This window comes from Rhinoderma darwinii, chromosome 5, assembly GCF_050947455.1.
Source record: "Rhinoderma darwinii isolate aRhiDar2 chromosome 5, aRhiDar2.hap1, whole genome shotgun sequence".
Classification (NCBI taxonomy): domain Eukaryota; kingdom Metazoa; phylum Chordata; class Amphibia; order Anura; family Rhinodermatidae; genus Rhinoderma; species Rhinoderma darwinii.
In genome coordinates this window covers 323,587,162-323,659,250 of record NC_134691.1, presented here as the reverse complement: position 1 = coordinate 323,659,250, position 72,089 = coordinate 323,587,162, and the positions used below count along the sequence as shown (strand labels likewise).

The window sequence follows — 72,089 nt, the reverse complement described above, 5'->3', positions numbered from 1 at the left end:
ACACAAATGTTCAACCAGATAAACACTTTACCACCAAACTATTCCCCGTTGCAGGTCCCTAGTTGTCTTCAGAGACCACACTCAGACTGTGTTTATCTACACAGCCTCTCACTTCCTCCACAGCTTTCCCGCCTTTTTGTCAGACGTCACTACTCTCCCATTCGCACCCTCTCGGTGCCTATCGGCACCTTCCGGTCTTTATCTTCAATACCCCTGTAACGCCCGAGGTCGCTGACCGCCGGCATCCCTCACTTACTGGAAGCCGTGACCTCAGAGCTCTCAGGACATGCCGGCGTCTCTTTCCCCAGAGATGCCGGCACCATCTCCCTGCTGCTTCCCCTAGAGTGCCCAGTCTTAAAGGACCAGCACGCGCACTAGTAAAATTGTCCCTGTCCAATCCCAGCTCACCCAGGACTTTAAGAAGGACTCTGCCCACTTCCACCCTACCTGAGGAGTGTTGTCTCTTCCCTAAGTTTGTAGTGCAAATGGTTCCTTAGCTGTATCCTGTATTCCGTGTCCTGTTTCCCGTATCCAATATCTGTGTTTAGTTCCAGTGCCTAAACCGAATGTTTGTGACGACTTCACCATCTGTGTCCGGTGCCCGTGACAAACCGAGTGTCCGAGACGTCCTCACCATCTGTGTCCGGTGCCCATGCCAAACCGAGTGTCCGAGACGTCCTCACCATCTGTGTCCGGTGCCCTTGCCAAACAGAGTGTCCGAAACGACTGCACTACTCCAGCCCAGTATCCTAGCCAAGTCTGCATCAAAATGTAAAAAATGCACCTAAAAACGCATCAAAAGAGGCACCAGTAGGTGCAGTTTTAGCTGCGGAATTACATGCGTATACCTTCGGTTTTGATGTGGATTTTCTACATCAAATTAGGCAATGTGTGTATTTAGCATTGGAGGGGAAATCCAACCAAAATCATCTTTAATATGTCATAAATATAGCTGAGAAGATTGGAGAAGTCTGTGATCTCAGACCACCACTGATTTCTAGAACTAAGGGGCTCAATAGAGGCAAACTTCCAACAAGATTAGATAACCAAAATTTGGTAATTATGTTTTATTAACTTACAAAAATACTTCCATTGGTCGGCTTTGTTGCTGTTGCCATTTTTGCAAAAGTGATTAGAAGTGCCGCCTTTAATTCTCACCTATGAATTATCTTCTTACAATCTGATGGTAAAACTGTCAGCGTATTCATTCAACCCCAGTTATCGAGAAGCTAATTCTAAGGAGACAAACAATATGGTGGCACTTCTGGTTGTCACTTCTGCAAAATGCAACAAGGCAGGAAAATGATAATATCTCTGTAGGTAAAACAAACATTATTATCAAACTTTAAGGCCTCATGCACACTGCCGTGCCCGTAATCACGGCCCGCGATTGCACGGCCTGTAAAATATGAAAAGTAGGACATGCTCCATAATTTCCGGCACGGTTCTACGGTACGGACACCTATCTGTAGCGATACGGAAAGGTGTCCGCGCCCAATAGAACCAAACGGGTCTGTAATTGTGGACCGTATTACGGTCCACAATTACGGAGATTTTTTACGTACATGTGCTGGGGTCTAACTTCTGATTTACTTTTATATATATATATATATATATATATATATATATATACAGTTTATATATGAGACAATTTGGATATACGTGGAAAATGTTGGCAGACATGCCCATATTAAACATTTTCAAATGAAATAAGTGAAATCTGCAAAATATCTGCGATGTACAGTATAGCGCATATTGTAGGTTTGAAAAATCATAAGATCCACACAGATTTTCCATGGCATCTGCAGTGCGTGAACCCACAAATCGTAATCCCTAGCAAACTACTTGAATATATCTTCCTCACCGAAAAAATACTATACAAACTCGTACCAAAACCCCGACAGGTAATCCAGTATTGACAATGGGGCAGATTACGTAACGTGATTGCGCCTTGACCTTTTCATAAAATCCACCATAATGTGGTGCATTTCTGCCGCATAATGTCATATCAAATTTTAGACCTATATATTGAAGCAAATACACCCAAAAGCAGAAATGTTTGTTCCTCACTCGACACTTTTCGAAAGTATCTCAAAAGGGGGTTTTAGTTAGCGAAAATGGGACATGAAATAAAATGGCTTAAAATGATGGGAACTAAGCCGACCCAGAGTAAGGAAGAGAAAACTGTCTAACAAGATGTGCGAAATGTATCATACAGCCTGCACCACTGTGATAAATTAGGCGCATCTTCAGACCGTCTGGTCTAATTTCACGTTGTCTAAATCTTACACAACATTAGTAAATCTGCCCCAATATATCAGGTCTACTTCGCACTCCATGGCGGCACATTAGCTCCCGTATTAGGACCTCAACACCAGGACCCCTAAGGCTATGTTCCCATACACAGGATACACTGCAGATTTTCTGCAACAGAAAATCTGCAGCGGAACCAAAAAAAAGAAACGCAGATAAACCGGTCACAGAAATCTGCAGCAAATAGTGCATTTTTGCAGAGCATATTGCTGCAGAAACACTGCCGTTTTTCCACAGCAGTTTTACCTGCGGATTTAGCATTGAATATTAATTATAGCAAAGTATATGTGCACCTGCAGATTTCCAGCGTATTTTTGCGCATTTCCGCTGCGTAAATGCTGTAAAAACTGCAAATGCAAGTCTATGGGCCAAACACGCAGCATCTCCGCACAGAACACGCAGCATAAATTGACATGCAGTGGAATTGAAAGTCGCACCGCAGAACACTTTCCGCAATTCTTTTCTGCATTTTTTTCCCGCAGCGTGGGCATGGGATTTTTAAAAAAATCTCATTCACTTTGTTGCTACTATAAATGATGTGGAATTTCCGCACAGAATTCCGTTGCGGAAATTCCACAGCGTTTCCGCTATGTGGGAACCCAGCAGTTCTACCGGAATAAGATCACCATGGTGTCATCTGGTGATGTAAGTTCGGTTTAGTAGAAGAATGGGGGCTTTGGCATAATACAAATTTTTTGTTTTACCACGGCAAACGTCCCAATGCCTCCATTACAAATATCGCACTGTCCAAAGCGGCTTTATCGCCACGGTGCATACTTACGGGTGTGATCTACATGAAATATTATGCGCTATTTGGGAACGCAAAAATTACAGCAATCACAAAACTGCAACGATTTTGGATTTTGGATACTATTTTATGTGTTTCCTTAGGATAACATGCAATATTAAGCTGCAGTCTACCACGATCCGATAATGCGATAATTATGGTGTGTAAGAAACGCCGTTGAGCCCAGGCCTAATACATGTATATGTCGCATTTTACATGCATCAAATATAGCAGCTGATTTAGTAGGAAGTGTACGCAGCCGTCTTCATCCCCCACCATTATGAATGCTATATGTGCCCTGTACAGCGAAACCAGTGAAGCAATCCTCCTCCCCAGTGTGCGGAGATGGCCAATTTACACTGTGACAGAAAGGCCGTGTCAGCTGCTTTGAAGTCAGCCATGGTATATACAGGGGCATGCAGCAGGGCGCAAGATACAACACAACAGTCCGCCCTGGTCCAAAGTGCTGGCACTACACTGACCAATCCCATCTCACATTGTATCCACCAATCACTCCGGGATTTGCATTAGGATAGTTCTTCCTTCTGTGTCAGGCTGTGCACAGAAAACTTCTCAGATCTTTCACTTTTCTTGCAAGCGGCAAATAAGAAAGTAAGTAAGAGCAGAATTTATAGAGCTGGAGCAGCGCTCAACTATTGTGTGTTCTGTTATATTGTAGTTACTTCCCTGCTGATAATGAAGAGGAAATGAATGGGGGAAGGGGGATTTAAAGTGCTACTGCTTGCAATATATTAGAGGATTACTTACGGCCAGGTTCACACGTGCAGTTTTTGGTGCAGTTTTTTTTTTTTTTAAACCAAAGCCCAATGTGGATCCAAAAGGAAGGAATGGTATAAAATGAAAGATTGATGCATCTATTTTCTTTTGCATACACTTCCAGATGTGGCTCAAGAAAACTGCAGCAAAAACTGCATGTGTGATCCTGCCCTAAGGCCAAGATCACAAATACAGTTTTGATGGCGTTTTTGGTGCAACTTTTGGTTCAGTTTTTTTTTTAACCAAAGCCAGAAGTGGATCCAAAAGGAAAGGTATAAAGAAAAGATGTGGTGGATGACTTTTCAATTGCCAGGTAGCAGAGTTACATGATGGGGATTCTTTTTTTCCAGTTGTGTAACTCTGCTACCGGTCAATGGAAAAATCATCCACCAGAGCCCTGTAGATCGCTCCACACACAACCCCCCTGTAGATCTCTACACACACAACCCCCCTGTAGATCGCTACACACACAGCCCCCTGTATATAGCGCCACACACAGCACCCCTGTAGATAGCGCCACACACAGCACCCCTGTAGATAGCGCCACACACAGCCCCCTGTATATAGCGCCACACACAGCCCCCCTGTGGATAGCGCCACACACAGCGCCCCTGAACATAGCGCCAGATACAGCCCCCCTGTAGATTGCTCCAGACACAGCCCCCCTGTACATAGCGCCAGACACAGTCCCCCTGTAGATTGCTCCAGACACAGCCCCCCTGTACATAGCGCCAGATACAGCCCCCCTGTACATAGCGCCAGATACAGCCCCCCTGTACATAGCGCCACACACAGCCCCCCTGTACATAGCGCCAGATACAGCCCCCCTGTAGATAGCTCCACACACAGCCCCCTGTAGATAGCTCGACACACAGCCCCCCTGTAGATAACGCCACAAACAGCCCCTGTAGATAGCGCCAGACACAGCCCCCCTGTAGATAGCGCCAGACACAGCCCCATGTAGATAGCGCCAGACACAGCCCCCCTGTAGATAGTGCCAGACACAGCCCCCCTGTAGATAGCGCCAGACACAGCCCCCCTGTAGATAGCGCCAGACACAGCCCCCCCTGTAGATAGCACCAGACACAGCCCCCCTGTAGATAGCTCTAGACACAGTCCCCCTGTAGATAGCTCGAGACATAGTCCCCCCGTAGATAGCTCTGCACACAGTCCCCCTGTAGATAGCTCCACACACAGCCCCCCTGTAGATAGCTCCACACACAGCCCCCTGTAGATAGCTCCACACACAGCCCCCCTGTAGATAACACCACAAACAGCCCCTGTAGATAGTGCTAGACACAGCCCCCCTGTAGATAGCGCCAAACACAGCCCCCCTGTAGATAGCGCCAGACACAGCCCCCAAGTAAATAGCGCCAGACACAGCCCCCCCCTGTAGATAGCGCCAGACACAGCCCCCCTGTAGATAGCTCCACACACAGCCCCCCTGTAGATAGTTAGAGACACAGTCCCCCCGTAGATAGCTCCACACACAGTCCCCCTGTAGATAGCTCCACACACAGCCCCTCCTGTAGATAGCTCCACACACAGCCCCCTGTACATAGCGCCAGTTACAGTCCCCCTGTACATAGCGCCAGACACAGCCCCCTGTAGGTAGTGCAACACACAGCCCCCCTGTAGGTAGTGCAACACACAGCCCCCCTGTAGATAGCACCACACACAGCCCCCCTGTACATAGCGCCAGATACAGCCCCCCTGTACATAGCACCAGACACAGCCCCCCTGTAGATAGCTACACACACAGCCCCCCTTGTACATAGCTCTACACACAGCCCCCCTGTAGATAGCGTCACACACAGCCCCCCTGTACATAGCGTCACATACAGCCCCTCTGTATATAGCGCAACACAACTCCCTTATACTTTAAGCCGCCAGAGTGGAGAGCGGTAGAGGTAGCCGGCCCTACTGCTGCCACTCTCCGCTCTGCTTTGACGTCACTCATCGTCAGAAGAAGGCAAGAGTCCTGCAGCGGCGTTCTCACTGGTGTTGATGCCGGCCCGGGAGTGGACCAGTCCAGTCACCTGACCGGTGAGGTCAGGTGAATGGACTGGTCCACTCCCGGGCCGGCATCTATTCCAGTGAGAACACCGCCGCAAGACTCCTGCCTTCTTCTGATTGCTGCTGCAGTCAGCAGCGATCAGCTATTTTGATGCAGCGCCCAGCGGTGAGAAACCGGGACTGTCCCGCCGGATCCTGGTCGGTTGGGAGGTATGGACATACGGAAACTACACTGATGCCACATAGACATGAAATGCATGAAATACGGTCCTTTTGTTTTGCAGATACAAAGCGGACACGCTAGTCTGAATCAGGTCTAATGCCAGGTGCACAAGAAATGCGTTTTTTGTGGCATTGTTACTGGTGTTTTTTAACATTGTGGTGTGGTTTTTTTTAACAGAACTTCCACTGCGTTATGCACTGCTGGGAAAAAAATAAAACTTCCATACTTACCCCTTCCCTCTTCTCTGCGCCTCCTACAATGAGACTAATCCGTGTGCCGATCCACTGGCCAATCCGCGGCAGAAAACCGAAGTTTCAGCTGCAGATTTCCTAAAAGGTCCTCGGTGGATTAACATATCACAAATCTGCCCCATGTAAACATGACATTGAAAATTATTTTTAAAAAATATCCTGTCAATGTCAAACGTTCTCAAAGTCATGCCTCGCGAAGTCATCGTCCCTTGTGTTTCTGTGGAGTTTTTAGTAAATTAATGCAACAACGATCATTTTTGGAGTACATACGTTTAAAAAAATGGTGTTGGGGAAGAATGCCACGTTTATGAAGCCCCTGCTCTATTTTTACCAACACATACGACACAATCCTCATGTCAGGCCGAGCGCAACTCATTCATCAAAGTCTTCTGACACTTTTCTACTTAGGAAATTTTGGAAAACAGCGATAGGTCCTTGTGCAGTGCCGCAGTGTTAATAAAATTCCTTGTGTTTTTCTTTTTCCAAGAAGTCAGAATTTCATTAAATGTGCCACGTACGGCCTCATGCACACGAATGTAGTTTTTAATCTGTAATTACGGATAATCTGCGGACCCATTCATCTCTGTAGGCCACGGAAACCTTTCCGTATATTTACAGATATGCGTCCGGGCCGTAGAAATTATCCACAAAATATAGAACATGTCCGCTATTCTTGTCCGCAATTGCGTCACGGCCTCGCCCATAGACGTCGATGGGCACGTGCAAAATTGTGGACGACTACGGATGTGCATCGATAGCCGTCCGTAATTGCAGAAGCGTTGCTATGCGACGACAGGGGATTCCCCAGGAAATGGCGTCTGATCGATCATGTGACTTTTTCAAGGGTTATGGTCATGTTGGGGACATCAATTGTAGCCTCCTTGTTTTTTTTGCGGATCCGTAAATATGGATGCAGTACGGACCGTATTTGCGGATAGCGTGCCAGATATGCGGATGACCTGCGGATGACTATGGATCCGTATTTGCGGCCTGTAGAAAACACTACAGTCGTGTGCATGGGGCCTCATGTCAACCCTCTCAGCTCTACATGGGGCGTTTACACCAGCTGTATCTTAACCCCCAAAATCAGAATCTGTAAAAGAACCTACAATCCTAAAGGTGGTTGCTTACTACTATTTAGGCCATAATATGACAACATTTAACGTGTTGTGCCCCCTGACCACAACCCCTACCCTCCAACCACAACCTCTGCCCTCCAACCACTACCCCTGCCCTCCAACCACAACCCCGCCAATCGTTCTACTGAACTGCACATAAATCCCCTTAGGGCTCTTTTATAATCTAAGTTCGGTTTAGTAGAACCAGAAGGGTCCGAAAGTTGTGGCCGTAATGTGACCATTTTATAGTTGGGTGAATACGGCGACATTTTTCCCATATAGATACTGAATTATTAGCAGCTCATGATTATATTTTTGGCTTCTTGTTGCAAACTTCGTCATCTGGCCATGTACCAACATCTCGATTATGTTGGTTCCTAGAGGTAAAGTTGTATTAAAACTTGTACGAAAAAAAATAAGTTGGGTCTCTTACTTGCTAAGAGTTTCAGATTCCCTCCATAGACCTGGTTATAAACACATTCATCTCAGGTTGTAAAATGTTCAGCTCCCAGAATGAAGTTCTCTGGCTCAGTTATAAAACCTTATTCTGAATCGTAAACATTGATGGCGTGAAGGAGTTGTGCAATATTCTCCAGGATTCTACTTTTTCTACTTCTTTTTGACATTTGCAGATTACAGAATTCAGTAAATTTATCAATACTGTAAGTGCAGGCTGGTGGATGTATTTTAGAGAGGACACAATAAATGGAATATTCTCATCTAATCTCGATTATTTATCAGTATCCGGCATCGTTTTCCTGGAAGCTGGCGGTGAATTTTTTTGAAATCTCAAGGGCATACAGAAATACATAGTTGGATTATATGGCACCTTGTGAAGTTAATTTCTTAGATTCACAGTAGTATATTGAATTTTTCAGCTTCGGGCCAAAGGTAAAAAAAAAGACTAAAGTATCAGGTTGTGGTGGTGACAGAATTTTTGTTTTATGATAGAATTGGCTACGTTTCAATTTTTGGTTAATTTTTTGGGGTTGACGGATTTGTAGTGGGTAATGTTAGGGCTTTAGGCCTCGTGTACTTTGTAGCTGTAGACGCTCTCCGTCCCGTACAGAGGCGGTATAATACCTCTGTATGGCACATTATTAGGCTGGGTTCACACAACCTATTTTCAGGCGTAATGGAGGCTTTTTACGCCTCGAATTACGCCTGAAAAGACGGCTCCAATACGTCGGCAAACATCTGCCAGTTGCTTACAATGGGTTTGCCGATGTACTGTGCCGACAACCTGTCATTTTACGTGTCGCTGTCAAAAGACGACACGTAAAATTACAGCCTCGTCAAAAGAAGTGCAGGACATTTCTTGGGACGTTTTTGGAGCCGTTTTCTCATAGACTCTATTGAAAACAGCTCCAAAAACAGCTGAAAAAACGCTGTGAAAACGGCGCGAAAAACGCAGCGAAAAACGCGAGTTGTTCAAAAAACGTCTGAAAATCAGGTGCTCTTTTCACTTGAAAACAGCTCCGGATTTTCAGACGTTTTTGGCTCAGCATGTGAACATACCCTTACAGAAATATTCTCCTCTACAAGCAATGTTTTATGGCTGTACTGGATGGAGGCCTACAGAGAGACATTAGGATTCGGGGGTTTATCGAGCCGTAATGGGGCCTATAGTATGAAGGCAGCTTCCTTATGGCAACACCTCATACCTAACAAATACATAAAAAAAATATGTTTTTATTGTGCAAAAGTAGTAAAACTTAAAAAACAACAAATTTGGTATCGCCGTACTCTCAACGACCCGCAGAATACAGTTATTATTTTATTTATAACACACGATAAATGGTGTAAATTTAAAACGCAAAAAACAATGGTGAGATTTCTGGTTTTTTTCTATTGCCCCCTAACAAAAGTAAAAAAAAGTTAATCAATAAATTATATGTATCCCAAAATGGTGGCGTTAAAAATGCAAATTGTCCTGTAAAATACAAGCCCTCACACAGCTATGTGTTATGGCTTTTGAAATGCGGCGATGAAAAAAAATCGCTCGGTCTTTAAGACTCAAACTAGGCTGTAGCTAATAATGATCACAACTAAGTTCACCAACTTATTTTCAGCCGTTTTCCGGACCGTAAACGCCCCGAAAAATGGCAGAAAATACGGGGGCTGAACGCCTCCAAATATCTACCCATTGATTTCAGTGGGAAAAACTTCGTTCCCATGGGACTTTTTTACGCAGCCGTTTTTAAAAACATGTACATGTCACTTCTTGAGTAGTTTTTGAAATGTTTTTCATTGGGTCAATAGAAAAAACAGCTCCAAAAACGACCGTAAAAAAGGCCTGATGCATAAAAAACGGCTGTAAATCAGAGGCTTTTCCCTTGAAAACAGCTCCGTATTTTACAGCCGTAGGGTATGTTCACACAGAGTTTTTTGCAGACATAAAATTCTGCCTCAAAATTCCGTTTTTTGCAATGTTTTTGGCTCACGGCCATTGAACGCCGCAGGCAAAAATGCAGCGAAATACGCTTTCTCTGCCTCCCATTGATGTTAAAGGGAGGTCAGAGACGTAAACCCCCGAAGATAGGGCATGTTGTTTCTTTTTCCCGCGAGACAGTTTTTCCGCTCGCGGGAAAAAAACGCCTCTGCCTCCCATTGAAATCAATGGGAGACATTTCTGGCGCGTTTTCTGACGCGGTTTCCGTGTCAAAAAACTTGTCAAAAAACTCTGTGTGAACTGACCCTTAGATGTGATCGTTAATAGCTGAATCAGCTTTCAGTCGATCCGTCAGAACGATACATCTTCTATGTATACAGGATATATAGAAGCTGTATCTTAAAAAGTAAAAAAAAGAAATAATAAAAGTAAATTTAAGGCTGGGTTCACACAGAGTTTTTTGACGAGTTTTTTGGCGCGGAAACCTCTCCGCAAAACTCGCCAAAAAACGATTTCAATCGGAGGTGGGGGCGGTTTTCTCCCGCGATTACGCCTCTGACCTCCCATTGACATCAATGGGAGGCAGATGAAGCGTATTATGCCCGCGGGCGAAAAACGCAGTGAAAATCGGCGTGCAGGCAGAGGAAAATCTGCCTCAAACTTCCAAACAGAATTTTGAGGCAGAATTTCCTCCGGCAAAAAACTCACTTCAAAGGTGAACATAGTGTTTGAACTATTACAAACGACTACATTACTGTATAATACAATAAAAAGTTTCATCCAAGAGCTGAGCACAGTAGGAGTCAACAGTCCAAAAAACAGCAAGGATCCAATACCCCCAATTGCAAGTGCAAGAAAGCGTCATACATTTCCTTTATGGGATGATCCTAGGGTTAAATCCTGAACATATATCCAACCTACAAAGAACGGATGCTACTAAAAACAAAGATATCGAAAATTCAAAAAAATCTTTATTATGCTGACCAATAAAAGCTGAGCGACAATAGAATTCAAAATAATCCAGACCTACAGAGAAAAAGGACAACTCACTGTGTGACTCACTAAAAAAGTCATCATTGCATAAGACCCCATTATTGCACAGACTTGCATATAATAAGTAATACATAAATGCCAAGGGGCATGAATAGATGACTATACAGCGCAAAAACTGGTCAGTGCATGAGTAAGACCAAAAATAAGTCTAGTATTGAACAGATACGAGGAGACATAACGTACCCACAATGAGTTCAGGAGTAAGAACACAGGGACTGTCCACCCCAAGAGTTTTTAGATAACATATTCCTAAAAAAAAAATTGGATCACTTGGGATGTGCCTTTGAGGGTAGTTTATAACTTTTTCCTTTGGGAGCTCCCATCATTGGTCATATTGGCCAATTTTAACGGTACTGCCAGAACACCAATATCTTCCCTGTCATTGCCTGACTTACCATAAATAGTTCTAATAGGTCCAGTTGGGTTTTTTTTTTTTAGATATGAGGTCACAGGTATTATGCATTATGTCATCTTTCATCACTTCTGGTTGGCTTGGCAATATGGTTTGATATGTCTTTGGTGCGAATGTTGGTGGGAACAACTTTTCATTTCAAGATTATTGGGCATGTTGGGCTGTGTTGTAAGCAAAAAATTCTAAATTTCTTTACTTTTAGGGTATGTTCACACGGCGGGGGTCCGTAACGGCTGAAATTACGGGGATGTTTCAGCCTGAAAACATCCCCGTAATTTCAGCCGTACCGGCATGTGCAGGCGCTTGAACGCCGCGTCAATTACGGCCGTGATTAGCGCTGCTATTCATTGGAGTCAATGAATAGCGGCTCCAATTACGGCCAAAGAAGTGACAGGTCACTTCTTCTACGCGGGCGTCTATTTACGCGCCGTCATTTGACAGTGGCGCGTAAATATACGCCTCGTGTGAACAGACGAACGTCTGCCCATTGCTTTCAATGGGCAGATGTTTGTCAGCGCTATTGAGGCGCTATTTTCGGGCGTAATTCGGGGCAAAAACGCCCGATTTACGTCCGTAAATAGGCCGTGTGAACATACCCTTAGGGCTGCTTCACACTGTTTTTGTCTGGCGTTTTCAATGGCCTGTGGTTTTTTTTGTGTTTTATTTTGCACAGTACATTCTTTTTCTTTTTTGATTTCCTATAGAGAGGAGCCTACGGAGAAAATGTCAGGAAAAAATGCCATACCTAAAGTATGCTGCATTTTTATAAAAACACCACTGACTCTAAAAATACTACAAAAACACCCAAAACCTAAACACTGTGTATCTAGACATTCTCATATTTGAAACTAACATCTGGCAGAATTTTTGCCCAACAAAAAAAGGCCAAAAAAAGCCTGCGAAAACGCTAGTATTTAGTAGTTTTTGTTTTCATTATCGCTTTGCACTAACTAAAAATTAAGACATAACGGTTCCTAGCAAATATTGTGAATGATTGGACTTCAATAAGATATAGTCCTTAGGAGGCATTCAGCTCTTCAACTATAGGGATATGGCAACCAACTAGGGTGCTCTCTTCTGAAAGCGGGCCACCTCTTTAAAGAGGCTCTGTCACCAGATTCTCAAATCCCTATCTCCTATTGCATGGGATCGGCGCTGCAATGTAGATAACAGTAAAGTTTTTTTGTTGTTTTTTTAAAACGTTCATTTTTGGCCAAGTTATGAGCAATTTTATATATATGCAAATGAGCTTTGAAATGAACAACTGGCCGTTTTCTTTTCGTTATGTCCAACTGGGCGTGTATTGTGTTTTTAACTGGGCGTGTTTACGTGTATGACGCTGACCAATCAGTGACCAGTCAGCGTCATACACTCATCTCCATTCATTTACACAGCAGCGATCTGCAGCCACATACACAGAGATTAACGTTAATCAAGTGTCCTGATAATGAATACACATGATCATCCAGCCTGGACGTCATGTGTATTCAGAATCCTGAGACTTCTGAATCTTTTCTGTGAGATTCCAGCAAGCCACGCGTAATCTCGCGAGATTACGAGGTAAACGAGATTTCGTTTCCCTTGCTGGAAATCTCAAAGAAAAGAGTCAGAAGTGTCAGGATTGTGAATACACATGACGTCCAGGCTGGAGGTCATGTGTATTCATTATCAGGACACTGCAGTAATGTTAATCTCTGTGTATGCGGCTGCAAATCGCTGCTGTGTAAATGAATGTAGAGGAGTGTATGACACTGACTGGTCACTGATTGGTCAGCGTCATACACGTAAACACGCCCAGTTAAAAACACAATACGCATAACGAAAAAAAAACACCCAGTTGTCCATTTCAAAGCTCATTTGCATATATATAAAATAGCTCATAACTTGGCCAAAAATGAACGTTTTAAAAAAAACAAAAAAACGTTACTGTTATCTACATTGCAGCGCCGAGCACATGCAATAGGAGATAGGGATTTGAGAATCTGGTGACAGAGCCTCTTTAAGGATCATGCTACACTTTTCTTAACTCATTGGTTTTTTTTTCAGGGTAGAACATGTCATCTCTGAGTGGCAGAGTACAGACTGTTTTGGGGCTCATCCACCCCGATCAGCTTGGATACACCCTGACACATGAACACTTGACAATGACTTTTGAATGCTGTTTTTGTCCACCACCCGTGCATCAAGTCAACTTGGCTGAAGGACCCATTGCTATGAAGAACTTGTTCTGGCTAAAACAAAATCCATACAGTAATAAAGAAAACCTTCTCCTGAATCAGGAGGTGGATGCTGTAAAAGAAGAACTAATAGCCTTTAATGCAGCAGGTGGAGGCTGTATAGTGGAAAATACTACTACCGGGATCAGCAGAGACGTAAAAACGCTTAAAAGACTGGCGCAGGAAACTGGCGTCCACATTATCTCAGGTGCCGGGTTCTATGTGGATGCAACTCATAGTCCTGAAACTCGGTCAAAGTCGGTGGAACAGGTATGCAAAATATTTCTACATAGACGTCCCCCAAATTACAATTGTCGCTCTTTATGAACCACTCTTCATATAGACAAGTCAATTGCAAAAATATTCTAGAGCTCGCGTGGTGATCTGGCCTTATCATGTAGCCCCTCTTACAAGTCCATCCCTGAGGGATGACCTAAGGAGTCATGTCATAGTTCGTCCATAGACCAGGCAGAAGTTCATGACGCTTGTAGTAGATACTGCCTATCCCCCAGCTACGGCCAGATTCACACGGGCATTGCACATCTCGGATGTGAAAAACAGTTGTTTTTCACGTCTGAGGTGCATCCGTGCTCCGCTTTGCGGGATGCGATATCACGCATCCACCATAGACTAGAGTCTATGGAGGGATGCGTGAAGCGTGAAAAAATAGGAAACATTGAAACAACGGCCATGTGAACGGCCACATTGAATTATATAGGTCCGTGTGACAGGCGTTGCTTTGACGGCCGTCACACGGATGTATAACACGTTCGTGGGAATAAGGCCTAAGGTACATTTACTCAGATCAGCGCCTGGGGCCCCAATTCTAACAGACCATATAGGAGCCCTACATGTGGTCTTTAGTTTATGGACATTTATGAATAACTCACCAGTGATCGTTTATAATGCATTTTCTTGGAGGTTTTCAATTACGTGTTCTCTTTACTTCTTTAGGGTTCTGTGGTACCGTCTTTCAAGACATTTCATGCATAAGGCTATATTATGGATCAGCATGGTACAGATTTGCAATAGGGCACCACAAATCTGTGGGCTCATAATGTGCCTCCAATGTCTAAAAAATCATGGCGAATTCTATTACATAACTTAATACGGAGGAATTCAATCAATTTTTTTAGGGGAGAATACTGCACTGTACGGAGACCCCCATATGGCAGCACATATATAGTGCCTATGGCTCGCTAATATAGAACCATAGAGTCCTCCATGTGCTGCTGTCCAGGCTCTTTGCCTTTATTCCATGCTGCTTGGATAGCATCCAGGGTTTTTTTTTTGTATTTCAAAAAAATTTATTTCGATTGACGTTACTGTAAGATAGCACAGTTTTCTTGTAACTACTTCAGTCTCATTTTATTAGCATTTATTTTTTTTATTAGTTTCGGTACTTTCCATGGAGGAAAGATGGACACACACCTCCAAAAATTTACATCTCCAGCCACCACTGCTCTCATTCAATTTGAAAAAGGCTCCAATTGCCCAAAAGTGACCCTTTTATGCAAATATGCACAAGCCACGCCTCTTTGAGGTCCCATTTGCGGGAAAGTCTCGAGAGCAATGGGACTGTTGGGTCACCAGTCGGCAGTGATAGTGCCTAAACTCCCAAATACTTAGTGATATTGTAAAAAGAGGTGGGAAAAGGGCGACAGTTTCTAACTACGCACCAGGACACCTAGGTGTCAGATCGAAGTCCTAAAGGCGCCTTCTTGGTTGTCACCCAGCTTTTCCAGAAACAGGTATAACTCAGAAATTAAAAAAGTAAAAATTCAAGGGCTTCCTATGAGCAATTGTTTTTAGTTTAGGCAAAAATGCTCTTTACTGATCCATATATATTAATTTTTAGTAACCCGATACTTGGTTTCCAAGTCTGAGACACGTTCATTAAAATGGTTATGATTTCTGTAGATCTTTCATGAAGAAGTTTCTGAATTTCTTTATCTAGAGCTCATTCAGACTGACAGGATCTTCCTTGTTCTTCATTTCATCCTGTAATACAATGAGTCTCCTATTAGTGGGAAATGTTCTACGGAGAGGAAGTTTCCCCGTCACTCTTCTTATGAGACGCTATTAATATGCAGATATAGTAACGCACATTCTCCCACTACATATAGACGGTCTATGAGCGCGTGTTTTTAATCTTTCTATATGATCTTAAAGGATTGTTCCACTTTCAATTTACTTTTCGTGCTACAATAGGAAACAGAAGAGACAATGTCATTGCATATGGTTTCAAAAGATAAATTGTCGAGTCCAATTCATATGCGCAAAAATTTCTCTCTAGATGCAAATTCAGAAACAATTTACACAATATAAAATAAAATTGCTCAAATAACAATTCCCCAATGTAATATTATCAGAATCACTCCCTTTAGTCAGGAAAATCTTCCGTGAGGGAGTACAAGTTCCCTGCTCATCAGCAGACAGGCAGCTTTATATTATGGTCTGGAGCCTATGGATGGTCTACAAGCCGCTGTATAGGGTCAGACCTGAAGGGCAATAAGGGGAAATATAAAATCTCCTACAGTCCCCTGTCTTTTCAAGCCCCATCACGTTAAGCCTGGAAATGCCCCAAAATGCTCATTTTAAGTGCAATTTGAAAATTTTGAGGAAACTGGGAGTGTTGGCAAGTATGCGGGTTCTGGGCTATGTTCACTAAAACCTATATAAAATGCAGTACGTTCCAAAAAATTGGAAATACATGGTCCGCACATCCAATTTTTGCAAAATGAACATGAGGTACTTAGTAGACATTGTGATCATACTGTATAAGCCCACGTGCCCTTCATGGTGACCTTTCAAATAGGTACCTACTCTAAAATTAGGCACAGGACTGTGCGTGACCAATGATACCATACCGCAACACAACACCACACCTGTAGGGGGAGCAGCTGAACACGTTAAAAATATGTGTTACACCTGTAATTACCGTGCAGACCAAAAAAAATACACACTTTGGGCTCATGCACACGGCAGAGGCTAGTGTATGGAGGCCGCACCGCTGTTTAGTTTGGAGCCGCGCAGGCTCCATTGGGTGCCATACGTAGAGGTGATATTCTCCCCTAAAGGAAATGCCATGCGCTGCTGTTTCTTAGAGTTGGGACCCACTTAAAAGAGGTTGCCATGCACTTCCTTTTTTTTTTGTAATAGTTCTAATTTAAAGGGGTCTTTCTGTTTCAGCAAATAAATCTGTGCTTGCTGTCATTCAATAGGGACATACAGACAGAGCGCTGGTAATTGTACTGTCACTTTAATCAGTGCTACACTTGTGCGTCCATCACATGGCCAGGGAAGATTTTCATTCCCCGGGAGTAGGCAATTAAGATTCCTATTGAATGGCAGTAAGCAGAGATCTTGAAAACAGTGAAATGGAAAGTATATTTTAAAAAAATGTGTAAGATTTCATTATTTAAACAGCTCTTGAAAGGTACTGTAGGGAGTCTTAGGCCCTGTTCACACAGAGTTTTTTGGCGCTGTTTTGGCCACCAAAAAAGTGTCAGAAACCGCTTCAAAAAATGTCCGAAAACGCCTCCCATTGATTTCAATAGGAGACTAAAGCGTTTTTTTCCCGCAAGCGGAAAAAGACTCACGGGAAAAAGAAGCGCCATGCCCTTTCTCCAGGTGTTTCCGTCTTTGACCTCCTATTGACATCAATTGGAGGAAGAGAAAGCGATTTTTGTGGCGTTTTTTGCCCGTGGTGCTCAATGGCCGCGGCCAAAAGATATCGCGAAAAACTAGGCAAAAAAGCGGCAAAGAGAGTGCAGGCAGGTCAAAATCTGCTTCAACATTCCTGAACAACATTTTCCGACTGCAAAAAAACTCTGTGTGAACTAGGCCTTAAAAGGGTTTTCCCATCTTGGACAATTATGGCATATCCACAGGATGTTTCCGTAACTCCAATAGAAGTGAATGGGAGTTACGAAAACAGCGTAGCACGGCGAGCCACGCTGTTTCCGTAGCTGCCGAGTTCTGTAAACAGTGTAGCTCACCGTGCTATGCTGTTTTAGTAACTCCCATTCACTTCTATGTTCACTTCTATAGGACTGATGGAAACCGCGTAGCTCAGCGAGAACTGAGTAAGCTAGAATGGGGTTTAGGGGGCCCCGTTCTAGAGATAGTTGCGGGTCCCACTTCTGGTGGATATGCCATAATTGTCCAAGATGGGAAAACCCCTTTAAGAGCAAGACTCCCTGCGGCAAGGTATGCGCAATAGCTTTCATACAGAAGGAAGAAAACTACCTGTGAATGACTACCCTGTAAGTCATTGTCCAACCCTTTATAGAGCCTTGAAACATAACTGGGTTATTAGCCAAACGCGTTGTACATTTTTAGTAAATATTTTCTACTTCTCCTACACAACTGTGAACATGCCCATTTATTCCTGCTTTTTTCCTTGTACTCATGATATATTTCATGGGACCCCAATGCTAGAGGCCTGCGGGTTGGAGCAACAGACACATATCCTGGTATATTCAACAAAACAAACACATCCCAGTTTTCTGGCAAGCATTGCTTTTACATTCATTGCTACACACCAGCGTATTTATTGCACTATAGAGCGCTCTCCACTGTCTTTTTACCCATCTGTAGAAAGCACTGTTTCAGAGTTGTTGCTCCTCAACAGTATAGAGTAGGGTTCTTAAAGGGTAACTAAACGTTCAACAAACTTCTGACATGTCAGAAGTTTTAAATGGTGGGGGTCCGAGCACTAAGACCCCCACCAATCGCTAAAACGAAGCGGCAGAAATGCTCGTGTGATCACTAAGCCGCTTTATTTCTGCCATGAATAAGAACACAGATAGTGTTTGAAACGCGTAGGCTTTTGGCATTTGCCACTCTGACACCACCTCGATACTGCGCACCTTTTTACTATTTAATTTTCTATGGTAATAAAAGTGGGAACATCGATTCCTTTTTATCATCAAACTACGCTGGATCATACCTTCTCTTTCTTCCGAGCGAGGTTTGAGTGCAGGAGGCAGAACTGGTGAGCTGGAGGTTTCCTCCCTTCTTTCCGCTTCATTTCTGTTCAGCTTTTTCCAGAAAGCCGATGTATCGGAGTACAGGCTCATAGACTTTCTATTGGGCCCGTACTCCGCTACATTGATTTCCAGAAAAAGCCCAACAGAAACGAAACAGCTGAGCATTCACAGGAGCCCTTCTGCCACTTCGTTTTAGCGATTGGTGGGGGTCTCCGTGCTCGGACCACCAGCAATCAAAGCTTCCGACATGTCGCTATGACATGTCAGAAATTTTTTGACCGTTTAGTTACCCTTGTAAGGGAGATGCCTTTGAAGTAGCTCTTGGAAGGTACTGATTCTCCTTGCGGAGATCTAGCTGGCAGGGAATCTTAGGCTACATGCACACATTGCGTATTTTGCTGTGGAAAATACGCACCAAAACTGCAGCAATACGCAGGAAATTCACAGGTAAAAAGCGAACCTAATCGTGCGTTTTTCGGTGTGGTTTTTACGGTTTGATGCATTTTTCGGTGCGGTATTTACATTTTTTGCGGGTTTTGGCGCAATTTTCCCCTGCACTAGGCAGATTCGCTAGTGGAAACGCAAGATAAATTGACATGCTGCAGATTCCGTCCCGAAAAATACTGCAGAGTGTACTTGAGATTTCCTGGAATTTTATTGACTATGCTGGTACTCTATTATGCTGCGGATTTGCCGCATGCAAATCTGCACTACAAATCCGCGCATAACATGCATAGTGTGCACTGAGCCGTGAGGGCAATGCTCTATGGGAAAAGTATGCAAAATAGAGTTCGTTATTTTCATAATACAAAGAATAACATTTATTTGCTGAAACCAGAATATCTGCTACGATCACTTTCGATTCTCACTATTCGTTATATCTGATACTTTGGCTTCTGGTCTTGTGAGGTTCCAGGTAATAAAGGATTTCTGTGATAAACTGATAAAATATCTGGACTGTTGGGAGCCACAATAGCAATCTTATCAGAATATTATTATTATTACTACTTGAATGTCCCTTTATTTGCTGCTCTTATTTGTGTTATCTTCCTCTGTTCTCTGTTATCTGCCTCTGACCCTCTTCTCTGTATTAATATGTCTCCTTATTAGCTGACTGAGGTTTTAGTTAATGAAGTTCTCCAAGGAGCAGATGGGACAGAGATAAAATGTGGAATCATCGGAGAGATTGGATGCTCATGGCCACTAACTGACAGTGAAAAGAAAATTCTTCAGGCAACGGCCGAGGCTCAGACACAGCTTGGATGTCCTGTGAATATTCATCCTGGCAGAAACAGCGACGCTCCCTTCCAGATTGTGCACATTCTGCAGGAGGCCGGGGCTGATATCTCCAAGACTGTGATGTCTCATCTTGATAGGTACTGTAGTGAGGTACCCCTCGAGAATTTTTTCTTTTTTTTTCTTTTGCATTCAGCTCTTGATATGTCTGATTATTTGTATATGGAAAGGACTGTTAACTGTAAGTACAATAATGCCCAAATTAGACACAGGTTATTGGATTATAAGAGCACACAGTATTTTAAATGTGTTGGAAACACGAATAAAATATAAATTAAAAAAAGAACACCAATGTTGCATGAGGATGATTTTCAGCCCCATGTAAAATTCTATTTTTTAGTTTACCTATATGTTATTCACTGTGTTCTCTGGAGGAGGCACATGAGCAGCTCTGTGTCAAACGCTAAATGAAGTAGCTCTGGTTCTCTCTCACACCAGGAAATCCCAGCACACTCAGAAGCACAAATCAGCAGATGAGTTACAAGTAACCGCTTAGCTGTCTAAAAAAACAGCTTTGTTATAGCACCCAGACATTGAACAGGCTAGCATAGTGCATGAGCGGCCAGTATTCTGTATAAATATATGGCCAGCTAAATATTAAGGGATTCAACAGATGGAGCATTACATTATACACAAGAGGATCAGACAATGGCACTACTAAGTGCAGATGATTAGGATGCCATGATTCTGTGGAATTAGGTAGAGAACATGTTCTATGTAAGCCGAGGAGTGCTGATCATAGTCGAAGGTGCAGAATCTCTCAGCTGAGCGCTTCTGCATCTTTCTTTCAGCAATGGTGGGGTCTCGGCACCTGGCCCCCTACCAAACTTTTGATATGTCCCTATGACATATCAAAAGTTTGATGAAATTTAAGATACTCTTTAAAAAAATTCCCCCATAGAGATAAATGACAAAATTCAAGCTGCATGGAGTCACCACTAGAGGGAGCTAACGAGCTCACTGCATATGGATTTATACAGCCAGTATTAAACTCAATAGTATTGGGACTTGGAGGCAAATGCTACGACTATGTGACAGGAGGAAGGGGAAGCAGTCCATCGTCGGAGCCCCCTCACCATAACATTTGCGTGGTCTGCAGTTCAATGCGGCAACGATGTAGGACTGAAGGTTGTTTTCAGTTGACTGCATTTTATCCATGGTACATGCCCAAGGCAACCAAAACTAGCTAGTAGGTTGTCCTCCTACTTTGGCTACATGCGAGATTATGTTGTCTTGTAGCCCAGGCCTAATCGTGTCAAAAAATTAAGAAAATTCATTACATTTTACTGACTGTAAATTTACTGACAGATACTCACCCAGTTATGAGTAAAACTATCAGGGGAAATTAAATATCCTGTATCTCCAGTTTGAAATTTACTATCGAGAGTCCACTTGAGCCTTGATCATTCTGATTAAAGGCGTCTATATAATTAATCTCGGTGTAAGGAAACTGACCACATTATGTAATCACTACCTCTCTGTTTACATAGAAATACTTAATCCTTCTTAATAGAAAATACACAATGTCAACATTTAAGTAATAAAACGGTGGCTTCTCTTTGTCCTAGGACTATATTTGATGAGATAAAACTGCTGGAGTTTGCCGCACTAGGGTCATACCTGGAATTTGATTTGTTTGGAACAGAAATGCTGAACTACCAGTTTAATACAGCTGTAGATATGCCCAGCGATAATGACAGGATCAGAACGTAAGTATGGGCTCTCAGACTGACACTGCATAATGATTTTCCCAAAAAAGAATTACTCACAATTTTAAAAATATTGCATAAATATAGCTAAAATTGTAAACATTTTTAAATATAGCACAACCCTTGTCCACATGCCCGACGCTAGATCAGCTCTGGCGGACCCTGCCATCAATGCATTACAGGTTATTCCATTCATTTGAATGGCCGGCATGTAATGCTACACTTCCCCTGCAGAGGCCGCTGCAGGGGAAATGTTTACCTATGGGTGGTTCAGTAGTTAGCACTGTTGCCTTGCAGTACTGGGATCCTGGATTCACATCCGAGCAAGGACAACATCTGCATGGAGTTGGCATGTTCTCTCTGTGTTTGCGTGTGTTTCCTCCCACGTTCCAAAAATATAGTGATAGGTTAATTGGCTTTCTATGGTCCTAGTATGTACAGTATGTCCGAGGGAAATTAGATTGTGAGCCCCATTGGGGACAAGGACTGATGTGAGGGATTATAATCTCTGGACAACACTGCAAAAATGGTTGCACTATATAAGCAACCAGAAATAAATATTAGTCTCGGCATAACAAGATCTCTATTGATCTCAACTGATCTCTGTTGATCCCAACTGATCTCTGGGTTAGAAAACTTAACGGCTCATTATTAAAGGGACTTAAAAAATGGTGACGAAATGCACCCTAAATCTTAATACATTTACCGTTTCACTCCATTCTGTTCCTGTACTGGGGTACCCAATCCCATCTTGTTGTCACAGCAGTAAGATGATATTTCATCCATGGACATGTAACCGAAGCAACCATATGATGGCATTTCATGTTGAGGTGGTCACAACTTCATGAATAAAAGGTCATCCTGCTGATGTGGCAGGGGACTTAACCTGTAACACATTAGTTTTTATGATTTGATACGGCCAATCAGAAGCCTACTGTGTACTGACAAGGAGCAACAACTCAGAAACAGTGCTGTCTACAGATGGGTGTCTCCGGTGTGGCTAATAGTCCAAGTTACAGTATGTTTCGAGGCTCTTTCAAGGGTTGGTCTTTGAGCAGTGGCGTAACTACCGCTGTAGCAGCCGTAGCGGCTGCTACGGGGCCCGTGGCATGAGGGGGCCCGTGTCTCCCCGCCGGCAAGGGCCTCACCATGGCCGGAGGCTCCGCTAGCTGCCGCTATGGCTACTACAGCGCGACGCCACTGAACACTACGGCAGAGCAGGGAGGTATCTCCCCGCTCTGCAATTAAACAAAAGACATGTATCCCCTATCCACGGGATAGGGGATACATGTGTGATCGCTGGCAGCGATAAGGAGAACGGGGGACCGAAAGTCCCCTGAAGTTCTCCATGACGACAGCTCCGTAGAAATTAATGGAGCGCCGGTCGCACTTGTGCGCATGCGTGACCAGCTCTCCTTTAATTTTTTTGAGCTGCGCAGACGCCGGAAGTCCGAGGTTAGTCATGGAGAGCTTCGGGGGACTTTCGGTCCCCCGTTCTCCCTATCGCTGCCAGCGATCACACATGTATCCCCTGTCCTGTGGATAGGGGATACATGTCTTTTGTATCACACTATAGGTCGGATTTTTTGGGGGGGTTGGGGCTGCATGGCGTTACCTACAGGGGGGCTGTATAGCGTTACCTACAGGGGGGCTGTATAGCGTTACCTACAGGGGGCTGTATAGCGTTACCTACAGGGGGGGCTGTATAGCATTACCTACAGGGGGGCTGTATAGCGTTACCTACAGGGGGGGCTGTATAGCATTACCTACAGGGGGGCTGTATAGCGTTACCTACAGGGGGGGCTGTATAGCGTTACCTACAGGGGGGGCTGTATAGCGTTACCTACAGGGGGCTGTATGGCGCTATCTACAAAGGGGGCTGTATGGAGTGATCTACAGGGGGGCTGTATGGAGTGATCTACAGGGGGGCTGTATGGCGTTATCTACAGGGGGCTGTATGGCGTTATTTACAGGGGGCTGTATGGTGTTATCTACAGAGGGGGCTGTATGGCGTTATCTACAGGGGGGCTGTATAGCGTTACCTACAGGGGGCTGTATAGCATTACCTACAGGGGGGGCTGTATAGCATTACCTACAGGGGGGCTGTATAGCGTTACCTACAGGGGGGGCTGTATAGCGTTACCTACAGGGGGGGCTGTATAGCGTTACCTACAGGGGGCTGTATGGCGCTATCTACAAAGGGGGCTGTATGGAGTGATCTACAGGGGGGCTGTATGGAGTGATCTACAGGGGGGCTGTATGGCGTTATCTACAGGGGGCTGTATGGCGTTATTTACAGGGGGCTGTATGGTGTTATCTACAGAGGGGGCTGTATGGCGTTACCTACAGGGGGGCTGTATGGAGTGATCTACAGGGGGGCTGTATGGAGTGATCTACAGGGGGCTGTATGGCGTTATTTACAGGGGGCTGTATGGCGTTATCTACAGAGGGGGCTGTATGGCGTTATCTACAGAGGTGGCTGTATGGCGTTATCTACAGAGGGGGATGTATGGCGTTATCTACAGAGGGGGCTGTATGGCGTTCTCTACAGGGGGGATGTATGGCGTTATCTACAGAGGGCGCTGTATGGCGTTCTCTACAGAGGGGACTGTATGGCGTTATCTACAGGGTGGCTGTATGGCATTACGTACAGGGGGGGCTGTATGGCGTTATCTACGGGGGGGCTGTATGGCGTTATCTACAGAGGGGCTGTATGGCGTTATCTACAGGGGGGCTGTATGGCGTTACCTACAGGGAGCTGTATGGTGTTACCTACAGGGGGGCTGTATGGCGTTATCTACAGGGGGGGCTGTAAAAAAGGCACTATCTACAAGGGGGGGTTGTGTGACACCCATGGGAGGGGGGGGGGCGGTAGAGAGACAGTATTTTTTCTTATGTAGGAGAGCTATTATGCAACTTTTTTCCCAGGGAATTTTGCCCTGAAATCTTCATTCTCATTCCGGTTAGCTCTAACTACCTGGGAGCAGTATAGTATAGAAAACGCAACATTAGGCTAGATTCACATGGATGTAATCATGGCCGGATTATAGAGAGGGCACAAAACATGTGCGCTGGGGCTTCAACCACCTTGCGGACTGAGGAGGACCTGTACCACCCAACTGCTCTGATGGCCATTCGGTGATCCTATCCAGTCAAAAAGAGATGGAGAACTGGCCAGGCATGGACGCAGCTCTCTCTTCTGAAGTCTAAGGGAGTTGCTGGCTCGGCTGTCTCTGTAACTCCTATAGATTTCAGTGGAGAGGACCACACACAAGTCACCTCTCGTATATTAGGTCAGAAGGGGGTCTGGGTCCCTGAGGTGGGATAGAGGCTCCTACCAACTTAAAACCTTCCCTTGGTGTAATACGCTGGCATTTTATTGTTCATATTATGGTCGCAACACTGGCACGACCCTGCAGCTCTACTGAATTGCACCTGTAAAAAAAAACTAAAATGCCTCTCTACCGTGGCCGTGTATAAACCGGCCTTAGAATTGGTAATTTTCCCTCCAGAATGGGCATACCTTGATTGGTTTATGTATTTCCCCTTAGATCTTATGGACAGAGTCCTCTCCCCTTTGGTCTCATTGATTTTCTCTTGTTTCGTTATGTTGTATGTTTACTGCTTCCCCTCACTGTACAGCGCTGCAAAATGTAAGAAGGAAAAGATGAATTTTAAAAAAAATTATATTTATTTATTTGGCTCTGTGGTCAAACGTGATTGGCTACGTCTTGAAACATTTTGTACCACAGAGTCTTGTCTATAATTTAACTGTATTGAGCGCTGTGGTTAATTGAAGGGTTTAGAGACGTCCACCGATCACAGCTCCTCTGGCAGTCAATTCCAGCATTTATTCTGCTAATTAACTTGATTAATGGCGAGATTCTTGTTTCATTGATTTGTTGGTATCTTTCAGCGCAGCTACCGACCTGTATATTTATCAATGGCATTCACAGAAGTCTGTAATTTACCCTCTCATTCAGGCACATTTATATAAAGCGCAATTTTCCTGACCGTTTCCTCCTCGCCAAGCTTGAAATGTAGCAAAAATATTGTAAAATAAATTAAATATTGCATCTCCGTCTGCTACCTCTCCACAAAAAGTCTCATGCGACCTTGTGACCATCGCAAAATATGGCATGGTTTTTTTGTGTGATTTTTATTTCCCATACCATGATTCATGGGCGAGACCGTGTTGCCCTATATAGTAACAGGTGGGACGTAGTTTGATGCCTAGGTGTGCTGTAATCATTATGCGACGTGCCGCACCTCTCGTGCCAAGAAAATTCTGCAGCATTCTCAAAGTGCTATGAGGTTGCCACCCCGATATCGGTTACTCTTGTATCGGTTACATTTGTATCCATCTTGACAATCCACCATGCACCCCATTTATGCCCAGTCCGGATGATGACGTTTGCTGAGTCTCGAGAGGCTGGTAGATCTTTGGAGGCTCTTCTAAGATGTATTGTGACTTTTTGAATAGTAGAGTAGTTTCTCAACACTTAGGGTATGTTCACATGTACACGTCCGTGACGGCTGAAATCACGGAGCAGTTTTCAGGAGAAAACAGCTCCGCAATTTCAGACGTAATGGCAAGTGCAGGCGCTTTTCGCTGCGTCCATTACGGACGTAATTGGAGCTGTTTTTCCATGGTGTCAATGGAAAACGGCTCCAATTACGTCTCAAGAAGTGACAGGCACTTCTTTGACGCGGGCGTCTTTTTACGCGCCGTCTTTTGACGCTTTGGTGCCGTATTTTCGCATGTAATTCGAGGTTAAAACGCCCGAATTACGTCCGTAAATAGGGTGTGTGAACCCAGCCTTAGAGTAATTTGGTCAAAGTGGGAAGATTACCACTGTTTACATTTTTTTCCTTTTGAGGTTCAAATGAGCCCAGATCCTCGGACATGGCTGTGTAATGTTTTTCAGACCCTTATATATACATATGACAACTTTTTCTCCTCACTTCTGGAACGACCTGTGATCACCGCATAGTGTTTTTGAGGTGCCTTAAACAACAGTATTTTTGTTTTGCAGGGTCCGCTCTTTGATCAATGAAGGCTATGATGAAAAGATTGTCGTTTCACATGACATCCATACCAAAAACAGGCTGGTAAAATATGGAGGACACGGATACTCACACATCCTAAACAACATTGTACCCAAAATGCTTTTGAGAGGCATGTCCCAGCAAAGCATCGATAAAATATTGTTAGAGAACCCCAAAAGGTGGCTGACTTTTAAGTAAGGCATGTAGATAATAATTGTGAGAATGTAGAAGGTTAAGATAATGTAAAAACTATTCTAAAAAGTTGTCAACTTACATAAATTTTTATCAAAATGTTTATTCCTATGACAGAATACAGAAAAGTGTGGCCCGGGAATTGTCAAGCTCCCTGCCCCTTTTCTCCCTCTTTTAAGATATCCACCATCCATAGGGTGGTTAAGAGTCATCTTTGACAACTAGTTGCTAGGTAGACCTTGCATGACAACTCCATAGAAAATACTGTAGCTGTTCAGTAGTGAATCCCTAGCAACCAGTCTGTCTCCGCTGCTGAACTCATATCTATAGGGGCATGGAATAGTGTCATCCTAGTCTACATCATTTTCATATTTTTCTTAAAAAATAAAAGTAGTAACACTCTGACACAATGTATGAGTAGACAGTAATGTTGCCTATGACAACCATTCAAATCCTTGATTTCAATCCGGTTGCTATCGAAAATTCAAATGCTATTTGACAGTTTTTTGTCTTACTGATTTAATATGAATCATGGGGATGTATATTTAAGTGAATGGGGCTGAGCTGCAATACCAGTCACAGTAGATATACAAGGGTGGCGCTGATTTTGGGGGGAAAAAAAATCATACTTTTTTCAAAATTTATACAACCCCCTTTAATGCTTTCAAGATCTCACCTGTAGATAAAAGATAAATGATGAAATATTGGCATTCCAAGGATTTCTTACTATATTTGCTATTTTTATTGACCGTCAGACTGTTCAATGTGACTTTCTATTCATGTTTAAAAGTATTTCTCCCATAAATAAATAAAAATAAGTTTAGTCGAGTTGTAAAAATAAATCCGCTGTTTATTGGGTTTTTTTCCTGAGAAATATGGGTTTATGAAAAACCCCTGAAATGGCAGCCATGTTGATTGTCACCCAGCTTCCTTAGGAACCGATGTATCTAAAAAACAGTTGAGTAGAAATTTTACCAACTTGAGAGAAGAGAACAACTCAGTGATTTCTCAATAAATATTTTCTTAAATATTTTTTTGTATCCGTTATAAATCCCTGTTCACACTGAGTTTTTTTATGCTGATTTTGACGCGGAAACAGCATCGGAATCAGTGCCAAAAAAGGGCCGAAAGCGCCTCCCATTGATTTCAATGGGAGACGGAAGTCATTTTTTTTTCCACGGCGGCTTCTATCCACGCGTTTCCGCCTCTGACCTCTCATTGAAATCAATAGGAGGCAGAGAAAGCATTTTTCCCTGCGTTTTTTTGCCCATGGCAAATTTGGAGGCAAGTTTTTCTACCTGCCAAAAACTCAGTGTGAACAGGGCCTAAATGTGATCTTGTATCATGTCAACTGAACCTATACAGTTTTTGAATGAGTCAAATCTTAATTTACTTGAATGTATCTCTCTATGCATATAAAGTTATTTCTTGTTCTTAACATCATTCCTTATAATGCCTCAAGCACATGACAGAGGTGGTACACAGAGTCCCTATGGTTCCATACTATGGAGATACTCTGTGAGCTGCCATATGGTGACTCCTTATGGCACATGGCAATGTTTCTAGGGGAGAATACCTGTGTAGGTTCCCTATGGCCCCATAGACTTTATGGGAGCTGTATTATGTATCCATACAACTCGGAGCTTGTACAAAAGCTTAAAGGGGTTTTACCGGACTTTGATATTGATCAATAGGGGTCCAACTCCCAGCACGCCCATAATCCGCTAATTGAATGGGTCGTGACGTTTCAATGAGATATGCGACCTCTTCATTGCTTACCAGGCACATCTCCATACATTCGGTAGTTGTTGTACCTGGTACTGCAGCTTTTTGCAGCTCAGTTACAAACAAGTGAATGGGTCTGAGCTGCAGTACCAGGTACAGCCACTACTGAATGTACGGAGCTGTTCCTGGTAAGCAATGAAGAGGCCGCAGGGCTCTTCAATCAGCTGATCGGTGAGGGTGTCGGGAGTCAAACCCCACTGATCTGATATTGATGACTAAAGATAGTTCATCAATAGTCAAGTCCCGGAAAACCCTTTTTGATACGGCTGTGTGCGTGAGCCTTTATTGCGCTTTCTAAAAAAATTATATTTCTATTGTACAGTATGGAGATGTAACATTTAATAAAAAAATATTACTGTATGTACAAAACCCCAAACTAAAAGAAATGGTTTCCGAGGTTTTAGTTTTAAATTTAGAATTGGTGAACTCTGGATTTCATTCCTGCCCAGAAATAAACACTTAAACAATTGTCTTTAAAAAGAATGAATTGATTTCCTACGAGCAGAAATAATCACGGCGACTCTGAAGCCCGTAATAATAATAATGCACAAGTAGTAGAAAAGTAAAGTGATTCCAATTAAATGACTCCCCTCTGGAACAATTTGATGTTCCTTGTAATATTGATGATGCTTGTAATTATCCCGCTGTTCTTTAATTAATGCTTGATATGGAACATAGCCATTTAAATTACTTTCTGGCAAAAGCTTAGGACACAACCTTTTAATTAAAGACTGTGGATAAGCCTCTATAAGATATAAGTACCAGATAAGATAAAAAAAAATACAGTATACAGTGAAGGAAATAAGTATTTGATCCCTTGCTGATTTTGTAAGTTTGTCCACTGTCCAAGACATGAACAGTCTAGAATTTTTAGGCTAGGTTAATGTTACCAGTGAGAGATAGATTATATTTAAAAAAAAAAAACAGAAAACCACATAGTCAAAATTATATATATTTATTTGCATTGCACACAGAGAAATAAGTATTTGATCCCTTTGGCAAACAAGACTTAATACTTGGTGGCAAAACCCTTGTTGGCAAGCACAGCAGTCAGACGTTTTTTGTAGTTGATGATGAGGTTTGCACACATGTTAGATGGAATTTTGGCCCACTCCTCTTTGCAGATCATCTGTAAATCATTAAGATTTCGAGGCTGTCACTTGGCAACTCGGATCTTCAGCTCCCTCCATAAGTTTTCGATGGGATTAAGGTCTGGAGACTGGCTAGGCCACTCCATGACCTTAATGTGCTTCTTTTTGAGCCACTCCTTTGTTGCCTTGGCTGTATGTTTCGGGTCATTTTTAATGTCCTGGTGGAGGAAAGGAGGTTGTCACTCAGGATTTGACGGTACATGGCTCCATCCATTCTCCCATTGACGCGGTGAAGTAGTCCTGTGCCTTAGCAGAGAAACACCCCCAAAACATAATGTTTCCACCTCCATGCTTGACAGTGGGGACGGTGTTCTTTGGGTCATAGGCAGCATTTCTCTTCCTCCAAACACGGCGAGTTGAGTTAATGCCAAAGAGCTCAATTTTAGTTTCATCTGACCACAGCACCTTCTCCCAATCACTCTCAGAATCATCCAGATGTTCATTTGCAAACTTCAGACGGGCCTGTACATGTGCCTTCTTGAGCAGGGGGACCTTGTGGGCACTGCAGGATTTTAATCCATTACGGCGTAATGTGTTACCAATGGTTTTCTTGGTGACTGTGGTCCCAGTTGCCTTGAGATCATTAACAAGTTCCCCCCGTGTAGTTTTCGGCTGAGCTCTCACCTTCCTCAGGATCAAGGATACCCCACGAGGTGAGATTTTGCATGGAGCCCCAGATCGATGTCGATTGACAGTCATTTTGTATGTCTTCCATTTTCTTACTATTGCACCAACAGTTGTCTCCTTCTCACCCATCTTACTTATGGGTTTGTAGCCCATTCCAGCCTTGTGCAGGTCTATGATCTTGTCCCTGACATCCTTAGAAAGCTCTTTGGTCTTGCCCATGTTGTAGAGGTTAGAGTCAGACTGATTAATTGAGTCTGTGGACAGGAGTCTTTTATACAGGTGACCATGTAAGACAGTTGTCTTTAATGCAGGCACCAAGTTGATTTGGAGCGTGTAACTGGTCTGGAGGAGGCTGAACTCTTAATGGTTGGTAGGGGATCAAAAACTTATTTCTCTGTGCACAATGCAAATAAATATATATAATTTTGACTATGTGATTTTTTTATTTATTTTTTATATAATCTATCTCTCACTGGTAAAATTAACCTAGCCTAAAAATTCTAGACTGTTCATGACATTGACAGTGGGCAAACTTACAAAATCAGCAAGGGATCAAATACTTATTTCCTTCACTGTATATATTCTCTTTGGGCTCCATCTCCTCCTGGTCACTTCTTCTGGTCTTTGACTGGAGACCGATTGAGTGGGAGGCAGAGGGGTACATAGACTAGCGAGGACCCCACAGCTGACATCTCAATGGTGTTCCACTTTGGATCTGGTTCTGCCACGCATCCTATCCCTTCTGAGAAAAAGGGGAAGCATGACCCCCTGACTGGTTCTCCCCCTCTGATTGGTCCTTGCTAACATTGCCATGCCCATTGGGAAGTAGGGGCTTGCTTAAGTTCTCATCACGCGCTGGAAACCAGAAGGTGGCGACCTTGGGCTGGGCTGCCCTTTCTCTATAGGCCTATAGCATCTGCCTGGTCTGCTTCTATGGTATGTGCACCTTTGGTGGGAGAGGCCTAACTTGCTTGGTCTCCATTGCAGACAGAATAGTGGTGGAGGAATCTTTGCTTCAGTAAGCTGCCTCCCAGCTACAGATAAAATAGTTAAACTTTTTCTAAAGCCACCTGCTACACAGACACTAGTTGTAGAGAAGGACGGAAAGACAAATTCAATGCCACCTGGAACATGTATAGAAGAGTTTTAGTCATCATTTGGGTTCAAACAGGACCCTACTGGAAAGTATTAAATGTAATTTTTCATCTGTGTAACCTGCATGACAGAAGATGTATAGACTGATCGGTATCATATATAGAATGAGTAGTATACATCACCCTCCTATTAACCATTGCAGTCAGGTAACATGAAGAAACAGGATGGAGTCCACAAGGGTGAAATAATTGTTTTACTATCAACATGTAGCTTCCGTAATATTAGAGACATGTTAATTTTATATTGTCATGTGACCCTTTTGAACATTTCTGATTGGCTGAGAGGCCTCCCACTGGGAAGAGATATACATGGCAAGAAGTTTTGGTTCAGCACATCGAGCATAAGTTGAGTGAATACAATTGCACTAGCTGGTTGTCTGATATTATTACATCTTACTGATATAATCAATTTAGATTCCTTTAGGCCAATTTACATAAAGTGATTGCTAAAAAGAGTTATTTTCCAGGTTTATGTAAATAAAGGTCAATCACTGTATAATGAAAAGTTAGACAACTTTCTAATAAACGTCTAACTACAAAGCGTAATAGCATAGCTCTTCATTACATTACATAAAACCAGTAACCCCTTCAAGAAAATGATTACAATAGTAATCATGGTGATAACAACTTCTGTGATTTTTTTTTTTTAAATTATGACTTTTTACCTTTTTTTTATGCACACACGATGAAACCATAAAATACATAATAATAAGTAGAAAGAATATTATAATAATAATAATAATAGATCCACGGGGTCCCGGTGTTAGATCAAAAATATATTTATGGTTAATGATATGTATTTCTTCAAAACAAAAATACAAATGCTACTGCAGAATGGGGCCATAGAGATTTGCCCCCTAGTTTTTTTACACTGTATAGTAATGTATAGCTGCCTGCGTCGTTCCTACTGCTCTACACCAAACGTTTTGGCAGTTCTGGCATTAGATTTGTGAACTTGGAACCTCAATGCTATACAGATGGAATATTGGTCCAGGGCAAGGAACTGTGGTAGAACACCAAAAAACGGAAGTTTAAATTATCCGATGAATACATTTCTTAAAATAAAACAGGATCATCAATGCTACATGTGTGACTGCTGTCTATGGGGGCCTCCTGAAATAGCGCTTTAAGTGTGGTCCAATGGGAATTTTATTACTGCAAATTATCTCCTATTTATAGTCATGTGGAAGAACAAGAAATTAGCATTTCATTATCTTAAACATTAAACTTATTTAGCATATGGTTCGTCTCGCATTTCTAAAAGATTCTTGAATAAGGCTTCTTAACTTTCATCACATTTCAATCATAAGAGGTGGAGCGGACTCACATCAGAGGCTAAGGGGTCCCAATAGCACTGGGTTTCCAGGATACTACAATCATGATCGGGCAGGGTGCTTACCGAATCAAAGAGGTAACTGTGGGGCTATTAAATTACAGCCACACTTTTCTCTCTATCTTCTGCAGTGAATATTCTCAATCTATAGGCTTATTACCATTAAACTCTACCATTCTAGACCACCAGGGTTATTACCTTTTAGCTCTTTACTACCCTTAACCACCAGGGTTATTAACATTAAAAACTTTACCAATCTAGACCACCAAGGATATAACCTTCAAAACCCTTGACCACCAGGGTTATCACCATTAAACGCTTCCCCGCTCTAGACCACCAAGGATATTACTATTAAACTCTTCGCTACCCTTGATCACCAACGCTTTGTCCAGTGCCGGTGGTCACACATGTTCAGTAGCTTCACTACCTCTGACCACCAGAGTAATTACCATTAAACTCTTTACCACTCTAGACCATCAGGGATATTACCTTTTAGCTCTTTACTGCTCTTCACCACTGGTGTTATTACTATAAATGTTTTTACCACTTTAGACCGCCAAGAATATTATTAGTGAACTCTTCACTACCCTTGACCGCCCGTGTTTTGCTCAATGCGGGTGGTCACACATGATCAGTAGCTTCACTACACTTGACCACCAGGGTTATTACCATTAAACGCTTCACCGCTCTAGACCACCAAGGATATAACCTTCACAACCCTTGACCACCAGGGTCATTACCATTAAACTCTACTCCACTCTAGACCAACAAGGATATTACTATAAAACTCTTCACTACCCTTGACCACCAACGCTTTGTCCAGTGTCGGTGGTCACACATGCTCAGTAGCTCATTTCCTTGATCCTCTTGTACATGGATGGCAGAATAATACCTAGTATTGTGAAGAATCGTTGAACAAGAATCGCCATCGTCTTACCTGCTGTGGAAACATTAGGTGGACATTCTGTGAGGGAATCAAATGAACACCAGGGAGTGCCAAAATAAAGTATGTAATGGCAATATCATAGACCCCGGAAAATGTTTGAAAAATGATTCAAATTGAAAAATTGTTTTTTGTGTGATCTAACGGAGAAATTTAATATTTAATCGTGGGACAACCCTTTAAATCAATAGTACAAGCAAATATAAGAAACTTTGTAATATATCTTATTGGAGAAAAACGTCTCTTTCTGCACTTCTAAGGTTTCTCCCCTCCCTACTAACTCACTCTGAATGTATTGCTTTTTCCATCTCCTCAAGACAAGACGGACTCTTAGCTCACTAAAGGGCCAGGTTACAGCTTCCCATAGAAGTCTATGGGGAGGGGAGAGTTATATGTCACCCCAGTACTAGATTCCCAGCTACACAGCTCATTACTGCTGTATAATCTCCATGCTGCAGATTCTATATATGTGACATATAGAGATAGGAGAGAAGGATTCTCCTATGTGTGCAGTGTATAGAAGACATGATAGCAGTTAGCTAGCTCAGAGAAAAGTGAGAATTAGAGAGATAGAGCCTGCAGAGTGGAAAAAATGCTAAAAAATGCCATATACAAGTTATATACTGACCAGAAATAGTGTTATTCCTCATGTACACACATATGACAGCTTATTCTGAAAAGTCACCTGAAAGTTTATGTACGCATTCTTGCTGCCTGCAGCCACCACCAGAGGGAGCCTAGGAGCTTGCATCATACTGTGTTACAATTGAGTTCAAAGTATAAATTTGATGCAGTAATCTCCTCAGCTCCCTCTAATAGTAGCTGCATGTATCCAAACTTGCATTTAAATCTATGTCCATGCAGGGGATTTGCAGCTCTGTATAAAAAAAACTGAGCTCCAACCACTATAAAGATATTTAGAATTTAAAGGGTTTTTTTGGGGACCAAAAATTATTAGCAGTGTAGTCCCTGCAGTTTGTGAGTGCACTCGCTAATATACATTCCGGTCCCCCGTCTCGCTGATTCTGAGATTTTAATAGATTTTTACAGTGCTGGCGGGGGCCGGAAGTCTAGTGGCACAGTCTAACTCATCGTAATGTGACCGGACCCGCTATACTCTATATAATCGCTGTAACAGTAGTACAGAAACTACATAGGGTACAGCGGGGCCAGTCAGATGATGACGAGTCGTGTCGCCATGAAGGAAGCCATTAGACTTCAGGACCCCTGACCAGTGCTGTAAAAATCTATAAAAATCTCATAATCAGCGCGATGGGGGACCGGAATGTATATTGGCGAGTGTATCACATACTGCAGGGAATACACTGATAATACTTTTCGGTCCACACATAACCCCTTTAATCAGCACAGAATTTTTACCTATTTATCTAAAATAATGAGATTGTGTTCAAGGGTGGACATTTACTGTTTTCATCTTCTCTTAAGTTGTTAACAATTCTATACAGCGGTTTCTCAGTTACATCTGTTTCTGGGAAAGTTGGGTGACAACCAATATGTCTAGTATCAGATCCATCCCCCACTTCCAGTTCCCAGCATAAGCAGATTAATTTGCCATTTAGGACACTAGAAAAGCTGGGTAATATGTTGAATTTTTTCCATCAGATATGTAACTGTATTTGAAAAAGAGGGCAAAAGTGGACAAACAAGTCTTGATCAAGTAAATCAGTGAGATATTGGGTATACGGAACGGAAACCTACTTCTTGCTTTATGCCCTCATTAAAACATTGGTAATAACATTAGGCTATCTCCTCCGTAGTTTCACAAGTGTAAGTTTTAGCTGCAATTCTGGAACAATATTATAACTTTGCAAAATCTACCAGGACAGTGGGATATCGATCAAAGTTCTGTAGAGACATAAAAAATCCCCCAATGCCTTTGTATCAGAACTTTCTTTGTAGACCTTCTTTTATAAGTTTTCACTGAAATAAATCATCAAAAAAAAACGAAACCTTTATAGTATGAACCCTTGAGTTGTCCTGTGGTGTAATTTGTAATAGTGGTCTCCTACACGAGTATCAGATGTTAGATGATATATAGCAATGGCCGCCAATGCAGTGCCCCTCGGGTTGTCATCCAGCTGCCCCCAAAAACTCTTCCCAGAGATCATTGTTATCCGGATTTACACCTTCCCCCACTCTACTCTCCATATTCAATTATGCAAGTGCCAGTCAACATTATAGTTCTTCCATCTTGTTCATGAACCAGAAAGAGCAGGATGAGCACTACTATAGGCGCTGCATCTTTTTTCCTCTAATTGTGGATCGGTTTTTGAAAGCCCTAGGCACATGACTTGTACTGTGAAAATTCTTGGATTTTCAATGCGGAATCCGCCACGTCTGAACGTGGCCTTAGAAATTTACACAGGACTCCTGGATCCCAAATATCCTTAGTTAGTTATGATGTATCACACCATAACTGGGTAGTACAACTAGTTAGGACTATGGAAAAGCTGAGTGATAACCCCTGTGGGTGTTTTTTAGACAGGGATGTAGCTAGTAGTGGGGTTGGCGTGTCCTGTGCCCCGGGCTGCCAACAAGCCACCCTGCCTTCGCCAGGTTTTTATTTCACAGAAACATGGAGTAACTATAGGGGATGCACAGATTGCGGTCGCACTTGGTACCTGGAGCCCAATGGGGCCTAAAAGGTCCTACTGTCCCATAGACGTTCACCAGTAATATAAAAGACGCATCAGAGGGCACTGTGTTACGGCATTTGCATTGGGGCCCAAGAGGTTCAAATTACCCCTCAGGACTCAAGGACTGAGTAAATGAAATTCGGTAAATAATGCAATATATATATGTATATATATACTGTATATATAATATAATATTCGGCTATAAAATAAATACAATGTACTTTCAGAGTATTAAATATAAACTTTATATGAACAAGTGTAGATGCTTCTCATTTCTTCAATATATGCATTTAAAATATGATTAACAGAATATATAGTAGCTTCACAGTTTCATAATTTTTCCTCCCATCCGTCTCTCCAGCTCTTCTACCGTTACTAACCGTTGGCACCGATACCCAGAACCGGTACGTAAATAAAGGAGGACCACCCCGCGCCATAGCACTAATGGAGTCCAAGCATTACACTGGCAGGCAACTCACAAAGTCCAAAGCTGACACATGGGTATAACAGCAAGGATATAGGATATTGATACCATATATTTAGGGATATTTTTTGTCTTCTTTTTTTGCATATAAAATCGGTATTGTATAGGATTTCATTCACACAGGCACAGACAGGGAATTTCGGCTTTGGTGGTAAGGGATGTCACATCTGTGTAAATAGTACGACATATATGTATTATGTATAGGTTTTTGAGGTGTACAGATGTTAGTCAGGTAGCAGTGGATCTCCGTACTGTATAGGGTCCATAATAAGAAGTGTCTTTCCAGCACTATAGAGTCTGCAGCCCAAAAAATCTGCCACAACGGGGCTACATATGGGAAAATACAAGTCTTTGCCTTAAGCGAGGTATCCTCAGTCAGCGTAGATGATAAATCCAGAGAATGTGCTGTATTTGTTATTGTTACCGCCATGGGCTTTGCCGCCATCCAGTTTTATATATACTTCATCGCCAGGCTCTAGGTGTAGGACTACGCTGTTACTGGCATAGTCATAATTCTGGTCAGCATCCTGTGCAATTGCGCTTGCCCGGACCTGTGCAAGAGAAGTACAAGAATGAGTCATGTGTACACAGAAAGACAAAAGACTTGACATGGAAGTCATCTTTTCAGAAATTCAGAATCAGATTTATAGTTTACTAAATGAAGATGAACAGAAAATGCACATATTGCCCTTTAAAGAGGCTCTGTCACCAGATTTTGCAACCCCTATCTGCTATTGCAGCAGATAGACGCTGCAATGTAGATTACAGTAACGTTTTTATTTTTAAAAAACGAGCATTTTTGGCCAAGTTATGACCATTTTCGTATTTATGCAAATGAGGCTTGCAAAAGTACAACTGGGCGTGTTTAACGTAAAAGTACAACTGGGTGTGTATTATGTGCGAACATCGGGGCGTGTTTACTACTTTTACTAGCTGGGCGTTCTGATGAGAAGTATCATCCACTTCTCTTCAGAACGCCCAGCTTCTGGCAGTGCAGATCTGTGACGTCACTCACAGGTCCTGCATCGTGTCGGCACCAGAGGCTACAGATGATTCTGCAGCAGCATCGGACTTTATTAATTAGGACTTAAATAAAATGTTAAATAAAATAGAGTTTCTGTTATAAACAAAAGTTACAAATATCTAGAAAAATTTACAAAATAAACAATCTATACAATAAAGTTACAGTGTTATCTATATGAATCAACAAGATCTAAGGCAAAAACCAAACTTAATATCAATGAATATCAATAACAATTATAAATGTAAACATTACATAGTGCCAGTATTAGGAGAATGATCCTTGAAGGCCACCATACTCTTCTTCTCTATCGTAACTTTTATGTCTTACTCCCAGCCCTCGGGACACTGTATTATATGCCAGAGTATTAATAATGAGCCGTTTCTGAGGACTTTGCCCATCAGAAGCCCAAACACCTTTGCTCCTAAACATTCCCAAAGCCAAGGCATTCCCATACCTTAAAGCATACCCTCTCCCCCCTAAAACCACTAGATACAATGCATCCGGAACGTCTTCAGGCCCTTTACATTTTTTCACATTTTGTTATGTTGAGACCTTGTGCAAAAATAAAAACAAATTCAAGTTTTTCCCATCATTCTGCACGCAATACCCCATAATGAAAAAGTGAAAACAGAAATCTTAGTAATCTTTGCTAATTATTAAAAAGTCAAAACTAATATTATGTTTTAATCGCTCACGTGCCATATGCTAATGAGATGCAAAGTGTCTGCTGCTCAGGGCAGTGTCCTGGCTCCTCGGCTGTAAACCCTCCCCCTCTGCTCCTGTGTGACGGCCCTAGCGGATAGCACTTTATGACACAGGAGACCTGTAAAGCCGTCACAGGTGGTCAGGCAGCTGTACAGATGAGTGGTGGTGTCTATGTATAAATAAGGGAGGAACGGTATTCACAGAAGCACCACAGCCGCTTCTTTTTCCTGAAGGTCGGACCCCCACTCTATATTAGAAAAAAAATCCCCATTAAATGACAACTCTTATACATATTTTTTTAGAACCCTGCGTTGTGCCGTTCCTCTGTTATTCCATCTAGAATTGTATCAATAAATTGACAACTGGGTGTAACCATTCTCTTTGTCAAAGGGGTGTGTCCCTAAACTGTCCAATCAGTGCTGACAGAGTGAAAATGTGTCAGACTGTGCAGGGACACACCCCCACCTGGTAACACCCAATTGTCAATTTATTCATACATTTCTAGGAGGAATAACAGAGGAAAGGCACAACGTAGAGTTCTAAGAAAAGATGCTCCAGAATTGTTATTTTAAGGGGTATACAATAATTTGATAAAACAGACATGACTGGAGATGTGACAGGTCCTCTTTGAGGTATTTATCTGGGAATCCTTTGTTGTACTGTATCTGCGATCACTGCTTGATATTTTATATAAGAACACACCATTTCTTCAGCATGTTTCTTTAATACTCCAAATAGTTGCTAATAAAAACCCAAAAAGGGCACATTCCGGATGTGTCTCATGAAGCGCTGCTAGAACATACATTTAACAAGTAAAGTAATTAGGTTTGTTAAGTAAAGCGATTGAGATAAAAATCTAAACAACACGACCCTTTAATACTTAGAACTTCTGATAAAAGTATCATGATTCTGAGGCATTTTCAAAAAATATCTCATGTTGTGAGCGCACTTCAACTTTCCCGGCAGCGCACAAGTCAAAGTAATAGCCAAGATGTATCGTAACTTTAGCTTTCATCCCTCTGCGTGTATCCGGTGTTACCCACACGGCAAATGGAAGACTGTGCTCCGTAACTAGGTCACATTTCAGACATGTGCCTTTCATCGCTCCTGTCCGACATCAGCGGCTATAATCAATATGAAAGGAAATGCGCTCTAATACTACAGGTGGGCTCATGCATGCCGCTTTATTACCAATCTGTGTTGTACAGGTCTATGAGATATTAATCAACATCGTGAGGTTGTGGATTGGGGTTCCTCTTGGCATGTTGTCTCACAATGTTCTATTATCGTCACGACCATGGAATCCGCATAAAAAGTTCTCATCCGTTGATACTTAGTCTCCACTAGAATTGCACATGTAGTTCCGGGATATCACACAACCGTTTCCGTGGCTGCTCTAACAAGCAAAATGCTCCATATGTTGGACAAGTCCTAAGGTGGTCTGCTTTTTGGTCCGAGCGTTCAACCTAACAGGGTCTCTCTCTTTATTGAACCAGTCGCACGTGATCCTTACACTTCTGACCCACGATTTAACCCTCATATCACATATCTTTGGCAATAAAGCAGACCATAGCCTTATGGAAATCCCCAATTTTTTTATTTGCTGCTGTTAATATACGACTTGATAATTGTATGGTTAATGAGCGGCCGATCGGTATTCTGAACGATTCAGCCACTCGCTTCAAAAAAGTTTGGCGCCCTTAGATCTCCTTTGCTTAAACCGCCGTCCCTATCCTATCCATAACCTCCGGACTCCCGAGTTTCCCCAGGTGGGATGGGGCCAAATCCCTCTCCTCCAGCCCTATTTTTTTATTTATTTTTTTATTTCTTCTCTTTTCCTCTTCCTCCTTTTTTCTCCTTTACCCCACCCTGGTAGGACACCTTTGTCTTCCCCTTCTGACCACTTTGATCGCACCTGTTGTGATCCAGGATATAATGATTACATTTTTGTAATTTCTTTTTAAAATGATGTTCTGCCTCATGGGCCTCAGTTTTAGAGGTTTCCAACAATTTCATGCTTCATTTCCTCTAGACTTCTAGAATTGTTCTGCTTGTTGTCTTAATAGTCGCATCACTCGATGGAAACGCTCTGTATTATTTCAATTGTAACTATTATGATGTTGGAAATGTTTACTTGCACGAAAAGAATAAACATTTTGGAAAATAAAATCTTTGATTTCATTACGGATGTAGCCAAGTTTAACTTGACTCTGATAAATTTCTGCAGCAAGATATCACACAACAAAAGTCAAGATAAAGTTGGCTACATCCGTACTAGTAAAATACCACATGAACTGCGAGTCCATATTAAAGTGATGGGTAAAAACTGAATAGTGGGCCTGGTGTATTTATTCAATGATATAATTTTTATATATTATAATTACTTTTATATATTGAGAACATGAGGAGAGAATAGTCTGGACTACAACTCCTGCTGTGTATTGTACATTACATCTGGCACAGGGTATAAAATTCAAGCCCGTCTAGTGTCCCTCCTGTTATGCCCGCAGTAACTGACCACCGGCACGTCCCACTTGCCGGAAGCCGCGACCACAGGACTGTATTTTCATGTCGGCGTCTCCCTCCTCAGAGTCGCTGACACACATGGCTGCAGTGCTCTCCTGTGTCCTGTAGGGTGCGCATGCACTCAATCTCTGCCTTAAAGGGCCAGCGCGCGCACCTGTCTAAAGTTTCCCAACTAACCCAGTGACACCCTTGACTTTAAAAAGGGCTCTGCCCTTCCTCTCCTTGCCTGAGCATTGTTAGTCTTCCTGTGTTCGTCTATGAAAATGAAGAGATGAGGGAAAAAATGGAATCCAATCTTGGTACTGTACCTCTTCTAGAGCAATATATGCTTAGAGTGTTCTGATGGCGGAAACGCCATAGATACGACAAAATACTGCAGTTGCATTTAAATAGTCCAAGGGTTTATTAAAATGTTCAAATAGCAACGTTATGTTTTAGCCTGAGGAAGGGACGAGTCCGGTCCTGAAACGCGTTGCTATTTGAACATTTTAATAAACCCTTGGACTATTTAAACACAACAGCAGTATTTTGTCGTATCTGTCGGGTTTCCACCATCAGAACACTCCAAGCATACATTGCTCTAGAAGAGGTACAGCGCCAAGATTGGATTCCATTTTTTCCCTCATTCTCTTCAAGTCTCAACTGTATCCTGTTGGTTCCCGTCTGAATCCTAGACGGCAGTCCTCTCCATATCTATTGGCACTTCAGGCGGTGAGCAGCACATAAGCACCTATAATTGTCACTGAATTTGATTGGATGATGCAGTACTGGATGATGCACTATGTGCGCCGTGTACTTTTTATCTCTTTCTAAATAGTCGACTATGCAAATGGTCCCTTAATTCTATCCTGCTCCCCGTGTTCCCGTTTCCTGCTTCCCATGTCCTGTTGCTGCATTTTGTTCCTGTTCCTAAGCCTATTGTTGCAGTCGTGTGTGCCTCATCTGACACGTCTGATATCATCTGCCACGTCTGGTATCATCTGCCACCTCCTGTCATCTGCCACGCCAAGCATCACCTGTGCCACGTGTCTGCTACTCCGAGCATCTGCCTGAACATCCTCCCAGGTACTCTTGTTCGAGTGACTGTTATTGACTATTGTTTTGCCAGCTGCTTCTCCTACTACGGTGGAGCAGTCTAGTATACCCCACAGCCGTCACACCTCCGACATATTTCGCTACTTTAGCAGCGTCATTAGGAGATTGGGACACAACCGTCGATGTAGCAGCGAAACATGACTGTCCCAATTCTGTGACAGCATGCCCTGCCTTGTGTACACACTGCTTACGTCTTATCCCTTGAAGGAGAGAACAGGACAGTGACCAAGTTCTTCTTTTTGATCATGTGGTGAGGAACAGCCCTGCCAGGTTCACATCAATCATGTAAAAGGTGGGTGATGCCAACGTAAAAGATGGCCCTATATCTCGAGCCGCCCGACATTAGGCACAGGGGCTGCCTCTGTTGTATATATATTCTTGCAAGTTGGCATCCAGGTTAGGATTCCATTAATACAAACCACTACTGGTTTGTGCTAAAGTTGTCATGAAGGCGCCCTTCTCCGTTTTTCGGCTACATTTTATGAAGCCCGTCTTTGTAGACACCTTTTTTTTTTTTACTTATTTTCAGAATTCTACAAGTTTACTGTTACCAGAGAGCAGTGCATTATGGGAGGTCAGCAGATCAAATGTCTAACAGTGGGGACAAAGAAAATAGATGGCTCCAAGGACAACCAGAACCATTTTTAAAACATCAATGGATATGATTGGAGGAAATCATGACAAGTGGTAGAAATATGGTAACGTAAGGTTTAAGGCTAAATTCAATTTTAAAAACAGTTGAAAGTTGTCATCGTCCTCATCTATTTCATTACTCATTTGAAATTTATTTTGGAGTTGTATGAGATTTAACTGAATGGGGCAAAGGTGCAATACCAGACGGAGCCCACTGACACGAGTGGCGCTGCTTCTGGGGGAAAAAAAAGTACTTTTTCTAAACTCATACAACCCCTCAAAGTGGTGTATGTTTTTAAACTAATCTTACTTATCTATGAAGGGGAAATACATAGAGCAGGAAGAGCTGAGCAGATTGGTATATATAGTTTAATGGGAAAATATTCTGTAAAACTTTATATAATGAATCTTTTTCCACTAAACTATCTATCTGCTTAGCTCCTCCTCCTCTATAAAATGCTGCCGGCAAAAAGGACTCTATGTTCAACATAGCCTTTAATTTTCATGGAAAACTTAAGGCTATGGACACCCTTGCACTTTTTCATTGAAAATCTCTTCGAAATTGTTCCAGAAAGGTGTTTAGCTCGGAAATTTCAGCATGTAGCGATTGAAAAAAATTAATAAAATACCTTGTATGTAGCCCTAGACTAATGCATTCCTATGGCTTTATCTCTTACTACATAAAAGAAAGTCTAGGTCTAGCCCCATCCTTAAAGATAGCAGCAGGGAGAGAAGATTGTACACAGAGTGTGGAGAGGGGGGAAAGCTCAGGAGGGTGGAGAATCACACAGACTGTGTGCTACATTAGTGTCAGTGTAAGCATAGTAGAGAGGAGATTAACTGTATTAGAAGGGGATAGCAGTACAGGAATGAAGCTGTGCTGATACATGAGAGCTAGTGAAGGCAGCAGCAGCCAGGATACACAGTTCTCACATCCGGCATGTATTCCTGGGAGAGATACCTCCACTTAAGAAAAGTCTAAAACTAGGAGCAGGTTGCAAACTGCATATCAGGGGGTCTGAAAATGAATGAAGGAATGAAGATTGCAGCTGGAAACTTAGTGCAACTTTTTTAACTCTGGGCAACCCCTAACATATGTATAAATCGTTTTTTCCATGTCAAATGTGTCCATAGCCTTTAGGTGAAAACACGCAGTCTCCTTGTTGTACCATTAAAGGGGATTAAAGGGATTTTCCCATCAATGTAAGTTGATCCAGTTTCAAAGTTATTCTATTACTGGTACTTTATGTGTTTTCTTTGATAATCAATTCAGTTGCGTGGGTAACAGCTACCCGTAGCAATAGCTTTTGGTGGTCACGCATGTGTAGTAATCTTTCACAGTCCTCTGTCGGTGCTTACTGGCACCTCTCTGCATGAGTAGGCTTTACTATTATGTCCATTATACTCTGCTACTGCAAATCTGAGATGGGGAAATGTGGGTGGGACGTGATAACGCTGCGTCACCTCACTACACAAAGGGAAGTGCAACAAATTGTGGGAGAGCGGTACAATGCAGAGTACAATCTGGAAGTCTTCGCTTTGGATGTGGAGAAGAAAAATGCAAAGATGTGAGTTTTTTAGATACAAAAATCGACCTACTATTCAATAGGTTTGGTGGTCTTAGGATTTTAAGACCGGGGTCCCACATAGCGTAAACGCTTCGGAATTGAATTCTGTGCGGAAATTCCACAACATTTACAGTAGCAGCAAAGAGGATGGGATTTTGAAAATCTCATGTCCACGCTGTGTAAAAAAAACTCGGCAAAAACATTAATAAATTGACCAGCAGTGCAGAATTTAAATCCGCAGCACGTCAATTTATGCTGCGTTTCATTTGCTGTGGCGGATTTGCCCCATTAAATTCAATGGGAATGCAAAACATGCAACAGAAAGCCAAGTGTTGCGACTGCAGCGATACCACCGCAAAAATCGCAACATCGAAAAAAAAAATTATCCTTACCCAGAACTCCCTGCTTCCTCCTCCAGTCCGGCCTCCTGGGAGGACATTTAATCCCATGTGACTGCTGCAGCAAATTTACAGGCTGCAGCGGTCACATGTGCTGGAGCGTCATCCAGGGAGGCCAGGCGTCAAAGGAGGGACGCATCACCATGTCAACGGCCGCGGTAAGTATAAAAGTTTTTTTGTTTCTTTTCTACCGCTGCTTTCTGAAGAGCGGACGGAATGTGCTGCGGGTTTCCCAGACTGCATAGTTTTTACGCAACGTATCCGACCCGTGGGAACCCGTCCGTATGGATACTTTGGGTAATGGGAAAATGCCTTTAATGGCCGTGATGATGTTGCATTGTCGCCTCGCACTCAGTTCATATGGAAACCTATATGTCTACCAACAATTAAATCCCATAATGCTCTGCTGTCCTCCAGCTATTTTACAATGTTTCCAAACATCTATAATTTGGCTTTTCTTTATATGAATTAGCATAAGTGCAGACTCATCACTTGCACACTGCGGTCTGGTTCTGTCATCCTGTAATGATCATGAAGCGTCTAAAAAGCAGCGACGATGTGTCCGCCACGGTGTGGAGAATATGAAGCTTTGTTAAAGTGGTTTTATTTATTAGCCATTCTGCTCTTCGTGCATAATAATGGTCATTTTTTTTTCTTCATGACGCCTATTTACTTCACACTAAGAAAACAAAAGTTCTAATTTTGCTGCTTATAAGGTCATTACACAGCCCGGCAAAGGCTACAGATATCAGCAAAAAGCGTTATACCCCTCCGAGTAAAGACACGTTGTCTGCTATTAGTGGTACAAGACATCTGGGGAAATGTTTTTTTTATTATTTAGAAATAAATGTTATAAGGTAACAGAAGAGAAGTGATTTACCAGCAATTCTTAGTAATGCTACAAAAAAAATAAAAAAAAATCCTTAAAGGAACACTCCAGGTGAAACTGCTTAGTATGGGACATATTGCAGGGAGAGGATCTTTGTGTCATGCCCCGCCCCCTCAGATCCTGCACTAGGAATACAGCGTATTTGTTTTTGCACATGTAGTTAATTCCCTCAGGATTCCCAATACCATACATAGAATAAAGGTGACCATTATAGCCAACAGATTTAGAAGGATACGAACTATCAATCAGGCATTTACGTTCTATATCCAAGGCCGGCCTCATGGCAGTTGCACAGGGTGCAACACTTCTTACTAAGGAAGGGGGCGACACTGGTCCTGATGGGTTCTTTGGATCCTTGTGTTATGCACAGAGTGTCACACAGTGTATAAGTGCTGCCCGGTGCTCGGGTATATGCCCATGTTAAGGGCATTTCAGAGTTTAAAGGTGTTTTACACTATATAAGATTTATGGGCTATCCATAAGATGAGCCATAAATGTGATATATGTGGGGTTCCCAACTCCCAGTACCTCTAAAGCTCAGCTCAAAAAAAGGGTATGGAGCTTGTTGGAGCACCACAACCCCTTGCCTGCAGTACCAAACACAGCCACATGGACGAGAGCAGCACTGTGTCATGAACTTCCGTAAAGGAGCCTTGTCGTTCCAGCGTTGAGTTTGGTCTCCTACTTCTTGGAATACCTAGGGTTGAATCCTAAGAGATCACACATTGATAGCCTAAGGATAGGCCACCAATATTATCTCCTGTAAAACTTCTTTATATTTAAATAATTGTCTAGATTGATTTTTTATAAAATCCCATATAGTTTTATTTCCATTTTAGACATTTATAGCATATCCTGTGGACATGCCATGAATATCTGATAGAGGTGGGTCCTCTACAATGTATCAGTGCAGGTAAAGTGTATCAGGCTAGAATCCAGGCTGTTTAGTTTACACAGGGTTGCCTAGAGCAGATACAATTGTAGCAAACTCTCAGCTGGAAGAAGTTTTAGGCTTAGTTCAGATGTGGCAGATTTTTCAGTTCCTGATTTTGCTGCAGATTTGCCGCGGATTGCAAAGGGTGAAATACGCTGTCAATATCCGCAAGAATTGACATGGTGCGAATTTGAAAATCTGAATTCTGCAAGGCTTTTCAAAATGACTTCCACATGCATTGTACTGTAAATAGTCGCAGATTTTCAGTTCCGAATCCATACTGAAAAACTGAGAAAAATTGGCAACATGTGAACACAGCCTAAGGGCTTATTTACATGAACGTAGAAAACATCTGTGTGACTGCCATTAAAACAACGGCCATCACACGGACGCACGTATTTCAATGGGGCCGTTCACACGGACGTTTTTTCAACGGAGTGTGCGAAGGGTCCAATTGAAAAATAGAACATGTCTTATTTTCTTCCGTTTTCACAGATCCCTTGATAGACTCAAGTCTATGGGGACTCGTGAAAACGGGATCCACACATATGGAACTCGGACGTGAAAATCTGCCATCACTTCTCAGGATGGAAGGAGATTGTCGACCCTCGGTGAGTAAAGACAAGACGTGGTGAACACGTCTCCTTTCTCAAGTGGCCTTTGGAAATTAACATTTTACTTTACTAAGGGGAGTCCTCAGGTATAAACTGAAATAGGCCGGTCTAAAACAAACTGACTTGGGGTCTTGTGGTGAGGTCTAAAGATGTTCTCCAGCTCAAGACACACCGAGCAGCTTCATGGACTGAACTACTTCTTCCTCTATATCCTACAATATATCACAGAGGTAAGGTTGAGGATTGGAGCAATGAAGGGGTTCTCCGCTTTGGACAATCCCTACTTGTTAAAAAGTTCATTTGAGAATAAACTGATCTCACCATGGCACCCAGCGATCATCTGTAATCTTTGTGGGAAACCCGGCAGTGTTTAATTTCCCTGCAGTGCCACCACAGGGGAAACTAAGTATTACACAGTGCCCATACAGATAAGTGGGTTGTCTGTGTAATGCAGGACAGGACAGGTCCTCCAGAGCGAGAGACGCTCTTTGTAACCGCTCTCCACTCTGGCCGAGAGATGAGGATCCTGACTCCTGAGCAGAGGACCCCCACCCCTCTCTATTGTCAGAATTCCCTAATAGAGTCTATGCAAATAGGTTTTCTACACTGAACAAGACCTTTAATGATGGTGTCATGATACTGAGGCATGGAGAACCACCAAGATCTTTGAAATTTGGGACCCTATTAAGGTTTTGGGGTGGGACATTAAACTGAACTATCTTACCTTGAATGCTAGCAGTTATGAGCAAATGTTCTGTTGCTTCTCTTCTACAACCCAGGTGAGTCTGTAGTCTGCACTCTGCAGGTAGACTATTAGCAGCAGTCTATAGTTTAACAGATTTCAACAAGGCGGTGCAGACAGTATAGCCATTGTTATGGTTGGCATTACCATTCTATTGACTACTCCCAACCACCCTGAACTGACACTGGCACTGCGGCCTGGTAGTCACACCAAAAGCTCCCCCTAGTGGTGGCTGAAGGTATGGGGTTTAATAATTTTATGTCAATGTAGGGAATTTAGAGCATTGGATCAGAAAAACAGAGCACTGGCCCTACATTTCTGGCCACTCATTAACAAAATATGAAATGTGTTTTATTACCAGATTTCTGATCTAAGGTTCCTTGACCACATTCTACGTCAGACACATTGAAGGACGCCAGCATTACGGGATGTAAAGCACTGCAGTTGCTTTATTATGAAGCAATAGATTTGTGTTTTCTCCGTTTTCAGCATATTTATCTCCTGATATGAACATGTCCTGCAAACATCTGCAGTTCCTAAGGGATCTCTATCCATTCACCTACTCATGTACGGGGCTGTGCTGCTCCCATGCCTCCGCTGATCACTTTCCGTGTTGCAGAGACGTCTACATATACAATATATGGTTAGAAATGAGTTTTTCAGATACAGTGTACTCTTATTAAGTCATTTTTTTTTCTTAAAGGAGCATGTCACATTTTTTATATTGTTTTATTTTATATAATGTATAATAGATGTCATTGCAATACACATCAATGGACGTTTTCCATTGACATCTGTAAATAATATTTTTATAAACATCACATTCTGATGTCAGAACTTAACGATTTTACAGAGATAAGTGGTGCAACATAGGCGTTGCTTATCTCTTCCTGCAGAAGCAATCTGTCACAGATCACTTTTGCAGGATTTCCTGACATGTAGTGATCCACATCTCTCTTTAAAAGGGGTTCTTCAGCAGCTGCAGTGTGTATTATACAGTTCTGTATTCCTGCCGATGCAAAACAAGATAATGCACACCTTAGGCTTCGTTCACATTCGTGCCGGAACTCCGTTCATGGGTTCCTTCGCAGCTTTCCATCAGGAGAACCCATGAACGGAATCCAAACTGAAACAAACGGAAAACATAGGTTTCCACTGCATCACCAGTGATCTCAATGGTTACAGATCTGGTGCTAATGGTTTCCGTTTGTCACCATTGTGTAAGGGTTCTGTTATTTTGACGGAATCGATACCATAGTCGACTGCGCTATTCATTTCGTGAAGACGACGGAACCCTTACACAATGGTGACAAACTGAAACCATCACCACCGGATCCGTCACCATTGAAATCAATGGTGATGTAAACAGAAACCTATTTCAAACCGTTTCCATTTGGATTCCGTTCATGGGTTTCCCTGACGGAAAGCTCCAAATGAACCAGAGTCCCAACGCAGATGTGAACGAAGCCTTAGCTGCTTCAGAACAACATAATATACACCTCAGCTGCTGCAGAACATCATAATACACATCTCAGCTGCTGCAGAACATCATAATACACACCTCAGCTGCTGCAGAACATCGTAATACACATCTCAGCTGCTGCGGAACACCATAATACACACCTCAGCTGCTGCAGAACATCATAATATAGACCTCAACTGCTGCAGATCATAGGACAGATCACAGCTGCTGCAGAACATAATACACATCTCAGCTGCTGCAGAACTTCATAATACACACCTCAGCTGCGGTAGAACATCATAATACACATCTCAGCTGCTGCAGATCATAAGACAGATCTCAGCTGCTGCAGAACATAATACACATCTCAGCTGCTGCAGAACATCATAATACACATCTCAGTAGCTGCAGACCTTCTTTATGAAAAGGGTGTTTCAAATCAATCAACCAATGTTGGAAAGGATTTTCCCCTTCACAAAGCTGTGCTGCAGAGTTGTGTATTGTATAGATACAGATGAAATGACTTTTTTGGTCGCTGTGGTCTGACTGCCAGGACCGCGATCGATCCTGAAAAAGGGGCCGCTGCGCTGCTTTAGCTTTCTGTGATAGGAATAACCCTTTAATGTTCCCTCTACTTAGTACTGGATTTACATATCAGGAACATGTAGGCACAGCTCTAGCGTTAAATGTTTGTCTGCAGAAGATTGCGGTGCCCTCGTTATAACAACTAGTGCCCTCTGCAACCAAACCCGCCCTCCCCTCCGGTCGTCCACCTCTTATTCCGCCAGCACTATGATCAATTTTCCCTTTGCAGGTGTCTACCTCGGGCCGCCAATATGCACAGGACTACTGTGCGCCTATATGTAGATTCAGCCCTGTCTCTACTATAAAGTATAAGGGCATGGCCCCACATGGCGTATTTCTTCCGCAACTGTCCGCATCAATGCCGCACAGAATCTGCGTTGCAGATTCTGTGGCGGATCTGCCCAAAATGTGCAGTAAATTGATGCGGACTGGCCGTTGCGTATTGAGGTGAAAGTACTTCCCTTCTCTCTATCAGTGGAGGATAGAGAGAAGGGACAGCACTTTCCCTAGTGAAAGTAAAAGAAATTCATACTTACCGGCCGTTGTCTTGGTGACGCGTCCCTCTTTTTCGGCATCCAGCCCGACCTCCCTGGATGACGCGGCTGTCCATGTGACCGCTGCAGCCTGTGATTGGCCTGTGATTGGCCTGTGATTGGCTGCAGCCGTCACTTGGACTGAAACGTCATCCTGGGAAGCCGGACTGGAGAAAGAAGCAGGGAGTTCTCGGTAAGTATGAACTTCTATTTTTTTTACAGGTTGCTGTATATTGTGATCGGTAGTCATTGTCCAGGGGGCAGAAACAGTTACTGCCGATCACTTAACTCTTTCAGCACCCTGGACAGTGACTATTTACTGACGTCGCCTAGCAACGCTCCCATAATTACGGGTGCACACACGTAGTCACCCGTAATTACGGGAGCCCCATTGACTTCCTCAGTCTGGCTGTAGACCTAGAAATACACATAGGTCCAGCCAGAATGAAGAAATGTCATGTTAAAAAACCAATACGCTCCGCAGCACACATAACATCTGCATAACATCTGCGGACTTCATTGCGGAATTTTGAATCTCCATTGACTCAATGGAGAACTTCCGCAATGAGTCCGCAACCAGTCCGCCACACGTCCGCAACAGTCAGTGTATGCTGCGGACACCAAATTCCGCACCGCAGCCTATGCTCCGCAGCTGAATTTTCCACATCGTCTAAACTAACCCTACTAAAAAGAAGTGGAAGGCAATGGAGAAATGGGTCCGCTGCGGATTAACGAGGACCTGTCACTTCTTCTGACTTGTCTGTTTTAGTAAATACTTGCATTCCCCATAAAATAACAATTCTGGAACATCTTTTCTTATAACTCTACATTGTGCCATTCCTCTGTTATTCCTCCTATAAATTTATGAATAAATTGACAACTAGGTGTTACCAGTTGGGGGTGTGTCCCCACACATTCTGACACTGTCCAATCAGTAATGTCAGTGTGAGACTGTGTAGAGACACGCCCCCTTGACAGGAGGAATGGTAATAACAAGTTGTCAATTTATTCATACATTTTTAGGAGGAATAACAGAGGAATAGCACAAGGCAGAGAACTAAGAAAAGATGTTCCAGAATTGTTATTTCATGGGGAATACATATTTACTAAAAATAGACATGTCGGGAGAGGTGACGGGTTCTCTTTAAGTATCTTTTATATATTGCTATCTGGTGCTGAGAAAAGAAGGATGATAATAAGTGATAGTCAGTACATGTTTAATGCTTCACCACTGAGCTGTCATGTCACTGTTTCTGTTCCCTCTAATACAATTGTCATCTGAGGGCTGAGATCTTGGTCGCGATGCTGACTACAAAGACGCTTGTAACCACCAGATCACATAAATATTTATACAACCTGGTTGCCAAGTGCACCGACGGCATCTTATCTCATTGCCTTCAATCCTGTCTGCGCTGATAACTGCAGAACATATACATCTATATCGTTTTATATATTCCTGTGCAGTATTGTAGGCAACTATAAGAATTTTTTTTTAAAATGTTTGCAGTAATAGTGACCTACACTTTAAATACAGATTTAGCAGAGCTGTGTTTGTCATCTGGCACTAATGATCTGTTATTTTTTCATAGGTGTTAGGGTATGTGCACACACAATAATTACGTCCGTAATTGACGGATGTATTTCGGCCGCAAGTACCGGACCGAACACAGTGCAGGGAGCCGGGCTCCTAGCATCATACTTATGTATGATGCTAGGAGTCCCTGCCTCTCCGTGGAACTACAGTCCCGTACTGAAAACATGATTACAGTACGGGACAGTTGTCCTGCAGCGAGGCAGGGACTCCTAGCATCGTACATAAGTATGATGCTAGGAGCCCGGCTCCCTGCATTGTGTTCGGTCCGGTACTTGCGGCCGAAATACGTCCGTCAATTACGGACATAATTAGTGTGTGTGCACATACCCTTAATGCAAACCTACCACTCAAACTTTATTTAGAAACAAATCAAAGACTTAGCTCAGCTACATCTGTAGTTAGTTTTACATTGATTTGCTGTGATAATAGTTTAGACGCCTGATCAATTCTATTCATGCACTTTGTACACAATGAGCACCTATGACCAGTCATGAATATATTTGCTTCTACAAAAGTATCCAAAATTTTATTCCATATGGAATAATGTATAATTGTAGGAGTTGTCGAGTTTCTGCAAATTAATGTTATCTATTGTATAATTTAAAGTTATACATTATTTCAATACACTTTGTGTACTAATTCCTCAGGGTTTTCAAGATCTTTGCTTGTTGTTAGTCAGTAGGAACATTTATTGTTTACTTCCAGTGGATAAAACTCTGTCCATGGTCATGTGATGGACACACAGGTGCTGGGGTCGTTAGAAGACACAACTCTGGTACACATACTGTAACGATCCGTGCACCTCTGTGTCCATCATATGACCATGGACAGAATTGTAACCACTCGAAGCAAACAATGAATGTTCCTACAGAATAACAGCAAGCAGAGATCTTGCATACTGTGAGGAATTATACATAGAGACAGCATATAGCAGTGACTATTATTCTACACAGTGACAACATATAGCCATGATTATTATTCTGCATAGCGACAACATATAGCAACTATTATTTTACATAGCGACAACACATAGCAACAATTATTATTCTACAGAACAACAACACATAGCAACAATTATTATTCTACAGAGCAACAACACATAGCAACAATTATTATTCTACATAGCGACGACACATAGCAACAATTATTATTCTACATAGCGACGACACATAGCAACAATTATTACTCTACATAGCGACGACACATAGCAACAATTATTATTCTACATAGCGACGACACATAGCAACAATTATTATTCTGCATAGCGACGACACAAAGCAACAATTATTACTCTACATAGCGACGACACATAGCAACAATTATTATTCTACATAGCGACGACACAGCAACAATTATTATTGTGCATAGTGACGACACATAGCAACAATTATTATTCTACATAGCGACGACACATAGCGACGACACATAGCAACAATTATTATTCTACATAGCGACAACACATAGCAACAATTAGTATTCTGCATAGCGACGACACATAGCAACAATTATTCTACATAGCGACAACACATATCAACAATTATTCTGCATAGCGATGACACATAGCAACAATTATTATTCTACGTAGCGATAAGACATAGCAACATTATTCTACATGGTGATTACATAAAGCAACAATTATTATTTTATGTAGCAACGACATATAGCAACGGTTATTATTCTACATAGTGACAACCCATAGCAACAATTATTCTGCATAGCGACGACACATAGCAACAATTATTATTCTATGTAGCGATAAGACATAGCAACATTATTCTACATAGTGACGACATATAGCAACAATTATTATTCTACATAGCGACGACATATAGCAACGATTATTCTACAAAGCGACGACATATAGTGACAATTATTATACATAGTGATAACTTATAGCAACGATTCATTTTATACAGAGCAGCAACATATAGTAGTGATTACTATTTTACATAGCGATCACATATAGCAGTGATTATTATTCTACGTAGTAACAATATATAGGAATGATTATTATTTTACGTAGTGACGCTATATAGCAACAATTATTCTAAATAGTGGCGACATATAGCAGTGATTATTGTTCTACACTTCCGACAACATAAAGTAGTGATTATTATTTTACATAGCGACGACATATAGCAGTAATTATGATTCTACATAGTGACGACATATGGTAGCAATATATTCTGCTGCTGTGTACAGAGAACGCTTTCTCATTGGTCTTTGTCCCCAGTGGGGTGTGGGAATAACCCAGAGAAAACATAAAAAACATACAAACTCCATGCAATGAAGTTATCAATGGATTCTTTCTTGGCGCCATACATATGGTTCTGGTGAAAACAATGGCTCCTTAATAATTCTCCAACTTATTTTGTGTAACCCATTGTATCACATAGGACTGCAGCTAAACCTACCATGTTATCATGATGTACACATTATTCGCAGCCCGAATTAGTTAAATGACAAATTCAGCTCTGCTACATTCAAAATAAGCCAGAAAAAAAGCAGATACCTAGAAAATAGACTAGGGAAGGAGGACTGTATGAGACTGATCCTAAAAGGCTAATGTCTTTGAGAAATAAACAATTTTTCTCCAAAAGATTGTAGCATAAACTGCTGTAAGCCTAAACACATCTGCTATTCGAAGACAGAATGATCGCAGGCACAGATTTTGCGAGTGTCTTGATGGCTGCTTGTGTATACAGATGCAGCAATGACCAGTTTTTTAGCTGCAGCAGTACCAAATTTGTCTGGTGTAGTAGTGCTGAGTTTGTCTGGTGTAGTAGTTCTGTGTTTGTCAGATGTAACAGTGTTGATTTTGTCATTTAGCACACGTCATCAAGAGATTAGACTGTGTTATCTGTGGATTTACATAGGACTGTAGGTACACCTACTTATTTATGATACAGAAATAAACAGAAACATACAAACCAGTTTAATGACAAATTCAGCTCTGCTACATCTGTAGTAATTATTGTGCTATAGTGAGATTCAACTAGGTGACCCCTTCATTGCTCCTTCATTATTCAAGCCGTTCACCCTCCTCCCAGCCCCCTGAGTGCTATTGAGAGAGTCCCAGAGCAAAGCGGTATGATGTGCCCATGTTGTACCAGCTATTACGCATCCTCAGCTCTGCTGACTCCTCCTCCCTGGCACCTGACATACAGCAATTTAATGCCGGCTGTAATGTGTAATTCTATAGTCTCATTATGTATTTCAGTATAAATGACTGTGTGCAGTTACTACACCTCAGAGTCCGGCTACATTCACACAATAGCTGGTAGCCTTATATATAGCCACATATACAGTTCTATATAACATACACATCATGTTCATGACCTCACACTCTATATGGGAAGTACGGTATATAGAAATACTAATAGAAATATCAGAATTATAGTGTATCTGATCTCCATATCTCCTCTTATACAGCCGTCTTATGCCCCGCTCCCAATGTGTACACAATAGCCTTTATTTTTTTGTGTTTTCCGGCCCTATTGTGCTGAAAAAAAAGATGCAAATTTAGGCGCGCAGCTGTTTTGCGCCAAAATTTTCAACTTTTAGGACTCTTACGACGTTCCGTGCAATTTTTGAAAAAAGAGTGTGGCTTTAAAGGCAGCGGGGGACCACAGTCTGACAAAAACGGTAGCTGAACACCTACAAACATGCTGTGTAAAAAGAAGGCGCAGGTCACCACTTGAGCCATTTTTGGAGCTGTTTTTCATTGTGTCAATAGAAAAACAGCTCCAAAAACACCTACAAAAATAGTTTTCAGCTTCAAAAACGGCTGAAAATCAGAGGCTCTTTTCTTTGAAAAGAGCTCCGTAATTTTCAGCCATTTTTACTTGTGCGTGTGAACATGCCCTAATGCTACGGGCTACGGGCTACTGACATTCACACAGAGCAATTTTGTTGCAGTTTTTGAACACACAACCAGGAGAGGATTAAAAAAAAAAAGAGAAGATATAGAATCTTTCCTATAAACTATTCCTCCCTTTACTCTCTGACTTAAAGAGGCTCTGTTACCAGAATATAAATGGCCTGTCTCCAACATAATGTGATCGGCGCTGTAATGTAGATAACAGCAGTGGTTTTTATTTTGAAAAACGATCATTTTTTAGCAAGTTATGAGCGATTTTAGCTTTATGCTAATTATGCTTAATAGACAACTGGGCGTTTTTTTACTTTTTACCAACTGGGCGTAGCACAGAGGAGTGTATGACGCTGACCAATCAGTGACCAATCAGCGTCATGCACTTCTCTCCATTCATGCCCACTTGTTTCACTGCACAGAATGATCTCGCGAGATCACGTTCTGACGGGCCTTCCTCCCACAGGTTCTTCATCGGAGCTATGGAAGAGTCAACAGACATCGCCTCCAGCCGCTGCAGATTCGGATAAACATCCTGGCACGGCTGGAGGCGATATCTGTTGACTCTTCCATGGCTCCGGTGAAGAACCTGTGGGAGGAAGTCCCGTCAGAGAGTGATCTCGCGAGATCATGCTGTGCAGTGAAACAAGTGGGCATGAATGTAGAGAAGTGTATGACGCTGATTGGTCACTGATTGGTCAGCGTCATACACTCCTCTGTGCAACGCCCACTTTGTAAATACTTAAAAAAACAAAAACAGTTGGTCATTAAGAAACTAATTAGCATAAATCTAAAATTGCTCATAACTTTCTTAAAAATTATCGTTTTTCAGAATAAAAACCACTGTTATCTACATTACAGCGCCAGTCACATTATTTAGGAGATAGGGCACTTAGAATCTGGTGACAGAGCCTCTTTAAATTAAAAAATACATTAAAAAAAAGAAATGCACCAAAACTGCATTGTGTGAATAAGGCCTAAGACTGACGGAAGAAAACCCCAATCTTAGAACATATAAGACAAAGAATTTTATGTTTAGCCCCATGGCTGCACTTACAGTATATTGGTAAGAGAATATATATATGACTTTATACGTTTATAAAGTCACTTAGGAAAGATCAGGAGAATCTATTGGTACTACAGCTGACTTATCGTGGGCCGCTGGTTGGGTATTCCTGATAAAGATGCTGGAAACGGAGTTCCACAATCAATAATAAATAAAAAGTGTCGCAAATACATAGACATGATATATGAGATTGATAAATATATACACTGAATAGATCATGATAGATAGATAGATATGAGATAGATAGATAGATAGATAGATAGATAGATAGATAGATAGATAGATAGATAGATAGATAGATAGATAGATAGATAGATAGATAGATAGATAGATAGATAGATGATAGATAGATAGATAGATAGATAGATAGATAGATAGATAGATAGATAGATAGATAGATAGATAGATAGATAGAGGTTCATTATGTATACAGACGTACAGAGATAAAGACACCGATAAACTAAAATGTTTCTAGATTTATATTGAGAGATAAATGTAATAATTAATCCATTTCAAATCTAGATAGATAGATACATATGAGATAGATAGATAGATAGATAGATAGATAGATAGATAGATAGATAGATAGATAGATAGATAGATAGATAGATAGATAGATAGATACATATGAGATAGATCTATCTATCTATCTATCTATCTATCTCATATCTATCTATCTCATATCTATCTATCTATCTATCTATCTATCTATCTATCTATCTATCTATCTATCTATCTATCTCATATCTATCTATCTATCTATCTATCTATCTATCTCTATCTATCTAGATTTGAAATGGATTAATTATTACATTTATCTCTCAATATAAATCTAGAAACATTTTAGTTTATCGGTGTCTTTATCTCTGTACGTCTGTATACATAATGAACCTCAGTCTTACATACTTACAAGACAATTCCCTCACACAGTCAGGGGCCTGGAAACGCTGAGGGCTGTTTGTCATTAATATTAGTAGGAGTATAATGTTGCTGTGTTATCATTGTGTACTGTGAGCAAACAATACTGACACAGCACGCGCACAACCCATGTTATATAGGCAAGACCATAGGACATGGCTGAATTCATACAGATCACATTTATATAGAATGTTCATGTGCTAAAAAAAATAATATCCTTAAATAGACAGAATTATACATTAATATATATATATATATATATATATATATATATATATATAGCAGAACTAAATGTATCTATTAACAATTTATATTGTGCATAGAGATAAAATAATGACTGATTACCATCAACCATATGGAAAAAAAACAAATAACACTCCAATGCCACATGACAAACTCAGTACTCCTATGTCTGTGTTTAGATAGAGATAATGGATAGATATAAGACAGATGGATGAATGCATAGATAGTCAGACAGACAAATGATAGATAGATAGATAGATAGATAGATAGATAGATAGATAGATAGATAGATAGATAGATAGATAGATAGATAGATAGATAGATAGATAGATAGACAGACCATGTATAGCAGAGCTGAATTTTTCATTCAGTGATTTCTATTGTGCACTAAGTTTTGATTATGATTTACCTGAAGTCATATAAAAAAGCACAAATACTGCAAAAAATTATTTGATGCCACATGACAAACTCAGCCCTGCTATATATGTGTAGATGTAGAGGTAATAGATAAATATTAGATAGATAGATAGATAGATAGATAGATAGATAGATAGATAGATAGATAGATAGATAGATAGATAGATAGATAGATAGAATAGATTTGAACAATATACACAGTTAATATTAAAGCCTTACTCCTTCCAAAACCTAAAATCAGACAGTCGTGACTGCAGTTACCCCATTATATAAACACCCCCTTCCCTCAATTTTACACAAGCAAACAGTCTGAGATGTGGGGGGTCGTTTGGCTTCGTCCTCTTACTGGAGTCTGGTGATATTTTTACCTCTGCAGCGTTATGTAATCTGAACTGCAGTTAAAAATTAAAATCACCAGAGACCCCCCAACAAAAAAAAACCAATATTTCTGCTTCCAGGACTCTTGTGAGCGCGATAAGAAGGAGGGGGGATGGGATATTAGGGTTAACTGCAGTCACCCAATGTTCAGATTATGAGCAGAGGCTGGCTTTAAGTCTATTGAGGTATAGATGAAGCAGAGTGGAATGTGTATAGGACACTATCTGGTCCACTTCTCAAATCTATTGAAATTCTGCTTTTACTGTTAATACACAATATCAATTTGTCTGACTATTCCACCTCTCAGAGAGATAAATTGCCCTCCTGTCTCTTCTGAGGAAGCTAACGGGAGCTTATAAATGGTCGGTAGACATGGCAGATAGCAGAGATCAATCTTCTACCATGGAATTACTTACCCAAAACAAGGTGACCTCAAAGACAGAAGCACTTGAGTCACACAATAAAACGTGTTTACAGATAACTTCACATCTCTAAACTTTTTTTAATAACATTTTGTAAGTTTTTGATAAAACTTTGTGTATGGCCAATAAGCCAAGGACCCCCTATCAATTACCAAACTTCACCATAGCGATCGTGTTCTGGGTTTGAAAACAGAATATGAATGGGATGGCAAGACATGAAATGGTTAACACAGAACTGCTCAGGTTTGCGCTCTGGAAATGATAGAGTTAAAAATTCCCAACCCTGTAGACAGGTAAAGCTGCTGCTGATCTGGTTGGCATCATTAGAATACTACTTTAACTCTTTTAATTCCAGCTTACATTGGCACCAACATATTCTGCAGCGCTGTACAGAAAAATAAATTGCTCATATTGGTCCAGTAGCTGTCAGGGCATGCTGGGAATTGTAGTGTTGCAACAGCAGGAGTGCCACAGGTTGGGGACCACTACTCTCACGGTATTCTTCTATTTTCAATGAGGCTAAAAACTTAGCAGGTTGTGGAACTACAAGTACTATATTGATGGACTTGTGGTTGCATAACCAAAGGCTGTCAGAGTATGCTGGGAGTTGTAGTATCACCACAGCTGGAGAGCCAAAGGTTGGAAATTACTATGCTAGAATCAATTAACCTATTAATGTACACCTGGAATGAAGGGTCAACTGGAGGAAATCCACACAATCACATGGAGAACATACAAGCTCCTGGTGCCCATGATTGGATATGAACTCTTTGCCTGCAGCTGTCAGGGCATACTGGGAGTTGTAGTTTCAGCAGAGAGCTACTATGCTAGAATCAAGGGTATCGAATCAACCTATCAGTGTGTTCCTGAAATGAGTAGGAATCAGAGAAATTGGAGGAAACTCACAAAATCAGGTGGAGAACATACAAACTCCATGCAGAAGTGGCCCCTGGTTGGATATGAACTCTTTGCCTGCAGCTGTCAGGGCATACTGAGAGTTGTAGTTTCAGCAGAGAGCTACTATGCTAGAGAGTCAAAGGTAACAAATTAACCTATCAGTGGGATCCTGAACTGGAGAACCTGGAGGAAACTCATAAAATCACATGGAGAACATCCAAACTCCATGTAGAAGTTGCTCCTGGTTGGATATGAGGCCCCGATGTCATTATTCAAGTGTCATTAACTGGAGAAAGCATTTGTAGAATTGTCTACATGATTGAAAGAACTTTGTGGACTGTGTGAATACAATGTGGACAAAACGTTATAAAATGACAGCAAGTTACATAAAGGCCAAGCTGCAAATAATACAAAAGATGATGTAACCTGATAATTAGGACTATTATATAAAGTGCATTATGGTAGAGTGAATATGGAGCATACCCTCTAAGCCTCTGTTATGTCACATGCTGAACACCTATCTCCATTGGATTCAGTTGATAATGTAATCGACACAGATATAGCAGAGCTGAGTTTGTCACTGAACCCTTTTTTAATGATAACTTTGGAGGTTTAAGTGCTGTCCTATAACACAGTGATATCTCCATGAGTTCCAACCCTAGCTCTGCTACATCTGTAGGATATATTGTCCATCTTTTATGCAGGTATTGCTTTATTTGAAGCTCTATGTTACATTTTCTTATATTCTTCTAAGCAGATGATTTATATAAATTTGATCTTTTTCCAGTGGTCAGTGCTAAATCCTAAAATTAAAGACTATAATAGAAGCTTTTGCAGTTGCCCGCAGGCTACATGGAAGTATTGAAGTATTGGAAACACCAGAAATAATAATTATTCCTTAGATAAGGTTCTTCTATGGAAACTCATCTAGAAAGAACAACTTTTACTTCTGACCTATCAGCAATGACACTGAGGAGACTGAGGGACTTCCATAGCAATAGGGACTGGATTACTGATTACCTGATGGGGTTTGACAGAAATGTACTATTTGTTCACACATCAAATGAATAAAACTACAGCAGAGGTCTCCAACCTGTGGTCCCTTTTAGCTGTTGCAAAACTGCAACTCCCAGAGCATGCTGAGAGTTGTAGTTTTGCAACAATTGGAAAGCCACAGGTTGGACACAGCTGTTCTACAGGATGACTTAAGCCCAGCATAAAATCTAAGCAGGTTGTGGAACTACAAGTACCAAAGTGATGCTTGACAGGTCATAGGTGGACTTGAGTATCCAGAACTGTTTGAGTAGACCTATGTTCATAACTTTTTTTTTTTCTAGATTAACCCATTACATGTATCCAAACTGTTCCCCGATGTTTACCCTTAGACAGTATATCAAGACCCAAATCCCACCCGTGGGTCTCCTCTGTCTCACCTGGTTGTTCTTGCAGAGATCTGCCCACATGCTGGTGCCATCTCCACCCCTCATCAGGACGTGGTAGGTGAAGAAATAAATGCCAGGGATGGAGCAGGTGAATTTGCCGGTAGTTGGATCGTAATGATTGCCCAAGTTGGTGACCACATCGTCAAACTTAAGCAGCTCGTACCCCTCATGCTGCCTCTTGAGCCCGGCATAGAAAGCGATCTTGGGCACAGTGCTGTAGGTAGCGGCGCTAATAGCCCCAGCAGCGTTCAGCCCCGGAGCTCCGGGAGGACCAGGGAGACCAGGTCTCCCCGGCTCCCCTTTATCTCCCGGCGGCCCGATCGGTCCAGGTGGTCCTGGTTCTCCCGGAGGTCCCCTAGGACCAGCCTTTCCGGGCCGCCCAGATTCCCCTTTGGGTCCCTGGATGAAGGTGGGTAAGGACTGTACAAGGCGATGATCCCGCACCGTCTCTGCAGTAGCAGTACTGGGGGGCTTGGTCCCATAGGGGTCGCAGACCATGTGGCAGGTGCCCAGCATCTCGTAGTGAGCTGATGTCCCAGCTGAGTTCACAAGAACCGGGATAAGAATTACCAACAGCAGCACCATGACCACCCCAAGGGCTCCGGCGGCCACCAGCCGCTTCCTGGCCACCAGCCGGCTCAGAGCTGGCCGTTCCTCCTGCCTGCTTTTTGACGAAATCTTGAAGCCTTTCTAAGCCCCAACAATAGATAAAAAAAATAAGATGGACCCACAAAGTGACCAAAGGAGGTCTACAGAGGAGCAGCCTGTGCCCGAGAAGGTCCTGGAGCTCTCCAAGGTGCTGAACCTCCACTGCCTCCTGCCTCTAGACCTCCTCAGCTCTGGACTCCACTTCTCTTGTCCAACTTTGTCGTCTCTTTTCTGTGTGGTCTCTAGTGGGTTTCCAAGAAGGGCAGTCTCTTCTCACCTTGTCTACAGGACAGTCTCCTGGGTTGTCTAGGTCGTAATTAGAGTTAATGCACTCTATTCAGCAATGTCTCACCGTTAGAAGAATGAGAAAATAAGCTGAGGTAAGGCTATGGTGAGACTTCTCCCACCTCCAAGAACCAGAACCCCACGTGTAGTCCTTCACAGATCTGCACCTCCCAGTTGCTGCTGCTTCTTCTTCTTCTTCTTTAGATTATTAATTGTCATTGACTTTCCCTTTTTTTTTTTTTGCAAACTCTGCCAGTTGCAATGAACTTTCCTGCTGCTCTTTGAGGTAGTTCTCTGATGTTCTTCTTGAGGAGGTGACCACAGCTGATCTGAGCTGGAAGGGGGGTCTTCTGCAGATTGATGATGAGGGTGGAACCCTTAGCTCATCGCCCACTCCAGTATTAAGCATATCAATGCCTGGCAGCAATGCACAGGGCTTTCCTATAATCCTCACATTCATACACAGCTCAGAGAACCAGGCAGTGGTGTCTGGATCCAACACCTGTAGATCAAAAGCCTGGCAGCCCCTGTGCCCAAATCCAGGGAGATCGCTTTCCTTCATATCTGCTCCTTTGAGATCTGCTAGCATTATGAATGCCGGTAGCTGGGATGTAATGCAATGCCTCATTCATACAGAACATAGTTTGCAGCCCCCAGTCACAGCTCAGTGCATCAGTATAGAAGCTACATGTGGAGCTTTACATCAGCTGCTATAAGATGAGCTGTAGGCTTCTATGTCTACTAAACAGTTAAATGTTGTAGTCCCTATTCTCACTGGAGGGTTGTATGTGCAGACATGTGGGTGATCAGGTTGCATGGTATTAGTTAACATTATGAGAATTTTTGCAACATGCCGGAGTATTTGTCATTTCGAAGATCTGTAGAGACGGCGGACGGTGAAAGTTTTTATTTTCTATTATTCTAAAATTCTAGATAATCTCAAATTCCATAAAATCTGGTAGGGTCGTTTCACCTTTTTAGTTAGTAATCCCCATAACCTGTACAGAATAAAGGCACTTTCATAGGGTCGCAATATTGCGGCATTTTAGCGTCCTTTTACTGCTGTAATAACCATAAACACCCCACCATGTAGTCTAATAAACTGAACTCAGATCACCATAGGGTTTTATGACGATCTAACTACAATGCAGTAGAACAGGGCATCCAGGTGTTGAGGCTGTATTTAAAGGGGTTATGCGGGGACCAAAAATGATTATCAGTGTAGTCACTGCAGTATGTGATACACTCGCTAATATACATTCCGGTCCCCCGTCGCGCTGATTATGAGATTTTCATAGAGTTTTCTAGCGCTGCCGGGGGACCGGAAGTCTTGTTGCACAGTCTTCTTTGATGACGATACGGCTCTGTGACCGGCCCCGCTGTACTCCATGTACAAGCAGTAGCAGTAGTAGAGCGAGTACATAGAGTACAGCGGGGCCGGTCACATGATGAAGAATTCGTATCGTCATCAAGGAAGACTGAAACTAGACTTCCGGTCCATCGCCAGCACTGTAAAAATCTATGAAAATCTCATAATCAGAGCGACGGGGGACCGGAATGTATATTAGCGAGTGTATCACATACTGCAGTGACTACACTGATAGTACTTCTCGGTCCCCACATAACCCCTTTAAGGGGACATTTCCGCCAGAAAGGGGTATTTTTTTTAACTCAATGTCATTGGAAAATTTGGGAAATTTTTGCGTGTTTTTTTTTATATTTTTTATTTGGGCAGTACTATGCAAATAAGAAAGAAATACAAAATATTGCATTCTATAAGCAGTCCGGATTAAAACTCCTGAATGGCAGAGCAAATCGTTGTCAGTTTACTGCTGCTGTAAAGGAATAGTCTTTATAATAGTAGGTGGAGGATTAGAAGGACAGCTCCATAGACAGAGACAACGACAAGTGGAGAAAAAGTATAGAATGTACCACGCGGTGTAAATTTTTTTTTACTGTATACTTTCTTATGAATTGGCGTAGTATACGATGCTATTCTATATAACACAAAATTTTTTATAAAAACATAAACCGGCCTGGTGGGGGACAAAGGGGCACTCGTTTGGCATCCGTCAGGGAAAATCGAATCATCACTGAGCTATAAACCAGAATTCCCAGCCTCACATACCTCCCAACTTTCAAGTATAGTAAAGAGGGACAACGCGAAGTGGAAAAGATCCCTCTGCTCCTCCTGGCAGTGCTCTGTGTGGCTCGGCATAGACAGGCACGATGACGTCACTGCATCGCCCCTGTCTGTGCCAATCCGCTCACAGCTGGCTTTACGTAGTGAATGGTGGAGCACGGGGCCGAAAGCTCCACCAATGCATTCAACTGTATCTTTGTCCTGAGGACGCAGATGCAGTTGACACTGGGACATACCAACGGACGCACAGGACAGCGGGACACCATCCAAAATCCAGGACTGTCCTGCTGGATCCTGACGGTTGGGAGGTATGGTCCAAGAAAGTTTTATCATTGAGCTATAACCCAGCTTTCTCAGTCGCAGAAATTTCTGTGACGGAAAATCAGCTCCATTCGCCTGAATGGGGTTGTTTTGGCAGAAGGCACATGGTTTACTGCAATGCAAGCCCCATTCAGATGAATGGGACAGTCACAGAAATTTCTGCAACAAATCTGCTGTGTGTGAATTCCTTATAGAGCCTTGAAACATGACTCCTACTGTATATACTGTATATAGGCAGTGACCTGGCTTGTTCCGTTATATGGCACTGATATTGCTGGCACTATTACATGCCAGCATTATATGTGGACTGTATGGAACGGATGGATAGTCAGATTTTGTTTAGTGGCACAACAATAAGACCCAACTGGGTCAATAACTCCTCCATGGGGTCGGGTATTTTCCTCTGTGGGAAGCAGATGTCTGGCCTTACTGTGATATATGATAGACCCAGAATCCCAAACAAAAGGAATCATCCCAAAAAATGCAAAAGAAAGACACAAAACACTTAAATTGGGTGTTAAATGGTCAAAGATTTATTTATATTATATGACCAAACCCAAAATGGCGAACCTCCGACTCACGAAGAGTCACCCTCCAGCACGCAGGAGAGGAAAAACCCCCTGTGGGGGAAACCTCTAGGGAACCCATGGCTGGAGGACTGCCCTTCCTCTGGGCATAGAAGATGCCACAATATAATTTAGTATAATATGAATAGAATTTGTACACTTTATCATATTTCCAAAAAACAACATTAGAAAGAACGACATTACAGGGAATGACATTACGAGGAACGACATTACGAGGAACGACATTACGAAGAACGACATTACGAGAAACGACATTACGAGGAACGACATTACGAGGAACGACATTACGATGAACGACATTACGAGGAACGACATTACAAGGAACGACATTACGATGAACGACATTACGATGAACGACATTACGAGGAACGACATTACAAGAAACGACATTACGAGGAACGACATTACGAGGAACGACATTACAAGGAACGACATTACAAGGAACGACATTACGAGGAACGACATTACGAGGAACGACATTACAAGGAACGACATTACGATGAACGACATTACGAGGAACGACATTACAAGGAACGACATTACGAGGAACGACATTACAAGAAACGACATTACGAGGAACGACATTACGAGGAACGACATTACGAGGAACGACATTACAAGAAACAACATTACGAGGAACGACATTACGAGGAACGACATTACGATTAACGACATTACGAGGAACGACATTACGAGGAACGACAGTACAAGGAACGACATTACGATGAACGACATTACGATGAACGACATTACGAGGAACGACATTACGAGGAACGACATTACGAGGAACGACATTACATGAAACGACATTACGAGGAACGACATTACGAGGAACGACATTACGAGGAACGACATTACGAGGAACGACATTAAACACTTAATTCGGCAGATCTGGTTGGCTAGGCGGATGTCTTCTTTCTTCTTTGGTACCCATTGAAATTAATGGGCCATCCAGGTAGTACACGGATGAGACGGGTCCTCCAGACTGCTCTGTAGCAACGGTCTCCACTCTGGCTAATAGAGGGGGGTCACATGCTGGACACCCCCCTCCATTACATTGATATTCCCTCACAGCATATGTAAAGGGGTTGTATAAAGCAGATAACCCGTATGAAGAGGATGGTATCACTGTGATGAAGAAGCTGTCATGGGTGAAGGGTCCTCCCTGCTAGAACCTCCAAACTGCATCAAGGTCGGCATTGGTGGGGAAGTCAAGCTCAAGGTCGTCAGTGGCATCAAATATGGCGCTGAACGTGGCAGTAAAACCTTCTAATACGGAATCTTCTTTATGACATCAGCGCATTCATCATCATTACTACAGGTGTTCATTATCACTGCCGCCCCATTGTGACATCACCCACAGCGTTCTGAAGTATTAAAGGGGTATCCCCACCTTATCATGTATGTAATATTCACAGGAAATGCCAGAAATGTCTGAGATTTCCCTTATAGTTTTACAGTGTCCGGCATAAATAATAGTAAATCTGTTGGGCCGCTAGTGGCCCCTCCCCTTCGGTTAAGCCCCACCCACTTTTTGATAAAATGCGAGTGACGGAAATGCTACTTTTGTGCAAATTGAAACATTTGATACATTTGCGACTTTTCTACGCCAGAAAACTGCCAGAGAACATTTAATAAATTCCCCCTAATATCTTTTTATAATAAAATAATCAGGTTTCTCTTACATAAAACCCTTAAAAAACTTTCAACCATAAATAAATTATCATCAAAACCTTGACTTAAGGTATGTTTGATGCCTTTTGCTATCTATGACCTCCCACCACCCATAACCAATAAGAGACCACAACTTGAAATTGGTGTAAAGGCCACAGCAGCCATCTATTAAATACACAAACTCTTTTATGCAATAAAATAGCATAACCATAACACATCATAAAAAACACTCCATAATGAACATCCTGCACTATTCTTCAAACATTCTCCAGTTAAAAGACTCCTTGAAGGCACTTCAGGCATAATATTCCAAAAACTCCATCCTTCCCTTGTCAGGTCTGGAACTTATTGCCCTACAACCGTGCTGCACCTGACCCGAGGGCACCAACCATCTCCAAGACCTCCCTTCCTGGGGACCCTGCCCATCAGGAATGTATGCAAAACCAGCTGGGTAACCACTCCCCAGGCCCTCCACTACTACCCAGGGTTAAATGCCCCGAGTTCTTTTCCAACAATCTTCTATGTTGTTCTCCTTCTTCCCATTACGTGCCTTCAAAGACCCCTCCTCCTGCCGCAATTGCTACTGTGACAAATCTCAACCCTCAGACTCCCATGAAAACAGGAGAAAGTTGGGAGGGCGGGACAAATCTTTTCTCCTGTTATCCAGCGGGAAAGAGGGCTGCCTCTATCTCGCATGGACTTATATACACTATACTCCACCCACCACATATAGATACATTCGAACACCAGCCCCCCTGCACTTAACCCTCTAAACCCAGCTTTCCCAGTCTCAGAACGTATCATCACTGAGCTATAACCCAGCTTTCCCAGTCTCAGAAAGTATCATCACTGAGCTATAACCCAGCTTTTCCAGTCTCATATCATCACTGAGCTATAACCCAGCTTTCCCAGTCTCAGAAAGTATCATCACTGATCTATAACCCAGCTTTTCCAGTCTCAGAGCAGATCATCACTGATCTATAACCCAGCTTTCCTAGTCTCAGAAAGTATCATCACTGAGCTAGAACCCAACTTTCCCAGTCTCAGAACATATCATCATTGAGCTATAACCCAACTTTCCCAGTCTCAGAACATATCATCATTGAGCTATAACCCAGCTTTCCCTGTCTCAGAAAGTATCATCACTGAGCTATAACCCAGCTTTCCCAGTCTCAGAACGTATCATCACTGATCTATTTATTACCCAGCTTTCCCAGTCTCAGAACGTATCATCACTGAGCTATAACCCAGCTTTCCCAGTCTCAGAACGTATCATCACTGAGCTATAACCCAGCTTTCCCAGTTTTAGAACGTATCATCACTGATCTATAACCCAGCTTTCCCAGTCTCAGAACGTATCATCACTGAGCTATAACCTAGCTTTCCCAGTCTCAGAATGTATCATCACTGAGCTAGAACCCAGCTTTCCCAGTCTCAGAACGTATCATCACTGAGCTATAACCTAGCTTTCCCAGTCTCAGAATGTATCATCACTGAGCTAGAACCCAGCAGAAAAACAAAAACTTCTGTAAGTAAATAAAACCTAATTACCAATGAAATGTGAAGATTCCCTTTAAGGACGCCGACATCCCAGGGGGACCGCTAAAGCTGGTCATATATTAGAGATTTTAGATGTCCGTTTTCCCATCACTATTCATAAAGTAGAGACAGCGCTCAAAAAAGTTGCTTGCTAGTCAGTTTATTGAATTTACCACCAATATGACAAGCAACATTTCGGCCAATATTACGCCCTTCTTAAGGCTAGAATACATATAGCGTTGCGAATAAAAAAAAAACGCTGAATTTGCGTTTCATCTAAGTGTGTCTGTTACCATTACATGGCCATAATAAATATATCATGTTATTATATCATTATACTATGTAGAACAAAGGACGTAAACATGTTACCGGATAGGTAGTATACACGGAGTCATATCATGTATACATTTTTTTTTTAATAATATTTTTTTAGTAATTCCAGAATGAAAGATGGGGCCTCTGATTAGGTAATACTCACATCATCCGCTCGCCCGAGATCAATTCTACCTTTAATGACAGTAAAGATTTGGATAAAGAAAACAAATTGATCCTTCAGTCTCATCCTTCTACTCTTGGGAGGAGCCTGACAATCAAACTCATCTGACATTTCCTTGTCTATATGTGAATGATGATTGCCCCGAGGTGACTTATTACATGAGGTTCAGAATGCAAAATGAGCTGCAACAACAAGTTAAAAAAAAACAAAAAATAAAGCAAGTACATTTTTTTCACTTCTGACGGGCTTTACGTGCTGCAGCTTGGCATTTTATTATCACCGACTGCCTTTATTTTCATTTTTTACTCCGCAACACAATAAGGTCAAAGAGCCTGACACTGGGAAACAAAGATTTATTGATTCTTTCATTTAAGCAGAAATGTCAGATACCGGTAACGCCGCTCCCTGGGAGAACAAGTCGTAAACTTACAGGAGAGAAATTGCGCAGGCAAAATATTCTGGTCCTTTCATGATATCTTTTCCATCCGGCTGATAAGGTTGGACTGTTGCCTTTCATCTTTTCATTTGTAAATATTGTATTTGTCCCATTCTGCCTCTGTCACTTCTTGAGGTATTATCTGTCTCAGACACTTAGAGATTCTTTGGTCACCAGAGCAATTCAGTCTGGGAGGGATAGAACATACGACGAGGACAGAACATTGTTACTTTTGTCAGATGAAACTTGAATTTAGCAGATTAAGGACCACGGGGCGCGAGACCTGAATATGAAATCATCTTCCTTGTCATTTTCAAACTTTTGACCAGATCAGATTAAAAATGATCAAAGAGACAGAAGTTTGGATTTGTTGTTTGGGTTTTGAATGGTGGACTTCGAAAGAGACAGATATGGTGGAGAGGAGTTTTAATGGATCATAGCAAAATGTTTAAAGGGGTTCTAGATTCTGTGGAACATAAGACCAAACTATGGGGTCTTGTAGTAAAAATGGAATTTGTCCTTACTTTCTTTCGACCCCTCACCAACTAAAATCTTCTGAAATTTCGAGACAAATTCACCACCAGGGACGGATTAAGTCTGGTGGAGGCCACTAGGCAAGAATGTCGATGGGTTATTGGTCAAACTATGGGGTCTTGTAGTAAAATTGAATTTTGTCCGTCCTTCCTTCCTTTCGACCTCTCACCAACTAAAATCTTCTGCAGTCCCAAGATAAATTCACCACTAAGGATGGATTAAGTTTGGTGGAGGACACTAAGCAAAAATTTGGGTGGGTTCTTGGTCAAACTATGGGGTCTGGTAGTAAAATGTGATTTTGTCCTTCCTTTTGACCCCTCACAAACTAAAATCTTCTGCAATCCCGAGACAGATTCACCACCATGGACGGTTTAAGTCTGGTGGAGGCCACTAGGCAAAAATTTGGGTGGGTTCTAGAGTCTGTGGCCAAACTATGGGGTCTTGTAGTAAAATTAGAATTTGCTCTTGCTTCCTTTAGGCCTCACACCAACTAACATGTTCTGCAATCCCGATTCACCACCAGGGACCGGTTAGGTCTGGTGGAGACCACTAGGCAAAAATATGGATGGGACCTCAATCATACAGGACCCCTGACGCCCTATCTTAGGCCCTCTCCACTCAAGACTATTGTAGTTATAGAGACAGCCAAGACAGGGACTACCTCAGACATTAAAAAATAGCCACACAAAAGTAGCCATTTTGATACTCTTCAACTGGATAGGATCACCGAACGGCTACCAGGGAAGGTGGGTGGTGGAGCCCATGTGCCCTCCCTATAATCGGCCCTGTTCATCATGGATTTAATGAACTGTAGAGGTTCTGACAAGATGCTGAAGAGCAGAAGACTATAATTTCTTCAACTGCAGGATCATAAGTGGACTATGACTAAAGGTCATTTTAGACCGGCCAATTTGGCCTGTAACAACTAGCGCTGATTAACGAGACACGTCTTCGATCGCCGCTCGTTTTCACCTTTCACAAGGAGCTATGATCAGTAATGTATGGGGACGAGCGGACGTTGCTACGATCTCTCGTCCCCATACATTTCCATCAGGTTGGCAGCGCATCTCCTTGTTTACACAGAGAGATGTGCTGCCGACAACGATATTTTCTGCTGTATAAATGATATGATCAGACGATGAATGGCACTGAGCAGCTCGCTACGTGGAGGAATACATGCAAGCTGCAGAAGAGAGGCGCTAAACTATTCCTTTAATACAAACCAATTGCAAAAATGTTTTTTAACATGAAATTGCTGGTGACTGGTACAACTCTGTTGCAGTGACAATTGTAAACAATCCATAGGTGACCTGATGAAGAGGCTAGTACAAGCCCAAAAAGTATTACCAAAATGATTAGTAAGATCCTCCATTTGATGACATCAGAATTTACAACGCCCTGCATCGCCATCCAGAATCCACTACATGTTTTTGCTGACTTATTGTCCTGCTCTGGTTGTGTGTCAGTCTTTACTGTAGTTCTGGCATTCTGTTCATGAACTAGGAGGCTCAGGATGAACAGATAGGTCCTGCTCAGGG

General features: G+C 42.2%; 2 protein-coding genes across 2 annotated transcripts; one reads left to right on the top strand and one right to left on the bottom strand.

Moving 5' to 3' along the window:
• Positions 1-3,625: 3,625 nt before the first annotated feature.
• On the top strand, positions 3,626-29,203 carry PTER (phosphotriesterase related). Its single transcript, XM_075828740.1, has 5 exons — positions 3,626-3,712; positions 13,389-13,828; positions 19,663-19,928; positions 21,417-21,557; positions 26,594-29,203. Exons 2-5 carry the CDS (start codon positions 13,397-13,399, stop codon positions 26,802-26,804), a joined length of 1,050 nt encoding a protein of 349 aa, XP_075684855.1. The 5' UTR covers positions 3,626-3,712; positions 13,389-13,396; the 3' UTR covers positions 26,805-29,203.
• Positions 29,204-36,659: 7,456 nt separating this feature from the next.
• On the bottom strand, positions 36,660-63,419 carry C1QL3 (complement C1q like 3). The gene is made up of 2 exons (XM_075827601.1): positions 61,880-63,419; positions 36,660-37,483 (listed from the first exon to the last, which is right to left on the bottom strand). The coding sequence occupies exons 1-2, from the start codon at positions 62,471-62,473 to the stop codon at positions 37,304-37,306; spliced, it is 774 nt and encodes a 257-aa protein (XP_075683716.1). The 5' UTR covers positions 62,474-63,419; the 3' UTR covers positions 36,660-37,303.
• Between the last annotated feature and the right edge of the window lie 8,670 nt (positions 63,420-72,089).

Coding starts and splice junctions, on each gene's coding strand:
- PTER (XM_075828740.1), top strand. CDS start 13,397: ATGTCATCTCTGAGTGGCAGAGTACAGACTGTTTTGGGGCTCATCCAC. Junction 19,929..21,416: donor GTGATGTCTCATCTTGATAG/GTACTGTAGTGA, acceptor TCTTTGTCCTAG/GACTATATTTGATGAGATAA. Junction 21,558..26,593: donor GATAATGACAGGATCAGAAC/GTAAGTATGGGC, acceptor TTTGTTTTGCAG/GGTCCGCTCTTTGATCAATG.
- C1QL3 (XM_075827601.1), bottom strand. CDS start 62,473: ATGGTGCTGCTGTTGGTAATTCTTATCCCGGTTCTTGTGAACTCAGCT. Junction 37,484..61,879: donor ATCTCTGCAAGAACAACCAG/GTGAGACAGAGG, acceptor TCTCTTGCACAG/GTCCGGGCAAGCGCAATTGC.